At 36.8% G+C, this 72,089-nt stretch overlaps 4 protein-coding genes across 10 annotated transcripts in view; 1 reads left to right on the top strand and 3 right to left on the bottom strand.

Moving 5' to 3' along the window:
• dcaf6 (ddb1 and cul4 associated factor 6) overlaps positions 1-20,884 on the bottom strand; it is a 49,158-nt gene extending 28,274 nt beyond the window's left edge. For all 7 annotated transcript variants that reach the window (XM_073845498.1, XM_073845501.1, XM_073845499.1 and 4 more), the window contains exons 1-8: positions 20,475-20,884; positions 15,907-15,968; positions 13,014-13,106; positions 10,618-10,803; positions 10,375-10,488; positions 6,865-7,000; positions 6,359-6,570; positions 57-150 (exon numbers count right to left, since the gene is read on the bottom strand). In XM_073845498.1, coding sequence (XP_073701599.1) covers positions 57-150; positions 6,359-6,570; positions 6,865-7,000; positions 10,375-10,488; positions 10,618-10,803; positions 13,014-13,106; positions 15,907-15,968; positions 20,475-20,562 — 985 coding nt within the window. In that variant the 5' untranslated portion in view covers positions 20,563-20,884. The remainder of the gene's footprint in view (positions 1-56; positions 151-6,358; positions 6,571-6,864; positions 7,001-10,374; positions 10,489-10,617; positions 10,804-13,013; positions 13,107-15,906; positions 15,969-20,474) is intronic.
• Positions 20,885-28,020: 7,136 nt separating this feature from the next.
• On the top strand, positions 28,021-33,266 carry mpc2b (mitochondrial pyruvate carrier 2b). Its single transcript, XM_073845519.1, has 5 exons — positions 28,021-28,357; positions 30,195-30,235; positions 30,913-30,997; positions 31,081-31,192; positions 32,648-33,266. The coding sequence occupies exons 1-5, from the start codon at positions 28,258-28,260 to the stop codon at positions 32,691-32,693; spliced, it is 384 nt and encodes a 127-aa protein (XP_073701620.1). The 5' UTR covers positions 28,021-28,257; the 3' UTR covers positions 32,694-33,266.
• Positions 33,267-35,500: 2,234 nt separating this feature from the next.
• Positions 35,501-54,366, bottom strand: nxpe3 (neurexophilin and PC-esterase domain family, member 3). Its single transcript, XM_073845891.1, has 6 exons — positions 54,165-54,366; positions 44,832-44,990; positions 42,989-43,758; positions 42,746-42,813; positions 39,802-40,002; positions 35,501-37,528 (listed from the first exon to the last, which is right to left on the bottom strand). Exons 2-6 carry the CDS (start codon positions 44,922-44,924, stop codon positions 36,963-36,965), a joined length of 1,698 nt encoding a protein of 565 aa, XP_073701992.1. The 5' UTR covers positions 44,925-44,990; positions 54,165-54,366; the 3' UTR covers positions 35,501-36,962.
• Positions 54,367-65,051: 10,685 nt separating this feature from the next.
• The window catches only part of me3 (malic enzyme 3, NADP(+)-dependent, mitochondrial), an 11,272-nt gene continuing 4,234 nt past the window's right edge, over positions 65,052-72,089 (bottom strand). Inside the window, exons 7-15 of the mRNA XM_073845495.1 lie at positions 71,567-71,670; positions 71,214-71,323; positions 71,004-71,101; positions 70,780-70,893; positions 70,480-70,585; positions 68,814-68,956; positions 68,518-68,691; positions 68,313-68,411; positions 65,052-66,048 (exon numbers count right to left, since the gene is read on the bottom strand). Coding sequence (XP_073701596.1) covers positions 65,887-66,048; positions 68,313-68,411; positions 68,518-68,691; positions 68,814-68,956; positions 70,480-70,585; positions 70,780-70,893; positions 71,004-71,101; positions 71,214-71,323; positions 71,567-71,670 — 1,110 coding nt within the window. The 3' untranslated portion in view covers positions 65,052-65,886. The remainder of the gene's footprint in view (positions 66,049-68,312; positions 68,412-68,517; positions 68,692-68,813; positions 68,957-70,479; positions 70,586-70,779; positions 70,894-71,003; positions 71,102-71,213; positions 71,324-71,566; positions 71,671-72,089) is intronic.

Raw genomic sequence — 72,089 nt, 5'->3', positions numbered from 1 at the left:
CTGTGTGTTAAGTATTTGTGACAGTGATCGGGCGTGCCTGCGCATTCTCATCTTACCATCGCGCTCCCTCTCGCTCTCAGGCCGAGCGCGCGGTCCTGTGTCCGACCAGTCGCCTCTCAGACGCAAGCGCTTGACCGGGGGCTGCCTCAGCTGTGGGTAGACACATCAACAAGCTGTCATTCACAGTCAAAACCTCTCACATGGCCTAAAAATAACACTCTCTACCCTGGGACTTGACAACACTATAGAATCATCTAGTCAGGCACGTTTACAGGAAGTACAACCAACAAACATTTAAATGAGGGCAGATCTCATAATGGTAAATGAGGGTTTGGCTACTCTACCCTGTAAAGTGAAACAAAATTGCCATCATGGAGTTGCCAGAACACTTCATTTAATACAACATGTATCAAATGGTTTCTGCATCCACCAAGGGGTCATTATTCTGAAACAAAGTTCAAGACCTTGGGATGTTGATGGGATAAACTATTGAGGCCACCTTGCCACGTGCCTCTGTCTCACACTTTTGCCATCTCAGTCAGGACACTCTATTTTGGGTGCGAGGGTGCATTAACAAGACAAGTACCGGCTCTAACACAGCCACGGTAGACCAAACAAAGCACATCAGAGACCATTGCGTCCATTCTAAAAATAATCTAATAATGAGCACTGCAGCTTCTCTCCACTTCACACGGAGGGATAAAAAGAGCTATTCTTTTTTTACTTAGTTAAGAGGCTGAAAGGACACATGCTTGTTAAGGTGCTTGTGGTTAATGCAAAGTCCCGCTTATTTTAAGTAAAACCTGCAGTAAGTTACTCAGATTGGCTCTATTGAAATATTTTTTTTATACTACTGGCCCGTTGAACGCTTCCATCTGATTGGCTGATGAATGTTCTAAGGTGTTATTTTCAGGGAAACACACGGCGAACGTAGTTCCAGGTAGCTCTTGACTGCACTACATGTCTATATCACTTCACCACATGATTTCAGTTATTTCAAAGATCCTTACAGCCTAAAACAGCAAAATAACCAAAACCCACAACAACACTGGCCAAACAAATAAATACAGTAAACAGGATAAAAACGACAGATTATTTCCATGTTTTATAGCGTATGTGTGGAAAGCACATACGCTATTTGCCCCACTCTCTCTCCCTTACAGATGCACACACATACAGTTTGCACACGTTAGCATATGCACTAATGTTGTAGTATTTTCTCCTTAAAACTGGTTTCCCAAAGGCTGTCCCAGAAAAGTGGTTTGAAACAGTCCTTTTTTTGCTACATCACAAATTTCAATAACCATTCAAGTAAATGGATAGATTCATACCATTAGCATGCAAAATATACCAATAGGATTACCAGCACAAAACCAAAACTTAAATAGAGCAAAACCGCTAGCCGCTAACCGTTAACTTGAATAATAACCAGCTGCAACAGTGTAAAAGTTGTCCAAGTCAGAAGCATCTCTCCTGCATTGGCGTCTACACTTCAGACACATATGCTCACATGCGCGAACTAGAATCTCTATCTAGGCTGCATTCGAGCCTTTGAGGCATTTTGAGGACACAACATCATCAAGTAAGTAACTTTAACGAAGATCTGTGTATTGTAAATGAGGCAAGGGGGTAGAGTTATATTCAAGCGGTTTTAAGGCATGAGAAAATTATTTTCACAAGAAAAACATTTAAATAAGTAATTTTGATTAGTTTTCAAATCAAAGATTAGTTTTAAGGAATACAATTTTTGATTACAAGGGGACCTTAAAAACTACATGACTACACGATTTCTCACAAATGAGGTAATAACGACGTGGTTCTGAAGAAAATTAACTTTTACTATTAGTAGCGACGCTGCTGCCGATCACTTTTGAGACCTGCCCAATTGCTACTCAAAAGTAGCCCAAAAGTAGCCCAATCACATTTTAAGGGGGGTCATCATTTAAAAATCTCATTCTGGGGGTTAAAATAATTTTTTTTGGCGGGGTTCCCCAGGTAAAATTAGCATTCCGGGGTCTAAATATTACACTACTGCTTCAACCAGCGAACATGAAAAACAACCAGCAGCAACAGTGGTAAAGTAGCCCAATTCCGTGGGAAAACCACGGACTTGGCAACACTGCTCAGAGAGTAATTCATGAGCTTAATCTCTCTCTCTCTCTCTCTCTCTCTCTCTCTCTCCATCTATCTGTCTGCCTGTCTGTCTAAACTTAATTATTAACTGCATTAGTCTGCTATCAACGGCTCAAGCATCATTAATAGATCTAAAATGACATTTTGGAATTAGCAACAGAGGCGCTGGATGAGCTGCGTAAAAAATGAATCCTACTCACAATAGCGTTTTAAGGACAAAAACCAGACGAATTATCCGATCAATGTCTTGAGGTGTGGTAACTGTAGTATAAGCGGAATAATTGACTTCGGTCCGTTGAATTCTTGGGTGTGCATTATTTTCTGAGAATTAAACAGCTGTAGTAAATTTTTCCTTACTTACTCCATGGAATGTCTGGATACTGGATTCTGATTGGCTGGCAGGTATGCAATAAAACTGTTTAATGCACAGGTAGCTCCAAGTGAGTTTAATCACCGTTCTATATTAATGCACTGCTTTAATTGGTGCACCCTAACGCACACACAGAAAGAGAAAAAGAGAGAGAGAGGTCGGAGATTGCATTGCGCTACGCACCTACGTAGACTTCTCCACAATTCTTATTAATAAAATAGCCTAGATACTAGATTGCTACATTATATTCCTCAGCAAGGAGGTGGTAAAACCGCTGTTTTGAATTAATTTGTTGTTTGTATGAAGCCGGCGGTTAATAGCCTCCACGTCGTGCATTTAAAATCCTTTAATGCGCGGCAAACCATTGATTATCCCTTACATATTTAACATGTACATTTTGAATTCTTGATTGATTTAACCTAGTTAACTGGTAGTTGTAGTACATTACCTTACTATATCTCCCCAGCAGAGCTTTTGAAACATTTTTTTGGATGGGCCTCATCCTAATGAATAGGCAATACTATAGAGATCCTAAAAGGGTCCCTTTCTAACATCTCTGCTGCCTACATTGAGTATAAATACCATACATACAAGTAAACCATCTATTTCGCATTGCTCTAGTTCCACATTCACAGATTACAAAACAGTTGAGTAAAATCATGATGTTGTAGCAAAGATTTATTGAAGTCAACAGGAGTGCCTTCACTCTCGCTGGCAGCCATTGTGCACTCGGTGCCTATTTCTGTCTCAGCTGTGGAGCTCTGCGTGTGTCTGCACCTCTATTTGGAAAGGAATCTGATCGCGGGGGATCCGGACACAGCTGATCACACCGTCCGACAGCTGAAGGGACCAGAGCGGTGACCCAGCACATTTCACCACTATAGTCCCAACACAGATGTATGTATGGAGTATGTAGACTGGCAGTTTATGTTAAGGAGTATATGGACCACAACCAAAAAACACATTTAAAAAGCATTTAAATATTCAAATCCCCAAAAATTGTCACTACCGAATCAGTCACGACTGAAACATGTCATCGTTTTGGTAGTGACAAAAGGGAACACATAGTCCTTATATTTAGGGGAAATAAACTAAATTTTAGTACAGTAATGCAAGCTTTTAGTATTTTAGCATGTTTTAGTGTTGATGTGGTCACTACCAAAACATTACTGTCACTACCGAAAATCACTACTGAAACATGGTATTCTGAATTATCAACTAAGATGTTATGATATTTTTTGGTTCAATGCATATTCCTTAACATTCAAATCAGTATGATCAACTTTTTGCCTTTTGCAAAGAAAAATTGCATTCAAAAAACAAATCTAATAAATTACACCTGAAATATTGCAATTGTTATTGATTTACCTTCATTTTTTATTAATTAATTTTTTTTTATAAAATAGCAAAAAAAATATTTACAATGTAGATATAAGCTAAATCATATTAAGTCAATATAACCCTTCTAATTAAATTATATATTACTGTGTTTGACAAAACGTGTTTGACATATTACTGTTTTTACATACAAACAAATCTTTTGGAAAAATTTTTTTTTTTCCCAAGGCGACCCCTTAATGACATAAGAATGGCCCATATATGCATAACAAAATGCACATATTTTTGACCTTTGACTGAATAAATGCAGCCTTGAGCATAACAGAAAGAAACTTCTTTTTAAATAAAACCAGGGGGCACATCTGAATAGACGCTATGCCTCTGTGTGATTGGCTGTGATTGTCTTCACTAGTATCAAAAATTCAACATATTGTGACAGATAATTGTTGCTGGAAACATGTTACATCACGCCTGGTTAGCACACTATGTAACAATCACGAAGGCTGTCTAACTTCCTTTGCTATTTCTCTCCCTTAAAGGTGCACTCAGTCATATATTTCCTCATTAAAAGGTTTTACACAAAATACATGAATTGTACTGAAAATGTATTTAAAATCAGGTAATCATCATGCCGTGTTACTGTACAATTTCAGTCACAGAATACATTTCTTAAAATACCAATATGGTATTAAGATAGAAAATTCCATATTGCATATTTTCATTCTCTGGCCAGAATCAGTCTTAACAAGGAAATATCACTCAAGCCTATCCACATCCTAATTCTAAACCGAAGCATCAATGTCGTTTGATCCATCCTTTCCGACACTTCTCTCCCAAACTAATTTCAAACTGAACCACTGAAGCACAGTACTGCTGAGGATTACACAGAATGCATGAGACAACTTCAAAAGTCCTTTATTTAGATTTCGCCTCAGGCACGAACATACTAACTGCACACACTTGCCCCCAGACTAGTCGCTCTTGACTTTCAGATGTCTGGCTCCATTTCCATTAGGCCTGCACAAATTATGGAATTCAAATCGAAAGTACAGTATGGTCTCATGTGATTAATAAACCACAAAAGGTTGCAATTTGATTACATGATATACAGTATAGTCTGAATGCTTAACAGTGGATAAGTGTAAGTAGTCGAGTACATGTTCTCAGAGGATGCATGGATCTCTTGCTTTCACATACTACTACAGTTCACTTTAAAATCGTGCTTGTTTACTCACACTCAGCCCACAGGCCATCTCAGATGTAAATGAGTTTCTTAATCAGAACAGATTTGGAAAAAAATTTCATTACATCACTTACTAACCAAAATGAGATTTCAAAAGCTGATTAAACAACAAAATAATCCAAGTAATCCACATGACTCCAGTCCATCAATTAACATCCTAAGCAGCGAAAAGCTGTGTTTGTACGAAACAAATCCATCACTTAGACGTCTTTAAACTTCAAACAAGTCCTCTATCCATAATATTGAATTTTCCAGTGAAAAAGTTGTCTCGTCTGAATCAGGAGAGTAAAAAGGCACAGAAGTTTACAAGTATAAAAACAGTCCAAAACAAGATTTTTTCACTAAAGGAAGTGCTATTATGAATTTTGGACTGGCATTATGGCCAAAAGTAATGGTTTAAACACCTTTATGATGGATTTGTTTATTACACACACACCTTGTTGCCTCACAAGACGTTAATTGATGGACTGAAGTTGTGTGGATTACTTGTGGATTATTGTGATGTTTTTATCATCAGTTTGGACTCCTATTCCGATGGCACCCATTCACTGCAGAGGATCCAATGGTAAGCAAGTGATGTAATGTTAAATTTCTCCAAATCTGTTGATCCAATGAAGAAACAAACTCATCTACATCTTGAATGTAGGTACAAGGTATGTAGGAACAAGAACATCCGTGGCAAATGCGTGGTTTCGGATTCTTGTTTTTGTTTTCTTTTTTGTCCGCTCTGACAATGTGAAATTGATCTGGTTGAATCCGAATTAATTGACAATTTCCCATGAATTATTCCACTGGTCTACACTTAAAATCTCTGGTTTCTCTACATAAATCTTCACTCAAATCATTCTCTCTGCCTATATTTTCACAGGGGACCTAAAATCTTTATTTTGCCCCCTTTTCTTCACTTTTAATCCAGATAAGCTTCCTATACTGAGGGAATATTTTTATATAATTTTTTAAATGTTATCTATTTTTATCTAAATGATGTAAAGCATTTAGAATTATCCGTTGATGTTCTTAAAACATCAGAAAATTACATTTTACAAAGAACCATTTTGAAGAACATTTTAAAAATCTAAAGAACCTTTTTCCACTATAAAGAACCTTTTCTTCATTTGAAACGTTCCATGGATGTTCAAGGTTCTTCATGGAAACATCGATGACAATAAAGACCCTTTATTTTTCAGAGTGAATGCAACCTCTGCGCTGGCAACAAATGACCTTGGGTATACACTATAAGATCTAGTCTCAAGTTTCTCCTGACATCTGCTTACCTCCTCTCGCCGCTCTTCAGAAGGGCCTTTGAGCTCTCTGGCCTGGTCATCTTTGGGGTCAAACAGGTAGATGTAGTCAGAAGAGTAACTGACCAGCACTTCTTGTCCATCTTCACTGTAACACAGAGAGGTGACGCGGCAGGATTTGGTGGACAGGTGGGCTGGGACGAAACGTACACACATGCCAGTCGTCCCTCGGCCCATGTAGTTACCTAATAAAACAGAAACAATGTTTTTTAGAAAACATTTAAAACTTTGGAAACAAAATGTTGTATTTTCAGAGGATGTGAACTCTGTTTTTAGGGAGACGTGAGTATGTGTGCAAATCTTCTCTAATGACCTCCCATTGCAGTAATCAAAACAGAAAGGGCACAGATCCATATCTGACTCTAAATGCTAAATATAAAAGATTAATCATTGAATCACGTGGTACACATTTGTTCCTCTATGAACCTGACATACAGTGGAACAATAGGCTGAAATGCTGAACATGAATCATTTCTCACCCGTAGCTCTTGTTCCCAGCATTCTTCTGTCATAGATCCTTACTGAGCTATCTGAACAGCCCACAGCAAGATAGTAGGGGACCAGGGGGCAAATGGATATTGAGGTAGCGGCTCTCCGGCAATTAATCAAAATGTCCTGATAAGGGATAGCAGAGAAAGAGAGAAAGTGAGGAAAACACAGAGAGGAAAAGAGGAATAAATATCTGGATAATAACTTACGAAACCAGAGGATATCAGAAAATCAATAATAATGGTAATAAAGTAAAAAAAAAACAAAAACAAAACAGTCCTGTTTTCAAGATACAAGATTAATTGAGTACAGTGAGGGAAAAAATTATTTGATCCCCTGCTGATTTTATAAGTTTGCCCACTGACAAAGAAATGATCAGTCTTTAATTTTAATGGTAGGTTCATTTTAACAGTGAGAGACAGTATGACTTTCCATCCAGGAAAAAAAAAACATTTTAATGAGTGAACTAAGTATTTGATCCCCTATCAATCAACAAGATTTCTGGCTCCCAGGTGTCTTTTATATAGGTAACGAGCTGAGATTAGGAGCACTCTCTTAAAGTGAGTGCTTCTAATCTCAGTTTCTTATCTGTATTAAACAGAAGCAATCAATCAATCAGATTCCAAACTCTCCACCATGGCCAAGACTAAAGAGCTGTCCAAGGATGTCAGGGACAAGATTGTAGACCCGGGGTCGTCAACTGGCGGACCGCGGTCCGGTTCCGGACCGCAAGATGCGTCCATGCGGACCGTGAAAGCTTTTGACATAATAAAAATAAAAAAAAGCCAAACGCTATTTCTAATAAATACATTTATATCAAGCACAGTAGGGTAGGCGTTTGGGTACAATCTTCCGTGCAGTGAGGAGAGCAGAGATCGGCAGACAGATGTAGCTTTCAGTGAGTGAAAAACGTTGATGGAAAATGCATTATTTTGGGGTTACGTCGCAAAATATTGTAAATATATCTTTTTATACTGTATTTTTATACATATTTATATTTTAAACCACGACGATGAGCCAATGGATATCACACAAGCAACGTGAAAACTGCATATGCTAAAGTGAAAGTAAAAACAGCGCTTTCAGCATCTGATGTGCACATTCTCTAAGAGACAATGATAGACGAATATACTTCATATGCTGATATTAATTTACTTCCCTTATATTTCTCTTGTGAAAAATAAAAATAAACGTATTTTGTGTAGGCTAAGGGTTGTTTTTGAAAGTCGGTTCTTGAAATAAAGCTCTTCATTTTTATTGATGACTGTAGTGTTATTAGGGGTTAAGAAAGTCTTAATTATGATTTCAGGTGGTCTTAAATGTGGGGACTGAAAGACAAGAATTGCGATGAAACTTTATAAGGTTATCCATTGAATAAATATGAGCGCTGCGCGTTTCAAAGTCAGCTGCGGCGCTGCTTTGTGTGTCATTCTGATAGCGCCTCCTGCTGGAAGAGAATGATCTGACATTTTTAATCAGCTCGTACGTCTACTGTTGTCAAAAAGACCAATGTAAACAAATCAGTCAATGGTTTTAAGCACCAAACACGTAGAGTTGTAAATGTTATCTGATGGATCGACAAGATCATGTGTTATATTTTATTGCCTTAATTGTTTAAATTTGTATATGTTAATTAATGTAATACTTGATTGACAATAATTGTTGAAATTAATATAATAATTGATACTTTTGATTCTTGAAGGCTGGAATGTGAATTTTATAATTTAAGAAATCTTTTTTGTTTTGTGAAATCTGCATCTCAATTTTTTACAGTCATTTTAATAATTTATTTATTTATTAATTTAATTTTGTTCAGGTCTTTAAAAAAGTATTTAAATGTCTAGAATTTAAGATAAAATATGCTGCAGATACCCTGGTCTCGCAAAAAAAAAAAAAAACATAAATAGTTTTTTATATATAATTGTCCGGACCTCAGCTGGTGCGCAGGGTTCATTACCGGACCTCGAGCCGTTTTAGTTGAAGACCCCTGTTGTAGACCTACACAAGGCTGGATGGGCTACAAGACCATCAACAAGCAGCTTGGTGAGAAGGTGACAACAGTTTGTGTGATTATTCGCAAATGGAAGAAACACAAAATAACTGTCAATCTCCCTCGGTATAGGGCTCCATGCAAGATCTCACCTTGTAGAGTTTCAATGATCATGAGAACGGTGAGGAACCACCCCAGAACTACACTGGGGGATCTCGTCAATGATCTCAAGGCAGCTGTGACCATAGTCACCAAGAAAACTATATTGGTAACACACTACGTCGTGAAGAACTGAAATCCTGCAGCACCTGCAAGGTCCCCCTGCTAAAGAAAGCACAGGTACAGGCCCATCTGAAGTTTGCCAATGAACTGAATGATTCAGAGAGCTGGGTGAAGTGTTGTGGTCAGATGAGACCAAATTCGAGCTATTTGGCATCAACTCAACTGGCTGCCTATAACCCCCAGGTGGAAACATTATGCTTTGAGGATGTTTTTGTGCTAAGGGGACAAGACAACTGCACCACATCAAAGGGACAATGGACAGGGCCATGTACCATCAAATCTTGGGTGAGAACCTTCTTCCCTCATGAGTATTCCAGCATGACAATGACCCATAACACACGACCAAAGCAACAAAGAAGTGGCTCAAGAAGAAGCACATCAAAGTCCTGGAGTGGCCTAGCCATTCTCCAGACCTTAATCCCATTGAAAATCTGTGGAGTTTGAGTTGCCAAACGTCAGCTTCGAAACCCTAATGACTTGGAGAGGATCTACAAAGAGGAGTGGGACAAAATCCCTCCTAAGATTTGTGCAATCCTGGTGGCCAACTACAAGAAACATCTGACCTCTGTGATTGCCAACAAGTACTAAGTCATGTTTTGCGAAGGGGTCCAATACTTATTTCACTTATTAAAATGTGAATCAATTTATAACTTTTTTGGAATGCATTTTTCTGGATTTTTTTGTTGTATGTTGTCCCGCACTGTTCAAATAAACCTACCATTAATATTACAGACTGATCATTTCTTTGTCAGTGAGCAAACGTACAAAATTAGCAGAGGATCAAATACATTTTTCCCTCACTGTCTATAAATAAACTTGCCCTGCCTTGCCTAAACCCATTCAACAGCAGAAGCCATGCTACTAGCAGAACCCAAGCAGAGATCCAAACATCACTTACAAGCAGTGTGCTTGTCTCTGCCTCACAAAACAAATGCCTTCTAATAGCAACTGAAAGCAATCGTGCCCTCAGGCTAATACTGTCCTCACCACACACACACTCTGTGGGTTGAGAAATTAAGGCTGCTTCCTCAGAAATGTATCTGAGGTGCAGGTTCTGGATCAGTGTTATTCACCAGCTGTAATGGTGAGAGTGAAGGGTGTGTGAGGGGAGCCTGATCTCAGATCAGTACAGAAGCTTCTCCCCAGAGCAGTACCAGGAAGAAACAAGCTGAGCTTTTGGATATACACTATTTGATGACGTTTGTATCTACGTTCAAAACCTTCTTACATCTTTACAGTCCTCTTTTGTGCAGCTCGTCTTCATCCGCAAGTCAAACCACCTCACTGTACCGTCTTCTCCACAGGACAAGAAGGTATATGGGTCATTTGGCACTGTCATAATCTGTAGACAGAAACAGAAAGAGAGAAATATGTTAGGAATCAACCTCCACCTCTCCACACGTCATCTGCAAACAAAGACACGGCTGACACAGAGAAACATTCCCAATCCCTCTTTGTGGCTCACTCGTACCTCATAAGCAGTGCCATAGTGGCAGGTGAACTGGCACTGCCTGTTGATTTCTTGGCTCTTCTCTGTGTGTGTGTAGAAAATGATGCCATCTCCTGAGCAGGACACAATCTGTTGATCGTTAGTGTGGGGCATGAACTTTGCGCTGAAGATGTTGGCCCGATGTCCTGAACGAATGGTTGTCTTGACCTAAAGGCAAAAGTACAGTATGGTAATTTTACATAACATAACTTAACAAAACATCAACAAATAGGCCACTGATTAGCAAAGGATTGGTTTAATCAAGCTTTAACATTTTAAAGGATTAGTTCACTTCCAAAATTTGATATACAAAATTTACTCACCCCCATGTCATCCAAGTTCATGTTCTTGTTCATGTCTTTCTTTCTTCAGTCGCAAAGAAGGTTTTTGAAGAAAACATTCCATGATTTTTCTCCATATTGTGGACTTCAATGGTGGCCAACAGATTGAAGGTCAAAATTGCAGTTGCAGTGCAAAAGGAATAAGGGTCTTATCTAGTGAATAAATTGGTAATTTTCTCAAATAAATACAAATTTATTTACTTTTTAACCACAAATGCTTGTCTTGCACTAGCCCGACCTTACACATTACATAGTTGCAAAGTACCTACCCAGTGTTTACAAAGCGAACATGCAAAGAAAGTCAAACACCCTTTACCAAAAATGTAAAACAACGATGTTGGATGATTTTGAAGTTGAATAACCAATCATTTTGCTAGACAAGACTCTTATTCCTTGGCTGTGATCGTGTAGAGCCCTTTGAAGCTGCATTGAAACTGTAATTTGGACCTTCAAACCATTGGCCACTATTGAAGTCCACTATATGGAGAAAAATCCTGGAAAGTTTTCCTCAAAAAAACGTAATTTTTCGTGAATAAAGAAAGACATAAACATCTTGGATGACATGAGGGTGAATAAATTATGAGGAAATATTTATTCTGGAAGTGTACTAATACTTTAAAATGATCAGAATTCAATGCATTAACTTTTTTAGATTCTGGCAGATATTGATGGAGTTGACCATTATTTTTATGTTATGGCTGATAACTTCTACATCGATATAAAAAAAATTATATTCTAAAGAATTTAGCCTAAATAGTGTTTCATCTAAATAAATTAAAAATAAAACCCTATAAAAACTCAAATCAATCATTTAAAAAATAGCTTACAATAAAAAAATAAATAAATTTAACAGTGTTATTACATTCTGACTTATGAGTATTAGACAACAGGAAAGGTAATCTGTAGATGAATGTACAGTGGTGGCCAAAATTATTATAACACAAGTATTTTCAGCAGCTAAAAAATGGTTTTAAGTAAGTTATTTCTATCTTTTGCTGTAGTGTGTCATTGAAAAAATATCAGTTTACATTTCTAAACATTCATTTTGCCATTAATTGTAATAATCCAGTGAGATTTTTGTTTGCACAAGGAGTCTGACAACAGCCAGTGCTCCACACAGAGATCTGATCTCATCATCATTCATTCTGTCTGGAATGACATGAAGAAGCTGAACAAACTGAGACAGACTAAATCCAGAAGAACTGTGGCAACGTCTCCAAGATGCTTCAAGAAACCTACCAGCAAAGCTACAGTACTGTTAAAAGTTTTAGGCACTTGTGTAAAAATGCTGTAAAATGAGGATGCTGTTAAAAATAATGTCATAAATAGATTTTCTTTATTTCTATTAACTAAATTAAATCAACATGTGGTGTGACCATCCTTTGCGTATAAAGCAGCTTTTGCCCTAGGTGCACTTGTGCATAGTTTTTCAGGTAGCTTTGCAGGTAGGTCTCTTAAAGCATCTTGAAGATGTAGCCACAGTTCTTCTATATTTAGTCTGTCTCAGTTTGTTCTGTTTCTTCATGTCATTCCAGACGGACTGGATGATGATGAGATCAGGGGGGTGTTCCATAAACCAAGTTTACCAAATAAGTCAGGCTTATTTCAGTTAGTCTGACTGATTGTCATTTGATTTGGCTCAAAATAAGTCAGACTAACTGAAATAAGCCTGACTTATTTGGTAAACTTGGTTTATGGAACACCCCCCAGATCTCTGTGTGGAGCACTGGCTGTTGTTAAAAATCTCACTGGATTATTACAATTAATGGCTAAATGAATGTTTGGAAATGTAAACTGATATTTCCTACTGACACACTACAGCAAAATACATAAATAACTGACTTAAAACCATTTTTAGCTGGTGAAAACACCAATGTTCTAATAATTTATTATATTTTATTAGACATCATATCCAAAAATCAACAGATACCAATAATTTAAAAATTCAAATATAGTTTGATAACCAATACCGATTGTACACCAGTGGTACTAAAGTGAAATGCAGTTTTATTTGTAGCATTTGTGTCTTTAACTTACCTTTCTGTTGTAAGGGTTTGTGATAACCAAGTTAGTGTCATCTGAACCTGATAAGATGTATTCTCCTGTGTCATTCCAGGATATGGTGTTAACCTTTAAAGAAATATGAATACAAGCAATAAACAGCAATTCTGAGCAAATATCTTCTGTTTGATAAACTGTGCCATAATTTAGAATATCTCCATCAATTTCTTTATAGAAATAGCTCATAAGAAATTAACATTATTGTCATAGATACAAAAACCCATAACATTTCTTCTGTGAAACGCAAAAGGAGATATTTTGAAGAACTATTCTTTCATGCTCCACAGAGAAAAGCTATTTCTATTTGTCATAATCATTAACAGAGCACCGATATAATCATTATTTTAACCATCACATAAAATCCTGCTTTAAGATTTTAGAGCTGTAATGGACTGAGGTAGTGTGTGCTGCCTGTGCCTTTAAGAGCAGGCGATCAATATTTCATTAACTCAAGGCTGATACATGCTTTTCCTCCCTTTTCTAGAGCAGCTCAAACCTCATCACACAGGGTCCATTTCCTTTGACCTCTGCCTTTCTAAAATAACATCACTGGGAGGGATTAAGCATTTATCCCTCATTCTGCTCCTCCGCTTTGCACTCTACGGTTCTGCTTTGTGTAGTGGGGAGATGGAATTAGATTGTGTCGGATATAGTAAGATGCATTGCGTGTTAAAATAACAAGTGCTCAAAGCAGCCTGTGTCATTAGTGAATGCGGGGAGTCTGCTTTAAATGAGACTGGAACTGAACCTGAAACGTTACCCCAACATCAAGTGATAAAAGACACCAATCTCTTCTTGCATTTAAAAATGCACAGCAGGTTTTCTGTGAATTTGGCCTGATTTTACACATCAGCTGACACAGTTCAAAAAGAGTGAAAGAGGAAGGCCATCTGTTCAAACGGAATGAACAAACTGTTTATAAAGACACAATTTCCATGTTCTTTTTTGGGAATGAATTAGATGTGTTTGCAACTGCATGTTTATGATCAAACACATTTTTCCTTAATTTATGGGAAATATAAAAATCAACATTTAGCCACTAAAAAGTGACAGCTAGATTTAGAACACTAGCTAACATTATCTAGATGCTACATGTGCAACCTTTTGCTTGCAACCATATTACCGTATTTATTTGTTTAGTTATTTATGCTGACATTAAAGTCTGTTTATTTAAATGAAATAAAATTAAATTCTGTCATCAATTACTCACCCTTTACTTGTTCCAAACCAGCAAGAGATGTTGTCCTGTTGAGCACAAAAGAATATATTTAGAAGAATTTTGGTAACCAAACAGCTGACGGTAGCCATTGACTTCTATTGTATAGAAAAAAAAAAATACTATGCAAGTCAACTGTTTGGTTACCAACATTCCCCAAAATATCTTCTTTTGTTCCCATTAGAAGAAAGAAACTCTTACAGGTTTGGTACAACTCTTAAGGTCATTGCACATTGAGTCTGAAATTTTTTTCATATTTGTCATCCTTTCCTATCAAAATGCTTTCTATGGATGCAAAAACGCAGAAAATTATTAAATTATTTTTATTTTATGCCAAAAATCATTAGGATATTAAGTAAAGATTATGTTCCATCAAGACATTTTGTTAATTTCTTATTGTAAATATATCAAAATGTAATTATGTATTTCTAAGAACTTCATTTTGGACAACTTTAAAGGCAATTTTCTTAGTATTTTGATTTTTATGCACTATTAGATTCCAGATTTTCAAATAGCTGTATCTCAGCTAATTATTGTCATATCCTTACAAACCATACATCAATGGAAAGCTTATTTATTTTTATTTACTATTTATTATTATGATAAATAAATCTCAATTAAAAAAAATGATCCTTATGATGATTTTGTGGTCCAGGGTCACATTTTAATCAGATTTTTCATCAGATTTTTTAATTTGGTGCTTAAGAAACATTTCTTATTCTTAAAAACTGATTTTTTTTAAATATTTGAAAAACATAGATGTCAAAATTACAGCATTTATTTGAAATAAAAAATATTTTGTAACATTATAAAAATCTTTATAAAACTCACTTTTGATCAATTTAGATTTAGTGCATTTTTTTCCTGAACAAAACAATTTATTAATTTCCTAAAAATGCTGAAAAGCCAGAATACATAATACATTCAAAGATACAAATATTTTTGAATTGCCATCAGTTGAGAAAGATGCTCATTGCAGCCAGATGGTGTAATTATGGTATCTACCAGCTGGCGCTTTCCAAAGGTGATGTGTTGTATCTGCTTATTGTGATCAACCCTTGGTAGACCATATTAAAGTGCTGCCATTTTTTCCTGCTGTGTTTCTCCCCATGTTTAGGCCACAAATGTTCACTATTACTATCATAATCAGTATGAAGGATGTTACAAGGATGCTGGACCTTCATTACAGGATCGTTTTCACTGACACAAACAAACTGAAACCTGCACCAGCCACGGTTTTGGAAGTCTGCTGAAGCCTGTTAACGATTATATTGGAGTGTTTGTCATTTGCGAGGCTTGCAATTAAAGTAGAGTACATGGCTTTGTTGGATGTCCCTAGCTGTAAAGCAGTGCTGACAAAATGACGTCCCCAATGGCTTCCTGGCGCCTATCAGCCTTTGAGTTTAAAATCACTGATAGATAAAGAACAGGAGCCACTGACAAGTGGGTAGAAAGAGACGCACACACAACACTCACACAAAATACAAGCACAGTGATTCCTCTGAGACGAAATAACCCAGACAGACACATTCTCCTACAGGCACATCTATCAAGGAAAAAAATTAACCAACAAAAAAAGACCGCTCTGGGGCAAGAGCATCAGACACAAGCAGAGACTTCATTACAGGTGAAACAAAGACTTTAAAGACTTACACATCCATCGTGCACATTGAGAACGGCTTCGAGCTTCAGTCGTTGCACAAACTCTCTTCTGCCTATAGAGAAAAAAAATCCAAGATCATTTGCATTGTCTGAATAAGAACAAGGACATATATTTGACCTGTTCCACATTTCATTTTATTAATTTAAAGCTATAATTTCTTGTGAAGGCAGATCGATTGACGAAAAAGTAATATCGTAGCCACTGATGCCACATGGACTATTTTAATGATGTCTTTACTACTTTTCTGGGCCTTGAACGTTTTAGTTGCTTTGCCATCTATGAAGGGTCAGAAAGCTGTTGGATTTCACTAAAAAAAAAATTATTTGTGTTTTGAAGATGAACGAAGGTTTGGAACAACATGAGGGTGAATAATTAATGACTGAAATTTAATTTTTACATGAACTATTTCTTTGAGCTGAGCTTACAGTGCCTTGCAAAAGTATTCATACCCCTTCATTTTTTTTTTCACATTTTGTTTTGTTGCAGCATTATGTTAAACTGCTTTAAAATACTTTTTTCCCACATCAATCTACATCTCATACTCCATAATGACAAAGCACAAAACAAGTTTGTAACAACTTTGCAAATTTATTAGAAATAAAAAAACTGAAAAGATCCCGTTGCATAAGTATTCATACCCTTTTCTGGGACACTCGAAATTTAGCTCAGGAGCATTCATATTGCTTCTAGATGTTACTACACTTCGAGTGGAGTTAAACTGTGGCAAATTCATTTGAATGAGCATGATTTAGAACAGCTAAAAATGCATATCAGAGCGAAAACCAAGTCCTGAGGTCAAGATAACTGCCTGTAGGGCTCAGTGACAGACTTGCGTTAAGGCAATGATCTAGGGAAGATCTGCTGCATTGAAGGTTCACAGAAGCATGTAGCCTCCATTATTCAAAATGGAAGACGATTGGAACAACTAGGACTCTAGAAAATGTCTTCCAGCCCCCATCCAAGCTGACAGAGCTTGAGAGGTGAAAAGGTGAGGCAAAGAATGGCAGATAATTGCCAAATGCAGATGTGCAAAGTTAAGGGTATGAATACTTATGCAATGTACTTATTTCAGTGTTTTACTTTTAATAAATTTGTCAAATTTGCAAATCTGGTTTTTGCTTTGTCATTATTATGGTGTATGGAGTGTAAATTGATGTGGGGAAAACTAATTTAAAGCTGTTTAACATAATGCTGCAACAAAACAAAACGTGAAAAAATGAAGGGGTATGAATACTTTTGCAAGGCACCTTAGCTATACAATCAGAGACAGTTCACTTTAAGTTTATATGAATAATAGGCACAAAAATCAAAGTTTGAAAGCTCTTTTATGGTCTAAATCTAAGCTGAAGCAACCATAAAACTATATTATGTCGCTGAGAAGACTGGGATGATTGTTAATGGCTGCTGATATCCTCACTGCTTTGGAAAACTGCCACAGTACTATTACATTACCTCCTGCATTTGCTGAGTCGTTGTACAAAGACGGAAAACACCCTGTCATACACTGCTGGAATAATGTCAACCACCTTGATTTGGCCCTGTTGTTTTGTTTTTGTTTGTCTTATCTCTTATTAAATACCTCTGATTTATTTAACATGCAAAGATAGAGATAGTGATAGTGGTTCTGTACAACTACAATACCAAAACACATTCAACAATGTTTATAACATTTATGTTTCTATTCCTGACAAGCAGATATCTGTGTGTGTGGTTGGTAAAAGACAGATCTTTCCATGGCTGTATTTTCAGCCTGTGTAATAAGGAGCCACAAATAGCAAGTGCCAGACTTAGGTCAACCATTTTCAATGGTGCGAGCCTGGAGAACGGCAGTAGCCTGAGATGACACTGCTCTATGCATTGATGGAACAACCTCACAGAGAATGTCAGCCAACAGAAAGCAAAAACTGAAGTTCATGTAGAAATCTCAGGATTTTTTGACGGGGTTAGAATTTGTAGACCAGAGGATGTTGACATTTGTAGGGGGTCACGGTGTAAGTTAAATTCCACTCTCAATTCATTTCCAAATTTCCAAATCACAAGAGTCAATTTTTTTTTTAAATTGAGATTTATATATCATCTGTTAAATAAATAAGCTTTGATGTATGGTTTGTTAGAATAGGACAATATTTGGGCGAAATACAACTATTTGAAAATCTGCAATCTGAGGGTGCAAAAAATTCTAAATATTGAGAAAATCGCCTTTAAATTTTTCCAAATGAAATTCTTAGCAATGCCTATTACTAATTGAAAATTTTTGATATATATACGGTAGGAAATTTACAAAATATCTTCATTGAACATGATCTTTATTTAATATCCTAATGATAATTTTGACCTATACAGTGTATTTTTGGCTATTGCTACTGGTCCAGGGTCACAAATGCATAAAACAGAAATACTCTGTGTTGTTCTTTGGCTGGTCTGAGTATATAACCGCTAACGTTGGCAGGCTTTATAACATGAACAAGAGCAGGGCTAAATACGGAGCACTCTAAATGATATGCTATCATCACTATCTTAATGTGAGATTCAGAAAAAAAAACAGACACAGACTGAACATATTGACAGAATCCATCAATCACATTGACTTCAATGTGCATCCGGCATCCAATTCTTAGGGTATAGAGAAGAAATGTGCAAAACTCGTATTGTCTAAAATACATATTTGGGTCAGACTAGGTGGATTCTATTACATAAGCTTGCTTTGAAGTCTGCCAAGACTGGCTGACACTTCTCTCAGGTCTCTCAGCTCAAGTGTAATGTTGCAGAGAGCTACATAACAGAGCTACAAATTCACCAGTAGGGTGAAATAACAGATTTATTTGCCGATTTGCGTGAAAATGTCTTTCAGAGATGAGATAATGTCAGATTCTCTTCACTGTCAAGCCATGAGCACAATTCCAATTTAATTCCTATTAAGCACAATAATAATAATAATAATAATAATATGCAGGCACAGAGTAATTCTCAGTGAAAATGCATCTCCTGTCCTAGATAAAGCGAGAATTCTGTCATCACTACCATACTATTTTAGCCCTCACAGAATAATGTGGTATGAATTTAAAAAAAATTAGCAATATCACGCCATGGACTAGGTTTGTGGTACGTTTACGCTGCTTTTTTAAAGCCTAACATCTCATCTCTCTATAAAAAACCACAGCATGGACATTCCACTAAATAACTAATTTTGTGTTCTACTAAGGAAAGAAAATACTGAGGGTCTCTATAATCATATATAATAATCATATGAAAGATATTGCAAACCATATGTGACCCTGGACCATGAAACCAGTCATAAGTAGCATGGGTATGTTTGTAGCAATAGCCAACAATACACTGTATAGGTCAAAATTATTATTAGTTTTCTTTTATGCCAAAAATCATTAGAATATTAAGTAAAGATCATATTCCATGAAGATATTTTGTAAATTTCCTACCATAAATATATCAAAACTTAATATTTCATTATTATTATGCATTGCTAAGAATTTAATTTGGACGAATTTAACGGCAATTTTCTCAATATTTTGATTTTTTTTGCACCCTCAGATTCCAGATTTTTAAATAGTTGTATCTCAGCCAAATATTGTCCTATCCTAACAAACCATACATCAATGGGATTATTTATCCATTATGACTGGATTTGTGGTCCAGGGACACATATCAATCTCTACTTAACACTGAAAATCATTCTAGAAACAACAAGATATGTTTTGTGTCATAAATCAAGTGCTAATGCTGTTTGTCAGTACAAGAACCTTAATTTTTTTATACAAGGTTTTTATACAAGAGGAAACCCTCTGTCAACAAATCAACAAATAAAACAAACAATGGGCAGGATTGTGTTTTGTATGTTTTGAAGGATTATTATTCACTTCATTACCCTAAAGATTTGTGATTTTGTCATTCAATGAATGCATATAAAATAACATTGTGTAAAAACATCAATCTATGTACTAATATTCATGACAGGCACATCCTTCTAGTTTTACATATTGCTTCTTAGACTATATTGCTCTTAATTGTCAAAGTGGTTTTTGAAAATTATTTTCTTGGCACTTTATGGTTCATTTTATCTTAAAAATGGTTCCTATTTTGGAATACAGCCTTTTGAACAAAGGACTCATGAAGGACTGCTAGCATTAAACAATAACATTTGTTGCATTTTCTGTGGGGTCTATTTCACTTTTGATATAATATGCAATTGTACATACTTAACGAGATTGTATTTAAATACAAGGCAAAAAATGAAAGCAAAAACTGAACTGTAGTACATCCCCTTAAATCTAAAAATCAGCACAACAGTGACAGAGCCCTTCCCAGACAAACCAGCTAAACATTTCAGTTTTTCTTCTGAATTAAAATCTAACCAGTAACACCGACAACATGTCGTTCTGAAAACAGATCAGCATCAGAGTAACAGGTCAGATGATCTTTAACCAGTGTCCCTGTCCTGTGTACAAGCTCAAATGACAGCTGTCACCTAGAAAGTCCTCGTCAACAAGTCTCCCAGCTGATTTTCAAAAGCAACGGTGTGATATTGGTCGTAGTTCCTTACCTAAATAATTTGTCCTGACCGCATATGGATCTGTGCATCCGATGGCGCGTTTTCGCACATCCCAAATGAGGTTGCCAGAGCAGGACATGGTGTTTAAACCTCTAATGTTGAGACACGCATGGGTGAAAACGGGGAGACCAGACGCTTTTCTTCTGTGTTTGTCTTCCTTCTGTGGCGTTTGGTTATTATTGTTTCTCTTTACAGCGCCTAATAGTCGCTATAAGTTCATCGACAACTGATACTGGATGAATGAGAGAATATTACTCCTCGATATCGACGCCCCCGCGGCGATCCGTTTCCGACACTAGTTTGTGCATGATTGCTTTGAGGTGTAGTAAAAATATTGTGGTTGTTGTTTGGCTATCCGCTTTAGCCTCTGCTGCTCTTGTACGTCAAATCCATCTCGAGCCCAAAGCCAATGGAAGCGAGAGACGCGCAGTATGTTGACTGTAATGAGTGGGTCGCTCTGGAGAGCGTCAAGTGTGCGCACAAGTTACGCCGATTCGCGAATCTCTGACTGCTTTTAAATCTCAGCACCATTATTTTCACCTTAAGTATTTGTACACTAAACTATTAAAAACAATAGTTTAAATCTATGAGTTTAGAAGATTTTGTAACTGCGTGCGAATGAAAAATCGTAGTAATTTCGTTATTAAAAAATGGAAACTGCTGATTGGTCCCTGCTTGAAAGCGATGAGAAAAGTAACATGTCCCATATTCCCATTTTGCTTCTTATAAATAAATGAATAGATTTCTAAAATACAAAAAAGACAGCGAATTAAGTGATTTATAAGGATTTCAAAACACAATAACACTATTTAAGCAGCAGTGTGGATTACAGTATTGACACTCATTAAAAATTGCCATCGAATTGGAAATAAAAAATATTTTTAATAAACAGTAGGCTATATTTAAATAACATATTGCATTGTATTAAGCAAAATAAAACAACTAATTAATAAGTAAATGTTTATTCCAACCATGCTATTGTTGTACTACTCTCTTCACTCCTGAAGGACGATTATTTATTTATTTATTAAAATTAAATAATTTAATTTAATTTAATTTTAATGAAATGAATGAAAAGGAATGGAAACTTCCATGTCCTGCATACCACAATTACCTTTCTGAAATTATTTACTTACTTACTTACTTACTTATGTATTTATTTATTTAAAAATACTATATAACAAGTATATAACTATAACAATATCAAGAACAATAGAGGACAAAATATTACAACTATTACAATGAAGAAAGTAAAATAAATAAACAAAAAACAAATAAATAAATAAATAACATTAACCAGATGTGGTGAAATTATAAAAGGTTAAACATTAAAAGCAATTTTTGACTTTTGAATTATTTTTTTATGTCCATCAAAGACAAAACGTAAGAATTAATCAACCAGAAAAATTATAATAAAAAGCATAATAAAAAAAGATTGAATAGGGGAGTTAGAATTATAATGAAAGAAAATAATTTCTAAAGTGTTAATATATATTATGTTTTTTTTTTTTCTGAGAAACAGGTACATAACTCATTACAAAAAAATAACACAAACACATTCACAAAAAAAGATATACAGTTGTCTCTTCTATATCACAGAAAGTATTTTTTTTTTCAATATTTTGCATATACTTATTAAGTACACTATTACGAGGGTAGCATCTATGTAATATTTTAAATGTGACATCTTTTATTTTGTTTGTTAATAAATATTTGTGTGGAAGAGACCAAACCCATAATAATTCCTTTATTTATTTATTTATTTATTTATTTGTTTATTTATTTATTTATTTAAAAAAATGGAAACTGGTGATTGGTCCATACTTAAAAGCAATGAGAAAAGAAGCATGTCCCATTTATTTCGTTAAATAAATGTAAAAATAATAAAAAAAGAAAAAAGAAAAGTAAAAGATTTTAAAAACACAATAATAACACTATTTCCGTAGGATGACAGTAATGACATTCATTTAAAAAAATGCATACTACTTTCTTCGCTCCCAAAGATACTGTGAAGGACGTTTTATTTATTTATTTATTTATTTTTTCATTTATTTATTTTTTTAAATATATATATATTTTTATATTTTTTATTATATATTTTATTTGCAAACCGCTTCCAGCCAATCACACCAAGAGGCGTGACGGTATTAACCAATCATTTACCTCAGAGGCTCATTACGGGCTGGAGGTAGAGCTCGGTGGGCGGTTGTGCAACACTGGGCTGTGACTGGATCATTGATGGAAGGAAGTAGCGGAGAAACCGGAAGTGATCCGGAGATGGAAGATGAAATTTGTGGCGGGGAAAGTAGGGATGAAAGACATCTGATGTGGTCGAAAGTAGAAAAACGGAAAAGGAAGAAAAGCTGGAGCCAGGTTTCGGGAACGGATAGCGAAAGGGAACAGCGACCTAACGTGACTAGAATTAGGAAAGAAGAGTACAAGGTAATGCTGAAGTTTGTTTCTGAGAATGTTGGAATTATCAATCCACTGAAGATTACTAAAGCTATCATGGAATCGATTGGGAAGATAGAAAGTGCGAAAAATTTGAGAGACGGTAAATTACTTATAATTTGTAAAGATTACGGTCAACAAAAGGCAGCGATTGGATTGAAAACACTCCTTGGTCAGAAGGTTACGTGTACAGTTGTAGAAAGAAAGAAGTGGGTCAGGGGTGTAATTTCTGGAGTTCCGACTGATATTTCAGAGGACAAAATCAAAAAAGGTGTCAATGGAGCAGCGGTCAAAGAAGTGAAACGGTTGAAATATGTGAGGGACAAAGAAAGGGTTGATAGTTTGTCTGTTATGCTGCACTTTGAAGAAGAAAAATTGCCTGAAAGAGTGCACATTGGGTTCCTAAGCTATGTTGTTAGACCATATGTGCCTCCACCAATGAGGTGTTATAAGTGTCAGAAGTATGGTCATATTGCAGCTGTATGTAGAGGGAAACAGACTTGTGCTAGATGTGGAGGCAATCACGAGTATGGTAAATGTGGAAAAGATGTAAAACCAAAGTGCAGTAACTGTGGTGAGGAACACAGTGCAGGTTATGGAGGATGCCAATATAGGAAAGAAGCCGTGAAAGTACAGAATGTGAAGGTGCAAGAAGGTCTGACATATGCAGAGGCTATTAAAAAAGTTCAAAAGGAAAAACCAAAAATTACCACAATGGGAATCGGTAGAATTGACAAAGAAATTGAACCAAGTAGAGACAAAATGAAGGGAAAACTCATGGAGGTTGACAAGATTGACTTTGTTTCATTTTTAGCTGAAGTAGTGAACTGCTCCGCTCAAACTGAGAGTAGAACAGAGAGAATTAAAATAATAATTAGGGCAGCAGAAAAATTTTTGGATGTTAAGGGGGTAACAGTAGAGCAGATAAACATAAAACTACAAAGGCAAATGACAGAATCTCAAGAACAATGTGGTGGAACATAATAGTGTTCTTGATACTGCAATGGAATGCAAGGAGTTTAATTGCGAACGGGCAAGAGTTTAAAAAATTTATTGCAGATCAGAAAGAAAAACCACATGTAATTTGTATACAGGAAACATGGCTAAAGCCTCATCTGAATTTTAAGCTACAGGGATACAAAGTTGTGAGAAGGGATAGAAACTCAGGAGTAGGAGGAGGAGTGGCTATATTTGTAATGGAAGGAATAGAATTTAATGTTGGTAAAGGTAATAAGGAATTTGAAATAGTAGAAGTAGAAGTATGGGCTGAGGGTAACAGTATAAGAATAATTAATTATTATAACCCATGTAAGAAGTTAAGTAGAGACATACTAGAGAAAATTAGAGGGTCAAATTGCAATAGGTTAATTTGGTGTGGAGATTTTAATGCACACAATACATTATGGGGAAGTGAAAGAACAGATTTTAATGGTAATGTTATTGAAGAATTGTTAGATGAGAGTGAATTAGTATGTGTGAATGATGGAAGGGCAACAAGAGTTGATTTGTCAAAAGGGAAGTATTCTGTATTAGACCTAACAATTGTTTCTGGAAATATGGCAGGAAAATGTGTTTGGGATATAAAGGATCAGGTTCTAATAGGTAGTGATCATTTTCCAGTTAGTTGTAAAATAGGAGTTAATATAACTATAAATGTAGAGGAAAGACTGACTAGATGGAAATTTAAGTCAGCTAATTGGGATAAATATAAAGAACTTAGTGAAGCTAGATTGGTAGAAATAGGTGGTTCAGTAGAGGATGTTAAAGAATTAAATAAATCAATTAGTGAAAGTCTTTGTTGGGCAGCAGAGGAAGCAATAGGTAAAGGTAAGATAAGTAATAGGAAGAAAGCAGTCCCTTGGTGGACTGATGAATGTAATAGAGCAATATCAATTCGAAATAAAGCTCTGAAGAAAGTCAGGAAAACATACGTATTTGATGATTTTATTAATTATAAGAGGAAGCAAGCAATTGTTAGGAAAGTAATTAAAGAAGCAAAAAGAAGTTACTGGAGACAATACTGTGAAAGCATAGGGGAAGAAACTGAAATCAGTGCAGTTTGGGGAATGATCAAGAAAATGGCTGGGATTCATAAAAATAATAGCATTCCTGTTCTTGTATGTGATAATAAACCAGTTGTTTCGAATGTTGAGAAAGCTGAAGTATTAGCTAAAGCCTTTGTGAAAGTTCACAGTAATGACAATATTTCAGAACAAATGAGAAGAAATAGGGAACAAAGTTTAAAAGATAAGCCAGAATTATTAAATCATAGAGAGCCATCAGGAGGGATATTAGATAACGAGTTTACTTTATATGAGCTTAAAAGGGCTATTTGTAGAGCTAAACTAACTTCTCCTGGTAAAGATGATGTGTGCTATGAGATGGTAAAACACCTCTCAGATATTTCGTTAAATATAGTATTGCGTCTATTTAATAAGATATGGGAAAAAGGGATTTTACCAGATATATGGAAGCACGGAATAATTATCCCAATAGCTAAACCAGGGAAGGATCATATAATACCGTCCAATTACAGGCCTATTGCATTAACATCTAATCTTTGTAAAATCATGGAGAAAATGGTTATATATAGATTAAATCATGTGATGGAAAGTAAAGGATATATCTCTCCATTCCAGAGTGGGTTCCGGAAAGGACGGAATACTATGGATGCAGTACTATCTTTAGAGTCTGACATCAGGAAGGCACAAGTTAGTAAGGAAGTTGTGGTAGGGGTGTTTTTTGATGTGGAGAAGGCTTACGACATGATATGGAAGGAAGGGCTCTTAATTAAACTGGAAGAGATGGGTATTGAGGGAAGGATGTACAATTGGATACATAATTTTCTTTTTGATAGAACTATACAAGTCCGAGTAGGATCATCATATTCTAAAACATATTATATTGAAAATGGAACCCCTCAAGGTAGTGTGTGCAGCCCTGTCCTATTCAATATTATGATTAATGATATATTCTCACAGGTGGACAAGGGAGTTGAGAAATCCTTGTTTGCGGATGACGGAGCACTTTGGAAGAGAGGGGGGAATGTGACATATGTGGCTAAGAGCATGCAGAGAGCAATTGATGAGGTTGAAAAATGGGCTGATAAATGGGGATTTCGATTATCAGTATCGAAAACTCAGGTTATTTGTTTTTCTAAAAAGAGGGTAAGCCCAAGTATAAAATTACAGTTATATGGGGAAATGTTAGAACAAGTGAGTGTGATAAGATATTTAGGAGTTTGGCTGGATGCAAAATTAACATTTGCAATACATATACAGAAAGTTGTCGATAAATGTAAAAGAGTATTAAATATACTAAGATGTTTAGCTGGGATGGAATGGGGTGCTAAACGACAATCAATGAAGAGAATATATTGTGCATTAATTAGATCAGCCATAGATTATGGATGCATAGTATATGGCTCAGCAACTAAAACTATGTTAGGAAAAGTTGATGTAGTCCAGTCTCAAGCATTACGATTATGCTGTGGAGCATTAAGATCTTCTTCTATTTCTGCTTTGCAGGTCGAAATGTGTGAACTGCCTCTTAATCTCAGACGATTAAAAATACGGATGGCCTACTGGATATCAGTACAGGGACATTATGATTCTCATCCTATTAAAAAAGTTTTGAGAAAATGTTGGGAGCATGAGTCGGATAAAATAAGAAGTTTCGGGTGGATTGCTGATGAAGAAGCTCAATCAGCAGGTCTAATAAATATTAATGTAAGTCCTACTGTGGTAGTGTCAAACATTTGTCCTTGGCTGTTCTCATTACCAGAGGTAGATTTTAATCTACAAGAAATGATTAATGATAAAAACAGGGTAATATCAAAAGATGCAGTAGTAGAACAGTATCTAAAACACAAGTATTGCTCAGTAATTCAAATATTTACTGACGGGTCTAAAGATCCTGTAACCGGTCGAGCATCAGCAGCTGTTGTAATTCCACATTGTCAGATTAAAATTGTTAAAAGAGTTACAGATCATGTAGGAGTCTATTCGACAGAGATGGTGGCAATCTTGCTAGCTATTCAATGGGTGGAGGAGAATCGTCCAATTAGTGCAGTTATTTGCTCGGACTCTCACTCAGTATTGTCAAGCCTCATTAGTGGGAGATCTACAAGACAAGACATTCTATATGAAACTCTTTCAAGCATGTATAGAGTTGAAAAATTAGGAATATGTTTGTCTTTTGTTTGGGTTCCAGCGCATGTGGGAGTAGATGGAAATGAAGAAGCTGATCAGCTGGCAAAGCAAGCGCTGAAATTATCAAATATAGAAATGAACATAGCACTAAGCAGGGAAGAGTTTAAGGCCAAAATTAGAACAGTAATTAAAATAAAATGGCAGGAGTCTTGGAATAAGGAAGAAAGAGGAAGACATTTTTTCCATATAGTAAATAAAGTTGGAAATGAAAGAGGGAATTTCGGTAATAGGAGAGAGGATACAGTAATAACAAGACTCAGATTAGGGCACACAGTTCTAAACCACTCTCTATATAAAATTAATAAACACGAATCTGGGAATTGCAGTAAGTGTGGAGAAGATGAAACTGTAGAGCATGTTCTGATGAATTGTGTTGAGTATGAAAACGAAAGGGCATGTTTGATAAAAGAACTAAGAGAAATGGACATAGGTAATTTTTCACTTAAAACTCTGCTAAATAATGGAGGTAATCATAAAAGAATATATGAAGCATTGATGAGATACTTAAAAAAAACTGAATTGTTCCACAGGATTTAGAAAGATATAATTTTGGTTTATATAATTGTGTATGTGTGTATGTATGTATGTATGTATGTATGTGTATGTATATGTATATATATATGTATATATGTATATATGTGTATATATGTATGTGTGTATATATATATAATTTTTTTATTTTTTTTTTTTTTTATTTTTTTATTTATTTATTTTTTTTTTTTGTTATGAATATATAATATAGATTCTTCCTGATATCAAGGGTCCACACTCCAGCCCAGTAGGTGGCGGGAATGCACCTATCGTTTGTTTGCCAACCGCCATAAAAAGTCAATAGAAGAAGAAGAAGAAGAGGCTCATTACGTCATGACGCAATTAGTTTTGCGACGCGTCCCCACTGACACGACAACATAGCAGGAAACTGCATTAGCAAGGTCGAGAGTAGGACAATAACATAGACTTTGTACTTTATGCTCGTCCAGAGGTCTTGTTTTCCTGACTGCAGGCTCTTGCCTTTTGGAAACATCCCGGTCAATAGCAGTAGAGTGCTTTGCACAATCTAATCGGTATTTCTGTGCGTGCAGTGGTAGTGTTTAGCTTGTTTAGCAGTCATCATGGCTATGGTGGGGCTGAGAGCGTCTTACCACAGAATCCTCGACAGGATCGAACATATGCTACCGGCTAAACTGAAACCTATTTATAATCACCCTGCAGGTAACTCCAATGCTGTTAGCGTGACAGCTTATTTGTCACTGATACCTGTCCTATTAACCTCTTGAAGTGGCAGCATACACTGAAGTTTGGCATTTGACTGTGCCGCCATAGAGACTGCTACCTGAGCAATGTTTTCTTATTATTTAAGGTCAAAAACAGACTACAATGCTTAAAAAAAAGGTAATAATGAACTTGGTGCACGGATAGATCAGAATTAGTCTCCTTAGATGCATAGCCTAGTATGGAATTGAGGTTTTAGATACAGAAATGTTTAACTTTGTCTTTTTATTTTAAACAGTTGGTCAATGAAAAGATGTGCTTAAACTTGTGCTTAAATAAATATGTGACCCTGGACCACAAACCAGTCAAAAGGGTCAATTTTGTGAAATTGAGATTTACATTTATACAATCAAAGCTGAATAAATATGCTTTCCATTGATGCATGGTTTGTTAGGATAGGACAATATTTGGCCGAGATGCAACTTTTTAAATGTCTGGAAGGTGCAAAAAAAATCTAAATACTTAGGAAATCACCTTTAAAGTTGTCCAAATTAAGTTCTTAGCAATGCATATTGCTAATTATAAATTACGTTTTGATATATTTACGTTAGGAAATTTATCAAATATCTTCATGGAACATGATCTTTACATTATACCCTAATGATTTTTGGCATAAAAGAAAAAATTATATTTTTTACCCCTGTAATGTGTTTTTGGCCATCGCTACAAATATACTACTTAAGACAGGTTTTGTGATCCAGGGTCACATATGTTTAAACTAATTTTATGTGACTAAATGCTGTTAAAAGTCTTCATTTATGTGATTTTGTAATAGTCCAGCTAGTATTACTAATTATTAGTATTATGATATATTTCTGATTTCTGAAATAATAAATTGTACAGGTTAGATTTTAAATTTACATGTAATGAAAGAGAAAGTCAAAAAAGGTTACGGGTCATTGAAGTGTACTGTATTTCGTGGAAAGTGCCCTTGACAAACAGAAATCATTCTCGGTAATATTTTGTGTTATTGAATAGCTGAATATATTTTCTGTTCTAATAAGCTCATGTCAGTGTGTTTATAGTACTAGTCAGTGGTGGAAGAAAGCCTAGAGATCAAATTACATGCGTGTTGATGAGCAAAGCTTGACTGACAGGAAACAAAAAAAAAGAATTAGCAAAATAACTCTTCTGGCATACAAAATGTGATCTCATTTTCATGTTTGACTGAGGGAGAGGACCTACTTAACACCAGGAATGACTGATCTTTTACTAAAATTATATCAAAATAGATTTTTAAAATGCTGATTGTTTTTAGATATTCTAAAATAGGGATTTTCAAACCTGTCCTCGAGTCTCCCCTGCCCTGCACATTTTGTATGTCTCTTGTTCTAAAACAAATGTTGCATTATGTACTTCAGTGATGTCTTGAACTCTACTAAGCTGTCTGATCAGTGCATTTAGTGTTATTAAATATTTAAACGCTGACGGTTTATGGGTAATAATCCATAATTGGTTAAACATTTGTATTATCAGCCATTGTATGGTGTATCTCTTATTGAAAATCTAGGCATGCGAGTTCAAGGTTGTGTCCTTTAGCACTTTAAAATATGTTTGTGAAAGATATTATATTTGGTGCCATAACACAACCACAAAGTGTACTTGCAAGAACAAGTTTTTATTATTATTTTTAATTTACCTAATAATTATCTTCTAAATCAGTACTTTAGGCTTTGTAAGTTGAATCACCTGATACCTGTCATAACTGTACACATTCTCTGTGAACCTTTGAGCTGTGGAACGTGAGTTTAACTGTATTGATTTGCTTTTTGTTTAGGTCCAAAGACTGTTTTCTTCTGGGCACCAATGTTTAAATGGGTAAAACTAATAACACACAGTATCTGGATGTTCTTTGGATTGATTGATTGATTGATTGATTGATATTTATTTATATATACAGTTGAAGTCAAAAGTTTACGTACACCTTGCAGAATCTGATTTATGTTAATTATTTGACCAAAATAAGAGGGATCATACAAAATGCATGTTACGTTTTATTTAGTATTGGCCTGAAAAAAATATTTAACATAAAAGATATTTACATATGGTCCAAAAGAGAAAATAATTTATAAAAATGACCCCGTTCAAAAGTTTACATACACTAGATTCTTAATGCTGTGTTGCCTGAATGATCCACAGCTGTGTATTTTTTTGTAGTACTAGTACTAAATGAAAGAAATATGATATTTAGGCAAAATAAGAAAAATGTACACACCTTCAATCTGTTCAAAAGTTCACACCCCTGGCTCTTAATGCAGTGTGTAAACTTTTGAACGGGATCATTTTTATAAATTATTTTCTCTTGTAGACTATATGTAAAAGACTTATGTTAAATATTTTTTTCAGGTCAATACTAAATAAAAAATTACATGCATTTTGAATGATCCATTTTATTTTGGTAAAACAATTTACATTTTGCAGATTCTGCAATGTGTGTGTAAACTTTTGACTTCAACTGTGCATATAGCATTTGTTTAATTTCTAATTTCACACAGGGGCTGGTCATGGCTGGCTTAGCAGACATGACACGTCCAGCAGAGAAACTCAGTACCTCCCAATCTGCTGTGCTGACAGCCACAGGTAAATATCACACAGTAACCAATTCTTTAAAAACAAACTGCACAATTTGAATATCATAATCCGCCTCACTCCCTGTTTTTCAGGTCTTATTTGGTCTAGGTATTCATTGGTTATTATTCCCAAGAACTGGAATCTCTTTGCTGTAAACTTCTTTGTTGGAGGTGCAGGAGGATCACAGCTCTTCAGAATATGGAAGTGAGTACTAACATAGAGTACATGCTGTAAAATCACTTAAATAGGGAAACGGGCAAAAGGTGATTGTTCTTGAGTTTTAGACTTTTGTCCAGTTTCCAAACAAACATTGAGCTGACGCAATCACTCTGGCAGTGAAGTGCATGATAGCTTGTGTAAAATCCACCTGATATCACGTCATTCACAACAGATGCATGTGATTCATTTCTGGATCAGTCAATGGCTTTTTTTTAATAGGATATTTTTTTTGTGTTTATAAATGATATCTGTGCACGTCTTTTTTTTTTAATTTACGTGTCCTTGTAATCTTTAATCAAAATGACGTGTTCACTGATGCGAGAACAGGACAATAACCTCCCCCTCCAGCAACCCGTCACTCACATGAGATTGTGGCAATAGCAAATGACAATGACCCAATCAATTCCTGCTGGACCAAATTCATTCCTTCCCTACATTTCTTTCTCTCATTTGAGAAGCCTTTTCGTATATGTCACAATAAAGAAGAAAAGACGAACATAACTTCTGCTTTATGCCAAGAAGGACACAGGGACGTCAGATTTACTCACCCCCATGTCATCCAAGATGTTTCTTTCTTTCTTCAGTCGAAAAGAAAGTAAGGTTTTTGAGGAAATCATTTCAGGATTTTTCTCCATATAATGGTGAAGATCCAAATTGCAGTTTCAATGCAGCTTCAAAGGGTTCTACACAATCCCAGCCGAGGAATAAGGGTCTTATCTAGCAAATTAATTTAAATGTTAGTACTTTTTAACCACAAATGCTCATCTTGCACTAGCATTACAGAATCACGTTGGAAAAGTCACGCATGGTCGGTTCTTCGTCTGTGTACTCCAAAAAAGGTAGGGTAAGGCGAAAAACTAATTTTCTCCTCCAAATTCAAAATTGTCCAAAAACTTTGTTTTACCTTTTTTATAGGGGCCGTTTGAATTTCTTTGCATGTTCGCTTTGTAAACATTGGGTGAGTACTTCTGCCTACCTCACACATGCGTGAGTTTGAGTACAAGACGAGCATTTGTGGGGGGTTTTTAGAAAATGACCAAACGTTTCGCTAGATAAGACCCTTATTCCTTGTTTGGGACACCTTTTGAAGTTGCATTGACCATTGGCACGCGTCGAAGTCTACTATATGGAGAAAAATCCTGGAATGTTTTCCTCAAAAACCTTCATTCCTTTTCGACTGAAGAAAGAAAGACATGAACATCTTGGATGACATGGAGGTGAGTAAATTATCAGGAAACTTATTCTGGAAGTGAACTAATCCTTTAAAGTACAAACTTTTTTCACACTTTATTTGCAGTGAAGCTTGCTTTGTTTATCTACACTTTAAGAAGACTTTCAGTGGTAGCAATAAGGCAGACTGGGTCCTCTGGGATATTGTGTAATTTAGGTGTATGACTAAGTTGGGGCATGTTCATTATACAAGCTCTTTATTCCCCACAGGTATAAACAAGAACAGAAGGCCAAGGAAAAAGAAGCTCAGGCTTGATGCCAGTCCTGTTCATCCAGAGGACCGAAAGGGACTCTCCTCGACCGGTACCCCGGAAACTTCCCCTCCATCATCAGTCATCCAGTAGAGCCTCCACATATTTTCTTTTTGAACAGAGATCATCTGATTCTTTTTTAGATTTCAGGTCAATGTCCTGTGCCACTAGTACCTAGAGTAACAACTATTACGGTTGTTAATAATGCACAAAATGTTACATATTCATTTTAGTATGATTGTACATTCTTTAAAAGCCTTGTGTTTTAAATGCATCTTGATGAAGATGCTTTCCATCCAATATACTTGAGTTACCATTATAATTCTTAGCATCGAGTGAATTTCTTCACTCAGCTTCTGTCATACTGTTAACTCCAAATACATTTTTAAAAAGTCTCTTTCATTATGTATTTCTTAGGAAATATTTATTAAACATCTGTAACACGTTTAAATTTTTTCATATCCATATCATGAATTTTTTTTGGTCAAAACCCATACATTACAAAATACGCACTGAACTGTACTGCAAAATTGGAAATTTTTGATTAACATCAAAATAAAGTAACATTTAAAATCTAATTTACTTAGTGTCTTGCCCTTATAATCAAGTGTACTGTTTAATGTTTTATGTGCATTCATCTTTCTCTATATAGTGAACTTATAAGTAAAATGTCCAAATTACACATACACATACACAATATACACATACCCATTTGTTATTTGTAAACAAAAAAAGTAAGCATTAGTAGACTACTTTCCTGCTGTGTTTTTGTGACAGTACACTGCTGGCCCCGTGTGGTGCTATAAGAAACTGCATTCATCAGAATTAGATGTGAATGGAAATGCAAATAGTGTGATACACAGAGAACAGGTTTCTGGGATCCATTTTGGCTCTGAAAGATGCTTTATCCACATAGCACTGGTTAAAAATAGGTCAGGTTGTAGTTTGAAGGCCCGTTGTCACAATAAATAATAAGCCCATTACAGTGCTGTAATGATTATTGGCGCAAAGTCTTAAAATCTCATGTGGAAATGTAGGCTCGCTAGGCTGGTATATTTTTCAGTGTTACCCATAATGACTGATCTTGCGAATGCAGTGTCCAAACATGGAAGGCATGCAAAACAATAAGATAGTCTGAAGAAACTTGCCAAATGTCATGAATTTCTGATGCTCAGGACACATTGATCTGATATTTTCAGTAGAGGCCAAACATGCCGGATACCCAAAGTTATATGTAAGTAAAAAAAACTCATCCTAGCAGCGAGGAGTGTAACAATAAATCGGTTCGATTCGATTTTCCGAATGCATCGCGATTCTCTCTGGAATCAATTTTGAGCTTAGTTTTTAACAGTAGATGGCACTCTAGGCTACATTTTAACAGCAGTGCGCAAGAAGAAGAGGGCTTGTGTGGCAAGTAATTGCACTTGGACATCTATGAGACAAATGTAAACACTCATTCGCTTGAACTTTTTCGAACTTTATTTCGAACTAATTAATATTTCAGGTTCAAGTGGGTGTGTGTGTGTGTGTGTGTGTGTGTGTGTGTGTGTGTGTGTGTGTGTGTGTGTGTGTGTGTGTGTGTGTGTGTGTGTGTGTGTGTGTGTGTGTGTGTGTGTGTGTGTGTGTGTGTGTGTGTGTGTGTAAGGAACTGGATGCAAGCAGAGTACTGCTGTTTCTAAAGCGTGCAGTGCCATCAGCTGCAAGAATTGATTTAAAAGAGAGTAGACGGTTTGCACTGGTCAGTTACCCAAACGCGCGACCATATTGGAGATATGTAAACAACAGCATGCATTGCACGGTTAATGTACTACTAAATACGTTGTCTTGCTAATTTATAATTTCTAAACCACGGGGATTAAACATGTGGAAGCTGTTCATCATATAGAAAAGGACTTAGTAAGCGGAAAGGGTGCAATATTTTAACAAACTAAAGTTAGTAGGTGGTAAACAAAATTAAGATATTAGCCTAATATTACACCTACCTGACGGAAAGTGATAAGAACAAACACAAATGTTGTCAAGATTCTTGCCCTGGAAATCCTGGTTTAGTTTGGCCAACCGCAAACATCTTTTGTTCCTCAGTTTTTTTTTTGTTTGTTTTTTTTTTTTGCACTCTTTTCTTTGATTTGTTATAACCTTTGGCGGTCTAGTACTCCAAAAAAAAAAAAAAAAAAAAAAATCCCGGTCCAACAGATTAGTACAGCCCAAAATATGCCACAAATTACCATAGTTAGCAGCAATAATCAGCAAAACATGCAAGTTTAGTTCGGTTCAGTGGCATTGTTTACATTCAGTGCCGTCAATTGCATATTAACAGTTAGTTGTATTTAGTATAGTATAGTATAGTATAGTATAAAGTACAGTTTTATATATATTTTTTTATTTTATTTTAGAATAATAACATTTCTGAACTCTCATATCTTATTATTCTTACCTTTGTTTGTCCAGGACATCCTGCTGTTTATTCATCTTTCATTATGATTTTTTCTTGTTCTAATATGATCCGGTTTCTGGAATAGTTTTTTTTTTTTTTTATCTCTTAGATGTCTCACATTTATTACAAAACTCATATAATGTATTCCTTCTACAATAATTTGATCTTTGATATCAATTTTCTCATCTAACTGGATCTTACTAGCCTGGAAAAATCCAGACCCTAATCTATTAAAATTAATTTAAATTGTGCTCTCGCGAGACCTCTGGATTTCCAGGGTAGGATCTTACTGCACCAAAGAATAATTTACCTTAATAATCTGCAGTGCCAGAGATCATTTAAAAGATTTTTACACAAAAGCACATTGGATGCTTAAGAATTCATTTATTTTGGTGAGTCATGAACACTGGACGCATGAAGAATTTTAAGAACTTTGTCATTGCAAAAAAAAAAGAAGAAGAAAAAAGAAGAGCACTAGAAACCCTTGTGCAGAGACCCAATTTCACAGCTGTAAAATCACATAAAAATGGAACAGAACAAATGAACTGAAAAACAGGTAGTGTTAAATAAGGCACATGAACTGATCGTAAACAACTCTTCCAAAAAAAATCGGAATAACTATTTTTGGAGTGTAAATGTCTCACATTGCATCTGGATACATAACACAGAACAGACAGAACACATGGTATAAATACTGTATAACTACATTTTTGGATCTTTTTAAAGAGGAAAATGCAGAGCATAACACAACAAAATGATCAAAAATAAGTGATAATTCATATTTCTGGATGACACCAGAAACCCCTTAGATCCAAAAAGTGACTTGCATGCTCGTCATACTTTTGTCACATGGCCACATGTCAGCTGGACAGATACAGATAATAACCAACTAACACAATCCTGTTTACCAAGGCACAGAAGCAGTTGTGCTTGCACTCACAGTTCATAACTCTCTCATATAACTTCTGTAATAGTAATTATTCTTCTGTAATTCTCTATTCTTCTTTTACAAACTGCTTTATACATAAATAATTTAATCTTTCTCTTTTATACAGGTGCAGCCTAAAAACTGATGGCTTTGTTATTTAGAATAGTTTATGCAGAAACTACAATCCTGTCATCATTTACTCACCCTCACGTCATTCCAACCCTGTATGACTTTCTTTATCCTGTATTTTTTTTGAATGTCTCAATATTTTTGTCCCTAATGGGGTTCAGTGTTGTTTTAGACTCAACTGTATGATAAAAAACAGTTATGTTTTTTGTTCTGCAAAATAAAGAAAGCCATACAGGTTTGGAACAAAGTAAGGTTGAGTAAATAAAGACAGGATTTTAATTTTTGAATGAACTATCACTACTCAAATCCCTGACTGGAGTCCAAGCAATAAGTTTGATTAGTTTTTGCCTGTTGACCGCATGCATATGTGGAATTGATTTGAGAATCATTTTAGAAATAATGAACAGATCTACATTTGTTGCCACTTGGCTTGAAAAAAAAAAAGCGCTTTACTCAAATCTGAGTTTCATTCAAGATAAAGAGGTCTGCCAGAGTCCAATGTAAAATCAATAATGGTAAGTGCTCCAAAATTATAAATATTATCTGTTCTCTTTAGTAAAATTTTAAACTAAAATAAAGTTCTGCATACATCAGGATATTGCCATGAAAGTATAAAGGGCTACATTAACTGTTTGCTTCATGGTGCTTTTGCATTTTAATAGTGCCAGCAAAATAATTATAAACATTTTTAAGCCCAGATAGCAAACAATGGCTGAATAGATAGCAAATGAGAGGTAATGAAGATAACCACCTCAAACTGCCCATCAATACTGCTTGAGAAGTTTACCCTCGCCTTCTCTTTCTCCTCACTGGGCAGATGTGCGAAAGAATGAAGTTAACCATGTTTGAGATAATATCAGGTGGAGGGTGTAGCTGATGCGGATGGTGGTGGGCGAGTGTCATCTCCCAGGCGTCCACCAACTGGACATTCAGACCTTTAAACATGGCTCGGAGTACTGCATCAAGCTGTTGGGAGAACCAGTCGCTGTTGAACAAGCTGGACTCCGGGTCTAGTTTCTGAAGGTTGGCCGTACGGATCAGAACCAAAGTGGCCGGTTCTCGATTCAGCAGTCGGATCACCGCCCTGCGGATGTGGCGCAGGCGCCGTATGTACACTTGCACTGGGAAAGTGCTGAAATGCGACCAGATGCTAATCACAACAACTGTGTCCGAGCCCCCTCGTAAGCTGTCCAGCTCATTGGAGATGTAGTGCATCTCAGCCGAGGATACGGACGTGAAGCGGATCGGTGGCCCGTGGCAGCGGTATCTCAACAGTATGTTGTGGTTGCTGTCCACTGCCATGTACGGCCCAACATTCTTCGGGCTATGAAAGTTGAATTCCTTAAACTCTACAATATTGTGAGATGAAACAGAGAGTGAGATGTAGATGAGAATTAGGAAAAGTCAACAGATTCATGCCCACTCAGGAATATGTTTAAAATACTTATTTGGCATGAAGATATGGAAAAACTCACCTTAGACTACAAACTAATATCTGTACTTCAGTTGTCTCAGGCCACATTCACACTGTACTTTTTATGGAACCTATTCAGTATGACTATAATAATAATAATGGTATAAAATATGTTAACTATAACAATAACAATATTGTTGTTGTTATATTATATTCAAATGTAAAACAAAATAAAGAATCCATTGCAGAATCTGATATTTTTTTACCAAAATAAGAGGGATCATGCAAAATGCATTTTAGTTTTTATTTAGTACTGACCTGAATAGGATATTTCACATACAAAATACATTTACATATAGACCACATGAGAAAATAAAAGTTGATTTGATAAAAATTACCCTGGTCAAAAGTTTACATACACTTGATTCTTAATACTGTGTTGTTACCTGAATGATCCACAGCTGTGGGTTTTTGTGTTAAGTGATAGTCCCTTGTTTGTCCTGAACAGTTAAACTGCCTGCTGTTCTTCAGAAAAATCTTTCAGCTCCCACAAACTCTGTGGTTTTTCAGCATTTTTGTGTATCTGAATCCTTTCCAACAATGACAGTATGATTTTGAGATCCATCTTTTTACACGGAGGACAACTGAGGGACTCATATGCAACTATTACAGAAGGTTCAAACACACAGTTTATCAGTTCAGGACATACAAGGTAACAACTTCATTCAGGTAACAACACAGTATTAAAGGAGAAGTCCGGTGTGATATTGACCTAAAGTGTATTGAATCATGATACCGAGTGTGAACGTACCTTGCATATCTCATCTCGTCTTGTCCACTGCTGTCCGAAATCTGGGGTCAGTTAGCCGATGCTCACAACAGCTTGTCAATGAGAGTCAATGGGGCATCGAGGCAGTCATGTAAATAAATCACTGTTTTACGCCATTTACGAGGCACAAAGTAGCTCCACACTTCATCGGTAGACTTCCAAGGGCCCCGACATTTAAAACGAGACATTGAGAACTCAGAAAAAGCACCGGTAGTTTATTTACGAGAAGATTTATACAGACAGTTGTAGTTGTAGTTTCCTTCCTGCTCGTCACTCGACTTAACGTGACTACATTCAAGATGGCGGCGGCCGCTAAACATCTTGCAGTTACTGTCTGTATAAATCTTCTCGTAAATAAACTACCGGTGCTTTTACTGAGTTCTCAATGTCTCGTTTTAAATGTCGGGGCCCTTGGAAGTCTACCGATGAAGTGTGGCGCTACTTTGTGCCTCGTAAATGGCATAAAACAGTGATTTATTTACATGACTCCTTCGATGCCCTGTTGACTCTCATTGATTAAGCTGTTGTGAGCATCGGCTAACTGACCCCAGATTTCGGACAGCTGGACACAAACCGAGATGAAATATGCAAGGTACGTTCACACTCGGTATAATGATTCAATACACTTTAGGTCAAAATCACACCGGAGTTCTCCTTTAAAAATCAAGTGTATGTAAATTTTTAAACGGGGTCATTTTATAAATATTATTTTCTCTTGTGGACTATATGTAAACGTCTTTAATGTGAAATATCTTATTCAGGTCAGCACTAAATAAAAAATAACATCCATTTTGTATGATCCCTCATATTTTAGTAAAACATTTTGCACCTTGCACCTCGGATCCAAAGAAGCCATTTTCTGAGGGTTATTACATATATGCTTTTTTATTAATGATGAGGATATTTTACGTTATGAAACTTGATGTATTAAGCATGCAAAGACCTCTTTTATGTCAAAGGATCAAGGGAAATTTGGTTTCTTATAAGCAACCCAAATTCACAGCACCAGAGATAGCGTTTGTGTGAGGAGTCATTTAGTACGAGTTGCTCTGAGACACTGAAAACACTGAATCATGTGTAAAAGAACACAATGCTGTGCTTTAAGCACTGAAGCATGAAAGCTTTTTTTTTTTTTTGACAACTCAAAAGGCCTGGATTGTCTTTCATTCCGTTCCTCCTCTCAGACCTCCACCCCCAATTTAAAAAAGAATGACCAAATCTACACAGATAACCAATCAGAAAAGCTCTTCACACGTACATTTTTTCATGCTTTCCTTTTTCAACATTGGGTTGGCTGAACATTTTTTAGCAGATGTGGTCAAAGCCAACAAAAATGGCTAAAAATCACCTTTAGAAAGGGTTTCAAAAATATTACTGACCTGGAACATGGGCAATGAGATACTCGTACCACTGTCGGACAGTGGAGTCTCCATACATGTACAGCATTTTCCCTCGTAGACATTGTGTTATGACTGTAGAGCTATTAAACTGACGCATGGCGACACCACTCAACGGTCTCCATGATCCCTGGTAGTAGTACCCAGAAGGAGTAAATTCACGGTGCATCCCTTTGGTTTGTACTGGAAGGGAAGAGGAAAGAAAAAGAACGAAAATGAGGAAATGTTGCCGATGAAAAAGGAGAACTGTGGAGAACTGTTATTACTGTTCTTATACACTACCAGTCAAACATTTTTGAACAGTAAGACTTTTTGAACAGAAGTTTTATACGTTCTGCTCACCAAGCCTGCATTTATTTTTTCCAAAGTACAGCAAAACAGTAACATTTTGAAATATTTTTACTAATTAAAAAATAACTGTTTTCTATTTTAATATATTTTAAAATGTAATTTATTCCTGTGATCAAAGCTAAATTTTCAGCATCATTACTCGGTCTAATAAGCTGATTTGGTGTTCAATAAATTATTATTATTATCAATATTTAAAAGAGTTAAGTAATTTTTTTTCAGGATTCTTGATGAATAGAAAGATCCAAAGATCAGCATTTATCTGAAATTAAAAGCGTTTGTAACATTACAAAACCTGAAAAAGCCTGAAAAAAACTTTACTCAGCTGTTTTCAACATAATAATAATGTTTTTTGAGCAGCATATCAGAATATTAGAATGATTTCATCATGTGATTGGAGTAATGATGCTAAAAATTCAGATTTAAAAATCACAGGAATAAATTAAAATTTAAAATATATTCAAATGGAAAACAGTTATTTCAAATAGTAAAAACATTTCATAATTTCACTGTTTAGCTGTATTGTGGATCAAATAAGTGCAGGCCAAGCAGAAGAGACTTCTTTTAAAAACATTACAAATCTTACTGGTAGTGTATATTTGAAAACATACACCTTTCAAAAGTTTAGGGTCAAGTAAGATTTAAAAAATAAATAAATAAACAAACAAACAAACACTTTTATTCAGCAACCATGCATTAAATTGATTTAAACAATTAAATGTAAAAAAAAATACATCATGGTTTACACAAAAATATTAAGCAGCACAACTGTTTTTCAACACTGATAATATTAAAAGGTTCTTTAGCACCAATTTAGCATATTGGAATAATTTCTGAAAAATAACGTGGCACTGAAGACTACAGTAATGGCTGATTTTTAGCTTTGCCATTAAAGGAATAAGTTACATTTAAAAATATACTAAAATAGAAAACATTTTAACTTGTAATAATATTGCACTATATCACTACTTTCAATCAATTGTGATTGTTAGTTCAGGCATATCTCAGTGTCATATATCAGTTGCACCTTTAACAAACACTTAAGAGTCCTATCTGAGCCGGACATATGTGGTATGTTTGGCACTATTAACATCTCTTCAGTTTAGCCAAGCTCACAAACAAATCTTCAACGCCTCTTCTTTTGACATCAGTATTATTTCTTCCACATACATTATATTCTGTGCACTTGCTGTTCAAGGTTTCTTTCTCCATTTCAGATCACTGTGTCATGACAAGCCTTGCAAGCAGTCCTCAATCATAAAAGTCATTGTCTCTAATAACTGCATCATCCTCATAAAACATTTTCAATTAATAGATTATTATCTTTTTTGTACCGTGGACATCCACAGTTGTTGTATTAGTTTCATGCTGATGGTTTCATGGGAGGTTAATCACAGACACAGACTGTAATTTTTTAATTCATTATGAATCAACAATAATACAATTTGTATATTTTATTGCCAGAGGGGTCTTGACTTAGGGGTTTGTGATGCCAAAAACGTAGATGGAGTTGCGGAATACAGTCATCAAAACTTGTCATAAGTAATTGTCTTGAGTAATGTAATTTTAAGTAAAGTTTTTAATTAAGAAATCAAAAAGTTGGTCAGTACACTAAATCAAATTGCGAAATATGGACTAGCATCTGTAAATACTAAGGCAAAATAAATGGCACATACGTGCAGTTTTGTTTATTACACACATACTGAAGTGTGCGTGACGCTTACTGTGATTTCAGAATCTGCCGCCTCAATAAATGAGGACACAAATGCATGAACAAGATCTCCAGAGCTCCTCTGAGAGTACTTCATGAGTATCTGACCATTTCATTTGAGAAAAACTGCAGTCATATCATATACACACAGGTCCTCATGGCTACCCAGCAAAATAAAAGTTTGGTTTAACTTGAAGAAATTGTATCAGAAATATATTTTTGTTTTATTTTTAACAGTAAGTCTTGTTTGTCTGCCAAAAAATACAATTAAATTAATTTAATTAAAAGATAAATTAATATTTTATGCCTTCATTTGATAACTAAAAAAAATTAAATAGACAACACAGAATTTCTGAAAAAATGGCTATTGTAAAAATAAAAAATAAATGTTAATAAATTATAATATATTAAATGTTAATATATTATTTATAAATAAAATTAAATCTGAAAAAATTTAAATGGCAAAAACAGAATTTGGGTAAAATACAAAATATTTCATAGGGTCCTAAAAATGTATTTTTTGTTAAACTTTGAATAGGTTGATGTTAAACTGGATAAATAAGTTTCATGGTGTTAATTAACCAGACATTTTTGATTCATACAAATTAATTTAACCATTAAAAAGGAATCCAGAAAAAATAACAGAAAAAGAAAAACAGACTCCAAAAAATAAAAATGGAAAAAAATGAATTTTGAAAAAAATAAAATGGATTTCATAGGGCCCTAGTTTTGACTGAACTGTATTTTTGATCAAATAAAAAAACAGCTTTGGTGAGCCTAAGAGATTTAAAAATGTAAAAAAAAAATCTTACCGACCTCAAACTTTTGAACAGCACTGCGAATATAGTATTACATGTGGCACAATACCTTTAGCAGGTTGAACAGTCACATTGTCCACCCCTGCAGAATGTATTGGAATTTTGATATTTACTCCACTAGAAAAAAACAAAACAAATTTAAAATATGTTCAAATATGTTCAATATTAAACTGAAGTATTTATAAAATATCTGCATTCTGAGCACAGTACATATTTGCATTAGCCAATAGAAATCAACAGTATCACTCAACCACTACTCTAAATGCAGAAATGGGTTTAACTTCTCACTCACCTTTGGAAGAACTGTGACTCATAAACAGTAAGAAGGTGTTTCTTATACCCTCCTTTTGAGTGGTTAATCCGTGTATCACAGTCCAACATCTTGGGCTTATAACAGAACCAGGGTTCTCCGGTCTGGGGGTCTGTGTAGTTGCAAAGTGGCTGCTGTTTGTTTGGCAGACACAAATTACATAAAGTGGTCTCAGAGAGGTACCCTGAGCGGAAGAGGCTCTTGAAGAACACTCGGTCCGATTGCTCCTCTCTGAGCCGTCTGAGGACCATCACAGCTTCGCTGGAGTGAATCATAGTCACTTCCACCTGGACAACGCCTGCCCAAAGCAGCGGGAAATATACAGTGTAGCTTCCATTGTTGTGGTCGTGTGCCTGGCCAACCACACCTGCCGCCAGTTCTGGCGTGTGAAGTCGCGCAACCAGAAAGTCTCCTCCATGTTTTTTGGGCTGACCCAAAAAGTTCTGCATCTGTACCTTCACTATCAGCTGCCCACCCACCTGGAGATCTCCAGGATCATGGATCGTGTAATAGCTCTGTGCAGGTTCGCTACTTTGACGCAACGGCAGTCCCAGGATAGATGGCTCTGGCCAGGCGATGGATTTGAGAAGATAGTTCTCCTCCCTGGCTTCCTCTGCAGTGGGCTCCTGGCCAAGGTGGGCACAGAAGGAGTAGTTAAACTCCACCGGTAGATAAAATTCAGAGGTCTTCAAGACTGATTGAATGCTGTTCTGAAGCTGATAGAAGGTAGATACTGTCTGACAGTTCCAGCCCTGCAGAAGACAAAAAAACGGACGCTTTAATGTAAAATAAATTCTAAAATTATCCTATATTTACAGTACAGACCAAAAGTTTGGACACACCTTCGCATTCTAATGAATGAGAAGGTGTGTTCAAACTTTTGGTCTGTACTGTATATTTTTCTGTTTATTAAAGTTTTTACTCTACATTTGTGCAGTTTTCAGTGGGTTAGTGATATTTTTTAAATATCTATAAATTAATAAATAAATATTTTTTAAATGGGTTTTTATACAAAAACTGTTTTTTTTATGTAAAATTCACATTATAAAAGACCCACATTTCTAACTTTAATTCATGGGGATAACATGGATAATTTCACATGGTTTAGTGTAAGATTTTTGTCCATCTTTTGGAAAATCCAGTTTTAAAAGTAAAAAAACAACTACAAATAACTTTTACCAGTAGGTGGCTGCAGAGCTCCACTATTTGCTATTTGCTATTTGACCACCTGAAAGATATTTTTTCACAAGTTTTTTCAGTTGAATTCATATCTACAGTACAGACCAAAAGTTTGGACACACCTGAATGAGAAGGTGTGTCCAAACTTTTGGTCTGTACTGTATATCTACAAACTACCAAATTTGTTTGTGTGACCACAAACCACATGTATCATCTTCTTCCAGATAGTTAGCTAGCTCATACATGAAAAGGAAGTACTACTTCCACGCAAATACAATGAATTACCAATTTATTGTTTGATAACTAGAAATATAGTTATCATGGCTGGCCATGGATGTACTGTATAGTGTGCTTACAAAACTTTATAACAATCCAAAACACAAGTTGAGACTTTTTATTTAAGAAAATATATCAATTTAAGAGAAAAGCTCTGATTGGGGGATTTAAACACTTAACATTTGGCAACCGCAACCACGAAAGCTTGCATAGACTTGCTTCCATTGCAAGATGACGCAAATGCAAAATGAAAAAGAGATGTTATTTAGTATAAATAACTGCAGAAAAATACTGAAGATGATTTTGCTTAACAAATTGAGAGAAATAGAAATCGTTGCTGCTGTGACACAATCCTATGACTTTTACTTACTTCCAATGAGGTGATATTCCACAGCAGGAATAAGAGTCCTGACAGAGCCAGCAGAGTGAAGAATGGGATATATTTGGGAAGGTATTTCTCCATGGTTTCTTCTCTCTGTCATCCTCCTGTCCAGCACTACAGCGGACCATGGCTGGCCATTATTGCATGCTAATCAAATAGATCAAAATAGCATGTAAACAGCAGTATCCAATTACATTTATGATTGCTTTAGATCAAAAATTGGGCTCCCATTAAACATTTGCATCTTCACAGTTCTCTGGCATCTTTTTTTAGCAATGTTCTGTTTTGATCATTGTTATTTTAATTTGACATATTTATGAATTAATCTATTATTAGCTTTTCATCAAACTCATGACCCCCTGCAGTCCCTTCAACCAATGCCAGTTTGGGAAATGTTGATGTAATATAATGCTTAATGTGTAATTAATAACAGCTTAATAACAACTCTCTCACTCTGTCTGTATATATGTGTGTGTGTGTGTGTGTGTGTGTGTGTGTGTGTGTGTGTGTGTGTGTGTGTGTGTGTGTGTGTGTGTGTGTGTGTGTGTGTGTGTGTGTGTGTGTCGAAATTATACAATCAAATTTATTCAACCCCCAGAGACTGCAGTACTTTACAACTACAAGCTTTTCTGAAAATCCAGGACTTTATAAAAATTACATTTATAACAGTTTACTGGCATATAAAAAGTGAAAATGTTATAGGACTTTTTAAATAACAGAGCTATGTCATAAGTATTTAACCCCTATTCAACATTGCTGTTTTAAAGTCACTTATTTTTATGATAGGGAACTGTGACGTAGTCATGGGATCATCCGGAGACGTTGGATCCATTTGCAACAGCTTTATTCGTACACACAGAGTAAACAAGCAAGGTTCAATACCGGCTGACTGGTGTGGTGAAGATAATCCGACAGGGGTAATGAGAGTCCGTGCAAAGGGTCGAGGCAGGCGGCAAGACAAAGGGGTAATCCGATAAACAGGCGGGGGTCGACAATAGGCAGGCAGCAATGATTCACACACACGATAAACAGTCCGGTTTGTAACAGAAAGGCAGTCCGTAAAGAGAACGCTCAGGATTGGTAGCATAACTAGCAAAACTTCGCAAAGTCTAAGACGCCAAACAGCGCTATAAATGGCCGCTGCGGGAGAAGTGACCCGGGAGACCCGGAACCGGAAATGATCGTCCCAGGCACGGGGTTGTGGGTAATGTAGTGAGTTAGAACTCAGGTGAGAGTTCCCGCTGGCGGAGGTTGGAGGGAGCCACAGAGACCGCGCTTGTGACAGAGCCCCCCCCCTGCGAGTGCCTCCTGGCACGAGGAGGTAACCGACGCCGGGGTCTACCCCTTCCACGGGGAGCTGGTCGACCTGGGTGAGAGGAATGAAATTCGGCGGTGAGCGAGGGATCCAAGATGTCCTCGGCCGGTACCCAAGACCTCTCCTCGGGGCCGTAGTCCTCCCAGTCGACCAGGTATTGGAGTCGTCCGTTCCGGCGTCGGGAGTCCAGGATGGTGCTGACTCGATATACCTCCTCGCCGTCGATGATCAGGGGGGCAGGTCCCTGCTGGGCGGTCCCCTCTAGGTTCTCCACTCCTCCCGGGTCACCAGCGGGCTTCAACAGAGAGACATGAAAGGTTGGTGAGATACGGTATTCTGCAGGAAGTTCTAATTTAAATGAAACTGGGGTGATTTGTCTGATTATTTTGAAAGGACCCACGTACCTGGGACTGAGCTTCTTGCAGGGTAGGCGTAGACGAAGGTCCCGGGTAGATAACCAAACCCACTGGCCGGGCTCATAAGGGGGGTTGGGTCGGCGTCTGCGGTCGGCCTGGACCTGAGTGCGTCGAATGGCTCTTTGCAGATGGACGTGTGCTAGATTCCAAGTCTCCTCGCTTTGCTGGAACCAGGAGTTGACCGCTGGGAGTTCGGAGGGTTCCCCTGACCAGGGGAACAAGGGGGGTTGAAATCCTAAGATGCATTGAAATGGTGTGAGATTGGTAGCAGGCTTGCGTAGTGAATTTTGGGCATACTCAGCCCAGAAGAGGTAGCGGTTCCAGTCTTCCTGATGGTTTTGACAGTATGAACGTAGGAAGCGGGTCAACTCCTGGTTTAATCTCTCGGCTTGGCCGTTGGACTGAGGGTGGTATCCGGATGTAAGGCTGATATTAACTCCAAGCAGACGGAAGAAGTTAGTCCAGAGACGTGAAGTGAATTGCGGTCCACGATCTGATACAATGTCCTCGGGTAACCCGTAGAATCGGAACACAGAGTTACATAGAGTCTCCGCTGTTTCCATGGCAGTGGGGAGTTTGGGGAGAGGGATGAGACGGCAACCTTTGGAGAAACGATCGATGACAGTGAGAATTACAGTATAACCCTGAGAGGCGGGTAGGTCCGTGATAAAATCTATGGCGATGTGGGACCACGGGCGCTTGGGTGTGGGTAAAGGCTGAAGAAGGCCTGCGGGTAACTGATGTGAAGCCTTAGCAGTGTTACAAATGGCGCAGCTCTTGACGAACGTGACGGTATCTGAGCGTATAGAGGGCCACCAGAAACGGTTGTTGAGCAGTTGTAGCGTTGCCTCGATACCTGGGTGACCGGAACTTGGGGTGGCATGAACCTCGGAAAGGACTCGTTTACGCAGGTTTGCTGGAACATAGGTGAGGTGGTCGGGACAGTTAGCTGGAGGAGGGTCCAGTAGGTGTTCCTCTGTGATCTCAGTCATGATGTCCCAAGCTACCGGGGCCACGACGACGGAGGTGGGTAGGATAGTTTCAGGAAAGTTAGTATGGAGGTCGGGTTCATGAATGCGGGAGAGGGCGTCCGCCTTAGTGTTCTGAGAGCCGGGTCGGTAGGTCACTTGAAATTGAAATCGGGTGAAGAAAAGGGCCCATCTAGCTTGGCGGTGATTGAGGACCTTGGCAGAGCGAAGGTATTCCAGATTTTTATGGTCGGTCAGCACTGTAAAGGGGTGACGAGCTCCTTCGAGCCAATGCCGCCATTCCTCGAGAGCTAGTTTGATCGCTAGCAGCTCTCGATTGCCCACGTCATAATTTCTCTCTGCGGGGGTGAGCTTGTGAGAGTAGTATGCACAAGGGAAGGTCTTGGGGGGTTGACCCTGACGTTGTGAAAGTACCGCTCCTACGCCGGTACTGGAGGCGTCTACCTCTACTAGAAACGGCCTGTCGGGATCTGGGTGGTGGAGGATGGGAGCCGTAGTGAACCTTTGACGCAAATCGTGGAATGCTTGGATGGCTGTAGTAGACCAGTTCAGACGGTGGTCCCCCTTTTTGATCATGGATGTGAGAGGCGCGGCTACGGTGCTGAAATGTCTGATGAAGCGGCGGTAGAAGTTGGAGAACCCCAGGAAACGCTGGAGCTCCTTGAGAGTTGTGGGACGTGGCCACTTGCGAACTGCATTTACCTTAGTCTCGTCCATAGCGACTCCTTCAGGGCTGATAACATAGCCGAGGAAGGCGATTTTGCTTACGTGAAACTCACACTTCTCTTCCTTGGCGTACAGTTGGTGCTGGATGAGACGTTTCAGAACAGCTCTAACATGTTGAATGTGCTCGGAGTAGGAGTTTGAGTAGATGAGAATGTCGTCTATGTAGATTATAACCCAGCGGTTCAACATGTCTCGGAAGATTTCGTTGACGAAGGCCTGAAAGTAGGAGGGGCTATTGGCTAGACCGAAGGGCATAACCCGGTATTCATAGTGACCGGTGGTTGTTGAGAATGCGGTTTTCCACTCATCCCCCTCGCGAATTCTGATGAGATTATACGCTGAACGTAAATCCAACTTGGTGTAGATCTTGGCCGTTCGCAACAATTCCAGTGCAGGAGGTACGAGTGGGAGTGGATAGCGGTATTTGATAGTTATGTCGTTGAGGGCCCGGTAGTCAATGCAGGGACGAAGACCTCCGTCCTTCTTTTTGACGAAGAAGAAGCCGGCCGACGCGGGAGAGGTGGAGGGTCGAATGAATCCCTTGGCCAGTTCCTCCTGGATGTACGCCTTCATGGCCTCGGACTCGGGCTGAGAGAGGGGGAAGACACGCCCACGTGGTGGAGTGGATCCTGGGATGAGGTCGATAGCACAGTCCCCTGGTCGATGAGGCGGTAGTTGAGTGGCTTTAAGGCGGCTGAAGGCCTCAATAAGATCCTGGTATTCGCTGGGTATAATCGTATCTGGCCTAGGTTGGGTGCGTGGCTCAACTGTTCGGGTGATTCGTGGGGAGCAATGCATTTGACAGTGAGGAGACCAGTGAGTGATAATTCCCTGAGTCCAAGAGATGGCTGGTTCGTGTAGGTGGAGCCATGGGTAGCCTAGGATGAGCGGTGATTGGGGTGAGGAGATAAGGAAGAAGCGAAGGGTCTCTGAATGGTCAGGTTGGATCTGTAGAGTGATATCGTCGGTGGTGTGATGGATCCGTCCAGATCCTAGCGGTCGCCCGTCGATGGCGGCCACTGCCACAGGTGAAACACAAGACAGGATGGGTAAGTGATTATTAGCAACGAAATCTGAGTCAATAAAATTCCCCGCTGCCCCCGAGTCAATCAGGGCTGTGGTTTGAATAGAATTCCCATTGAACATTAGGGTAACAGGTATTTCACATCGATTGATATGAGGTTTAACTTGACTCACCGAGGATGGTGGACGTGGGGGTCGAGTGGGACAGTTGGCCCTGATGTGTCCAGCCAAGCCACAATACAGGCAAAGATTGCTCTTTAGCCGTCTCTCCCTCTCCTCCAGGGTCAACTTGGTGGCTCCTAACTGCATAGGTTCAGGAACTGCCTCGACGGTGGGTAGATTCAGGGGCACGGAGGAACCTGGTCGACTTGGTTTACGAGCTCGCATGACGTTGTCAATCCGGATGGACAGATCGATGTATTGATCTAACGAGAGACCCTCATCTCTACAGGCCAGTTCTACTTGCAGGTCCGGATGTAGCCCTCTCCGATAGTGGAGCTTGAGAGGCCCGTCGTTCCATCCACTCTGGGCTGCGAGGGTGCGAAACTCGAGTGCATAATCCGCTGCTGTACGCCTGCCCTGTTTGAGTGTAACAATCTGCTCCCCGGCCTCGCCGCTTTGTGAGCTGGGTTGAAAAACTGCTTTAAAACGTTCCAGGAAGTTAGCGAAGGAGGGGAAGGTTGGTTGACCCAGATTCCACACGGCGGTGGCCCAGTCTAACGCTCTTCCGGAAAGCAAGGAGCAAACGAAGGCTATTTTGCTCTCATCCGTGGGATACAGATGGGGTTGTTGATTTACGAACAACGTACATTGCAATAGGAACCCCTTACATTTAGTAGACGTACCGTCAAACTTCTCCGGGAAAGCGAGACGTGGGCTGGTGGTGACTGCCTGAGCTGCTGGCGGTGGCGTAGTTACCGGAGGTGGAGCAGGCGAGGTAGCGATCTGTAGGCCCTGCAGTGCTTGTACTAACTGTTCCGTTAGGTGGGTAAGTCGGTCGAGTTGCTGCTGGTGATGTGTCAGGACCGAAGCTTGGGCGGTGAGCTCGGTGGTAAGCTGGGCGACTGTCGCTGGATCCGTAGGTGGCGAAGTTTTCTGTGACGTAGTCATGGGATCATCCGGAGACGTTGGATCCATTTGCAACAGCTTTATTCGTACACACAGAGTAAACAAGCAAGGTTCAATACCGGCTGACTGGTGTGGTGAAGATAATCCGACAGGGGTAATGAGAGTCCGTGCAAAGGGTCGAGGCAGGCGGCAAGACAAAGGGGTAATCCGATAAACAGGCGGGGGTCGACAATAGGCAGGCAGCAATGATTCACACACACGATAAACAGTCCGGTTTGTAACAGAAAGGCAGTCCGTAAAGAGAACGCTCAGGATTGGTAGCATAACTAGCAAAACTTCGCAAAGTCTAAGACGCCAAACAGCGCTATAAATGGCCGCTGCGGGAGAAGTGACCCGGGAGACCCGGAACCGGAAATGATCGTCCCAGGCACGGGGTTGTGGGTAATGTAGTGAGTTAGAACTCAGGTGAGAGTTCCCGCTGGCGGAGGTTGGAGGGAGCCACAGAGACCGCGCTTGTGACAGGAACAAAATGTTCCAATATATTTTGTCTTAAGATGCACACCAGTTATGTTTTTTTTTCTAAGGCATTTTAATAAACAAAATACTTGTCTATGAAACCTCGCCATTATTATATATGACTACAAATGTAACATATTTTTTTTCTTTGTATTGTTACATTAGTATGGTACAAGATTATCCTATTTAAATCAATGTGATAAACGAGTTAGGATATAAGTAATCTAAAAGAAATCAAAAACTAATCTGATTATATTACTGTACCTAAAATGTGTAATGGATTATAATACTGACAATTTTCATCATGTAATTTGGAATCATTTATGGACTACAATTTTCAAGTAATCTACCTTTTCCACCCAAATTTAAGCTTGACTGCTTCACTCTTTCAATTAGAAATTAAGACAAAAGTATTTACATTTACAGCCAAACCAAAAATGAATCAGACACTAGATATAATTTTTTATATTGTTTTTCTAGTGGGTGCAGGACACTACAGTTTATTTACATAAGTAAGGATAGCAAAATAAAGTTAACTGTGACATGTAAAGTAATAAGTGATTATACCCAAAAATTCTTCATACAGTGGACTACCAGTAAAATTAATAAAAATATTTGGGACCAAAAATGTTATGACACTTTGACCTGACCATGTTTTGTTGCATGCCTTTCTATCAAAGTTATCTGACACTATCAAGATGAATTTGTTCTGGCACAGTTTAATTCTTGAGTTCTTATCATATTTTATTACCATTTTCAAAACTATAGCGAATAAACTGTGATAATGTGGAAAATGTTTGACTGTACCTACTGTAAAGCATTAAATATAACCTTTTTTCATTTACATTTATTTTACAATGCAGTTGTATTCACTGCTTAATTTGAGCCGGATCCTCCCGGGTCCTGTTCCGGAAAATGTCAGATTTTTTTATTTTTGCCTTCCAGTATTTGTTTTTAAAGATTTGGCATTAACAAGTGCATTAGATCATAACAGTGTGTGCGTGCATATGAGACAGAGCAAGCACAGGTTTATGTAGATGTATTTGGAGGGTTTTGGATTTGGATGTGTGTTGGTCCTTAACATATTTTCGACCAATCAACTTGTTCAAAATCGCTCTCATTGATTGCTTACTGCTTAACCAACTCTCTCCAAACGCATTTAATGAGCAGCGGAATGTTTAGAAAGAAAGTGTAATATCAGAAATAATGCCAAATCAAGAGAAATATTATTATGTATTAAAGGGGCTATATGCAACTTTTTCCCCAAAAGAAACGTAACAATAGCCTTTTTATTTGACCATTTATGACACAAACATCTCCTGATGAGCATATTGACACCTTGTCAGCTCACAGTGGGTGCACCTATAAGCAGGTATCCTATTTTTCCTATTTTCTGTCGGGTTGGATTTTTTGCGCGCTGTCTGCGGTGCGGATGTGACGTCAAGCGCGTTCATGTTAAACGTTTCAGATCACTCTGCCTCCACCGCTAGTCAGCAATTAGTCTACACTCGCAAGCAGTGCAATGGATTGTGCGAATACACAGAAGAGACCCAGGACAACTCTGATACCAACAGTAAATCCACAGAAGACTAAAAAAGTTAAACCCCTGACAAGTGCCTGAAAAAGATCGAAGGACTAGAGTGAACAATATATGTATTTGACTGTTCTTACCTCTGTAAACATAATGTTGACTTCTTTGCAGCGGATGACTTGTTAAGATTTGCACGTACGAGCGCGCGCTGCGAGAGCGAGCAGAAAGGAAGAGCAGTTCTGTTTTTTGGCCACAGGTGTCAGTCACGAGTTTAAATTTCAGAAAATTGCATATAGTCCCTTTAACATTATAAACACTATAAACATAGCTATAAGTTAGCTACCCTGACTCCAAAACAAATCATTTAAATGTAAAGGTATTCAGAACAGAACAGGAATGAAACAAAATATATGAAGTTAAGAAACCAAAACAAAGCGAAACTAAAAATACCAGGCATTGGGCTCACGTACCTCTGTAATTCGGCACAAATCCAAGTGTTTCCATATTCCCAAAGTATTTGAATGATAAACTGTTATTTATAATGTATACTAGGCTTTGTACTGTACGTTCGTATTTCGATGGGAAAAAATGTATTCTCTTCAGCAAAAATGTGCTTGGCATAACAGCAGAGTGGACCAATTATACTAGGCTACGGACTATTTAAATTGACCAGAGTAACATTTTAAATGTTGATTGACTGTATTTTATTTTGATAATGTACACACTGAAATGTCAAGTTTGAATTGCTAGAATGGTGTGTGTGCACGCGAGGCGCCGGCGCGATCGAATAGCTGAAACATAAAAAATACTCCACTATTTTTGGTCATACAGAAAAAGTTGGACATAATTCCGTAAAGTGTTTAATTTTTGCACGCTCACAGGATGCGCATTCTGCCATCTCGTTTCTCGGTTTCCTTTTCGTGAACTTGTTTGCACAGCGCCGCGCCTTACATCTGTTTTAAATTTGTTAATTATTTAAGTCAGATATATTTTTTATATTTATACCTTTCTTATATAGACTGTGATTGTATTTTATTTTTATGAAAACAAATTTTATTTTTAATGTAACTCACATTTTCCATCATCCTGCTGAATTATTTTTGACCCAGGGTTTCTGCAGAAACTTGTAAACTATGCGCTTATGGTTGTAACGTCACCGTTTAGTGGCGTAATTGAATGTTCCAGTAAAACTGAAGTTGTATTGTCAGTGTCTGTCACAGCGCCTTTTAACTGCTGTTTTGGATTAATTTACAAATTAAGCACTGTATTGCATTATAATTATTGTTATATTTGTATTAGTAAGTAATCTAAACTGAGACACTTTAGGTACAAGTCCACCCCCCAAAGTCTCACAAAATCCTGTGGGAAACGCTGTAAACATGCCAATTTTTATGTATATGTAATATATAATAACTGTTGTTATAATAACTGCTGGCTGCTGTCTCTTGTCTTGCTTCAGCCACTGTGCAGCATCTAGCATTTATGCGTTGCAATATATCAAGGCTGAATATAATAATCTGTGTCCTTCTACATTCTGGTGGATTTCGAAAACATACCCATTTTATCACTATGTTTCGGTTTTACTAGCCAAATCGCTAAACGTCGAGTCAACTTTATTGTGGCGTAAGGCCAAATCGGATGCTGTTTAGATGCCGCGGTACACAATGACGTAACGAATGTGAAAATATAACTCGTGTATTTGTATGATCTCGAATGAATGTAGCATCGTTCACCCACCTAATGTACTGAGGCTCCAGCCCCGACGTGCTGCTGCAGACCGCTTTGTTATTATCCATCATGAGGCCAGCATCATGCCCATCGGTCAGTCTCAAACATGAACGAAATAACCGAGTCATTGAAGCAGACTGGAACAGACCAGCTTAGAGGACAACCAGTAGTGACTGCACGTCGAGCTGCGTTTGCTACTTTCAAACACTCAAACACGCAGCATCGTTTCCGCCCCAGCTGTGAAAACAGGGGGGGGGAAAAACGGAATACAGCTATTGATGATTGTTTCATCTGATCACATATTGGGCATCAGTATGAAATAACACATTATGTATTTATTAAATAAAAAGCACAATACATAAAAAACGTTCCGTTTACAAAATCGATTACGTTGCATTAACAGACAGGGTTTGCTCACATGGTTTTAACCCTATATAGCCATGAGCATAAATTTAATCTACGGTAGGGGGGGACAATAAACAAAAATTTGTCATGAGCAATCTTTAAAGGGAAACAAATAAAATAGCTAAAACGGTACTTGTAAGGATAGATATGTGCGTACATAGCATACAAACCGTGCTTAAATATGAGTTAACACTGATCAGCTTGTGTGTGAACTGATATTAGCCTCATACTGTATGTGACCCTGGACCACAAAACCAGTCATAAGGTAAAATTTTCCAAAACTGAGATATATACATCATATGAAAGCTCAACAAATAAGCTTTCTATTTATGTATAGTTTGTTAGGATAGGACAACATTTGGCCGAGATACATCTATTTGAAAATCTGGAATCTAAGAGTGCGAAAAAATCAAAATACTGAGAAAATCACCTTTAAAGTTGTCCAAATTAAGTTCTTAACAATGCATATTACTAATCAAAAATTACATTTTGATAGGTTTACAGTAGGAATTTTACAAAAAATCTTAATGTAACATGATCTTTACTTAATTCCCTAATGATTTTTGACATAAAAGAAAAATCAATAATTTTGACCCATACAATGTATTTTTGGCTATTGCTACAAATATACCCCAGCGACTTAAGACTGGTTTTGTGGTCCAGGGTCACATATTGTAATTAGATCTACTGATATGTTGGGTTTTACTCAGTATGTTGATAACGGCAGATCACTGAGTTTGCTATGGCAAGCCGTTTTAGCCTAAAATATACTAAGCATTACTCGTCGTAAATGCACTGACGGCTGAAGGTCTGGAATTCATGGCAGCTTTCATTGGCCAAGGCCCGCCCATAAGACCGTTTGATCGACATATCAAACAACCAATCACAGTTCGTTTCGTTCAGCGTCACGTTTCTGTGCGTGGAAATGCCCCCACAACAACAGACTGGCGTGCAACAAGTCCGTCATTGAAATAACCAGCATTGAAAGATAACGAAGAAGAGGGAGAACAAGCAGTAAGTCAGTAATTTGTTCGCGAACGTCGCATATGTGTATAACAACAATGGCGTCTGCATAAGCACATTTTAGCAAAACGCAGAGTAAATCAGTATGCGCTTTGTTTCCCGGCGGACCGAAAATAAACGCAACACTCGTGTCTCCCGGAAATCCGGTCAAATTCAACTAATCAGATGACGACTTCGACATTCCTGAAGTGTTTCCAGTTAAGTGTACCATATGCATCAGACGTTCAGCCAACGTTCCGTGAGCGTGACGTCTGAGGCTGAGACTAAGATAAGCCAGCTCGTAAACTTCCGTTGAAGCTCATTTTATATGCGCTATATATTAGGTGGACACTCTTGAGACTCATCTACTGCCTCGTTCTTATCAGAAACTGAGAAAAATTATAATTGCAACATTATAAACAATGTTAGCGGCATGAACATTCAGTTTCTTATTATTTAACAACATATAATTTAAATGCGGAGCCTGACAATCCCATGCTCTCCGTATCTGCATAGTTGTACATTTAAATGCTGACAGCTAAACACTATCATAACGCGTTTAGGCTAACGTAAGAGTTAGTAAAAACTTAATTAGAGAGCTCTGTAATTGAAATTCTTACTAGTAAAAATTGATTTAGAGAGCTCTCTAATTGTAATTGTTACTAGTAAGAATTAGATCGTAGAGTTCTCTAATTGTAATTTTTACTAGTAATAATTCAATTGTAGAGCTCTAATTAAAAAAAGGAATGGAGGTCAGGCATTATTAATATGATGGTGTAAATGTACGTTGTATAATGTGCCCAGGGATATACATAATAAAATAATATAATACTAAACAAAAGATGACTCTGATTAATGGCTTTATTGCTGTTGGATCAGGATTATGTTGTTTTATTGAGTTTATGCATCATCCGGACTCAGAATTGTTTAATTTATTCTTGGGAAAATTAGCATTTGGATATAAATGCTGTCAAATGCTGTCATAATTTACCATGATGTAGTGATTCGAGGGAAATGACTGAGTAAACTGAGAAAATATGCTTAAATATACCAGAGATGAAGAACAGAAACTATAGCTGGAGCTATGTTGCGCATATTATTTTGAGGAGTCAGCGGTCTGACTGCCTGTATAAATTACAAACAAGTAAAATGTTTGTTCTTTGTTGATTATATAGCAACAACTTGAAAAACAGACAAAACAGAAAAGGTAAGAGCATATTAATATAATAGGCACAGACCTGTAGCGGAACTAATTTTACCCTATATTTATATTTTATATTTTAGGCTAACGGCTTGCCATAGTTTGCTGCGGTTGATCTAACTTTAAATACGAAACCTCATCAGTCCCAAACTAAACTATAAATACTATGTGGAGGACGCAAAATAATTTAATATTTATAATATGACCGCGTGGTGAACCTATGATCCTAGCTGTAGTGGGTGACCACAACAAATTATTATCCAACAAGCAACGTATTAAACAAGCTAAGCTAGGTAACATATAATTGCTCATGGAAAAAACATCAGATATCATCATTTTTTGTCATTACTAAATTATTAATGATCCAGCAACATTTGTATGTAAGAGAAAGAATCACTTCATCCGATGTTTAAAGTAAATAAAATAGCCTCGACAGCCTACTTACACATAACTACTACAGAACTGTACTCTCTCCCGCCGAAAAATTTTGTGTGTCCTGAGAAGTAAGGGGAAAGCGGCAATGGACCAAAGCACTGTGAGGTAAAGGAAAGGGGGACTCAAAACGTTTCTAAACGTAATATGTTTTTTTTTTTTTTTAGTTTACTTTGTTTTGCTACGTACACAGTTATGTTAAGTACCGTCTTTGTATGATTTGCAATGCACAGAGTGGTTTGTAATGGTATTTTTAGACCCCCGTCTCCCCTCCGCAATTTACGCCTATGACCCTGGCCTCGCGTTAATGGGTTCACCCACAAATGAAAATTATGCGGCGTTCCAGGCAACGGTTACCGGCATTTTTCTAACCTTCTACCTGTGAAAGTGCACTGGAACAGCAGTAAACTCGTACTAGTGCCACGTTCCAGGCAACCCTTCAAACGTGTTCAATCCTCCTACATTTTTCTTCACAAATCCTCATTTTGTACTTCTAATTCGTGACTGGTGCTGTGTTTACCTCTCTCCACAGCGATCGCGTTCTCCACTTCTGAGTGGCAAATGCAGCATCATCAACGTTATAGATCATCCACCCGGAGATGCTTCCGTGTATGGGTTGGCACAAGCTAGATTAAAGTGATTATTACATCTTATTACATTTTAAATATGCATTTTTTTTAACTAAATTTTTCCATCTAAAAAATATATCAAAATTACGACCTATGCTCTCAATGTCAAATGCAGAAACGTTAATTCATGCATGTATGACCTCAAGGATAGATTATTGTAATGCTTTATTGGGCGGTTGTTCTGCACCCTTAATAAACAAACACCAGCTGGTCCAAAATGCAGCAGCTAGAGTTATTACTAAAACCAGAAAGTATGGCCATATTAGCCTGGTTCTGTCAACACTGCACTGGCTCCCTATTAAACATCATATAGATTTTAAAATCTTTCTAATTATAAAGCCCTGAATGGTTTAGCTCCTCAGTACTTGAGCAAGCTCTTATCATATTATAGGTCCTCACATCCGCGGCGCTGCGTTCTCAAAACTCTGGCTATACGATAATACCTCAACTCCCAAACTCTGGAACAATCTACCTAACACTGTTCGGGAGGCAGACACACTCTGTCAGTTTAAATCTAGATTAAAGACCCATCTGTTTAACCTGGCCTACATTTAACACATTTCTATAATCCAAATCCGTTAAAGGATTGTTAGGCTGCATTAATTAGGTCAACCAGTACCGGGAACACTTTCTCATAACACCTGATGTACTCGTTGCATCAGAAGAAGAATGGCATACACTAATATTAGTATATTTCTTTCTTATTCCAAGTTCACCGTAGCCACCAGATCATGTATCCAGATCAGACTGTATCTGCAGTCCCCTGGATCCAGTCGGTACCCAGCTCAGATGGTGGATCAGCACCCAGAATTAACCTCTACAGCCCTGAATGTCAGCAGAGACCACGTCAACTAGATGAGCCCCAGAGACAGATCATTAGTGAAGACCTCATCACCAAGACGCATTACCCAGATGAGTCCTCTCCAATGTGATTTTGTGGCAACATGGAACTTTTGCATCTACATTAATATTAGTATGTTTCTTTCTTATTCCGAGGTCACCGTAGCCACAAGATCATGTCTGTTTCCAGATCAGGTGGTCACTACTGCAGTCCCTCAGATCCAGTCCGTATCAAGAGCCTACAGCCGAATGTCAGCGGATACCATGTCAACTAGATGAGCCCCAGAGCAGTGGCGGCTACTGGTCTGTCAAATAGGGGAAGCTCATTTTCGAACTACATCATAAAATTGTCTATTACTACTATATGAATGAATGAATGAACGATCTAAAAAAAATATTAAACTCTGTAAAAGTGAAACAAGGAATGTGGTGTATAATTGTGTGAAATGCATGATGAAAATCAAGCAATTTCGCCAAGCAAATATAAAGAAATAGGTTGCAGCAGTTTTTATTTCGACTGAACTTGAGAAATCCGCAATGGGACTGAGCGCAAATAGCTTCAGCGATTCCTTATACTGTAGTACAAAATTGCTGTCAGTCAAAAGGAGATGCAATCTTTCGACAGGCCCTCCAATCATCACGCAGAAGCTCGGAGTCCAGGCCAGCCCACTCCTCATTTGCTCCTCATTCACCCCCAGAGACGCTAAGCGTCCGTGGGCGGGACATAATCGCAGCTTTTATCCAATGACCGTCTAGTTTCAAAGCACTGAAAAAAAATGTTCAATGCAGCCGCATTGAAGTCAATGGACGCTGGGCTTCAACGGGGAAATGCACTGTGACGCTACGGGAATGTATGAGAAGAAAATCAAGTCAGCCGACCTGCTATATCTAACTGATTCTGTACGAACTCGTCTTTGAGATGAACATTTTCTAACGTATTTTTAGTCAATAAAATGTTAATACAATAGTACATAATTTGACCATTAATTTTGTGACATTATAGGGGAAGCTGAGCTTCCCTTGCAGTCTTAAAGAAATCACCACTGCCCCAGAGACAGGTCATCAGTAAAGAACTCCTAACCTAGACGAACACTGGCGCAAAGCCATGGGAACCAGATGAGTCCTCTGCATTCTGACTTTTTGATGCAACATGCTACTTTTGCATTATTGACACGCTATTGTCCTATTTTAATACTGTAAGGTTGCTTAGAAACAACTTGTATTGTAAAAAGCACTGTATAAATAATCTTGATTTGACTTTACTAAAATAGGCATTTATTTACCCCCTGGAGCTGTGTGAGGCACTTTTTATTGTGGATTACTTTTTTGGACTTGTTTTAAACTGATAAAAAGAAACACTCGCCTATGCGATTCTAAAGCTTGGAAGTGCTAGGATAATTTTTAATATAACTCCTGTTGTATTCGTCTGAAAGAAGAAAGTCATATACACCTAGGATGTTTGGAGGGTGAGTAAATAATGGGCTAATTTTTATTTTTGGGTGAACTAACACTTTAAAGGGGTTATGACATAAGAAACCAAATTTCCCTTAATCTCATGATATAGAAGAGGTCTTTGTATGCTTAATACGTCCTGCAAGTTTCAGAACTTAAAATGTCCTCATCATCAATAAAAAAGCATTTATGTAATAACCCTCAGAAAACAGCTCCAGGCACAGTTGTTTGCATAAACACTGCTTCCAGTGCAAGACTAGTTATGTTCTCACCATAGGTTCCACCCACTGTGTTCAGCTGCTTAACGGCAGATTATTTGAGTACTCTGAATGCAAGTGTCACATCAAAAGCAAACAGAAATTACAATCACTGCTGCTATCTTGTCTACACTGGATAGAGTATACAGATATGCGTACGCTTTCTGACACAGCCCACATGCTTGAGTCTGTCTTCAATTGGACAAATGTTCGCTTTGACACATTTGGTTTAAACAGCTTGTTTGCATCTTTGTACAGAACCCAGCGTAAGAATTGTTTGGACTTCGGAACATGTTGTTCATGGAGAGTTCACAAAGAAACATTAGTTGAAAGATGAAGTGATGCTAGATCTGACTGCAGCTGTATCACAAACTGTAAGTAAACTATTTCATAATGCTTTGTCTGGAAATGACTGTTTTATTTTAATCATGTTGTCAAAACACTCACATGCAATAGTAAGGGGGCATTGATACTGTTAATAACAGTGCCAGATTATTGACAAGCCTTAAAGAGCACACCCCTTAAAACTGAGGGAATGAGGGTTGAAACTAATACTTTTTTTACATACTTATTTGATTTGTATTTTGCTTATTTGTGCACTTGACTCTGCAGTAAGCACTACTTGTCAAATGGGGTTACATACAGCAAGACCAGAAAGGACTTCTAGACATGTATTGAAAAACTTCCTGATTAAACCTTAGATATGACAAAAAATAACAAGGTCCCAAAAGTAAAGATATCATATCACTTGAATCTAGGTGAACTGAATGCTAGTCACAAAGCTTAATGTAAATCAAAATTTACACAGTAAAATAGTAGTAAAATGTTTCTGTGTTGCTCTTTTTCTCTCATGTTTTGTAAAGTTTGAACACTGCACTCACAAGATTAGTCATTATGGGTCACAGTCAAAAATATATCAGCCTACATCTCAACGTCAGATTAACTATCTGTCCTAGTTCGGTGGGCAGTATAGTCCACAAATAGCATGCATTTTTTATTTTATTTTTGTTTATCTTGATCTTTATTTCCTTTAGCAAACATGCATTGCCTATGAGAACACCATCTCTATTAAAATCTGTTTTTGATCATCTCTTATCTCATCTTTCAAACCTATTTCAGCCACTTAAGCAGTCAAGGATTCAGGATTCCCTTTAACTACTGTATAGGCCATTATTCTGTGTTGTGACAAACTTAATTCACCAGATACAATACTCAGTAAAATTAAAAAAAAATAATACTCAGATACATTTTTGTCGCAATTTCAGATTTAGAATTTTATCATGCAAGGTTGATTCTCTTCTAAAGGTTCTCAAGGTTATTGATTGTTGAGTCTCAGTAATGTGAGGAATAAACCTAAAAACAATCTATAGGTTTATGATGACTGATTGGTGTGTTGTATTCATTTCAACAATAGATTACATTACTTAGCCCTCTTATTCGACTAATTAGACAGATCTCTATATTCAATTTATAGAATAAATATTCTCAAATTAGGAGATTATTGTTGTAAACTAAACCCAAAGTATTCTTTCTTCAACTGCACCTAAAAGAACAGGTACAGGATGTATTTCACAAGACTTAAACAATCATACAACAAGAGAAACGAAAATAGGAGAGATCACTCATCTCACTATTTTAAGCCTTGCAACACATCACTAAATCGATTCTTGTAAATATCTCAGGGGAACCTGCATTTACTGATGCAGTAGGCCTGGGATCCAGTCAGATGAGAAATTATAATATCAAAGATGAATTTATTGTATAAGAAATAAAAGTGAATATGATTTTTAAACAAATATTGTTAATGGGAAAAAAAGACAAGTAACTGAAATATAAACTCAAATGAGTAGTAGAACAATTGTTAATGTACTGTCAAGCCCGAAATTATTAATTCCCATGGCAAATTCTGATTTAAAGTTACTTTTATTCAACCTGCAAGTTTTTGTTTGTTTGTTTTTTACCGGAAATGACACAGGCTTCTCCCAAAAGATAATAAGACTATGTACAAGAGGCATCATTGTGGAAAAAGTATTTTTCAGCTTTTATTTACATTTGAACAAAAAGTGCAATGTCTAAAATTATTCATACCCTTTGCAAACTGTCTCAGTTTATGGAAAAATCCAAAGTTCTATACCATTCCAAATAGTCTAAGCTGTTCTAAAGCATCCTAATTACCCTGATTCATTGTGAACAGCTGTTTTAATCAACTCAACAGGTGAAAAACAGAAGCTCTCTGCTGTTGGTTTGTGGACAGTCATGGCTAAGTCAAAGGAGCTCACTGAAGACCTGCGGCTGCGCATTGTGGCTGCACACAAGTCAGGAAAGGGCTATAAGACCATATCGAAATGATTTGGCTACAGTGCAAAGTATTATTAAAAAATATAAGACATTCTGCACTGTGAAAAATCTCAGAGGACGTGGTCGGAAGCCAAAAGTGACACCTGTGCTGGCCAGAAGGATAGTGAGAGAGGTAAAAAAAAATAATCCAAGGATCACCACCAAAGCTATCCTGATGAATCTGGGCTCTGCAGGTGGCAACATCTCAAGGCAGACAATTCAACGGACACTGCACACAACTGGGTTCCACGGACACAGACCAAGGAGGACACCACTTCCCCAGATAAGGCACGCTTGGCCTTTGCAAAATGCTCATCTGGACAAAGAAGAAGACTTCTGGTCTTCTGTTTTATGGTCAGATGAAACAAAAAATTAATGTAGCCTTCATTTGGTGTAAAAAAGGAGAAGCCTTCAACTCTAAGAACACCATCCCCACTGTCAAACATGGTGGTGGGAACCTAATGTTTTGGGGGTGTTTTTCAGCCAGTGGACCAGGGAACCTAATCACAGTAAATGGCACCATGAAAAAGGAGCAATACATCAAAATTATCAACAACAACATCAGGCAGTCTGCAGAGAAACTTGGCCTTGGGCACCAGTGGACATTTCAGCACGACAACAACCCAAAACACACAGCAAAAGTGGTGAAGAAATAGTTAGCAGACAAAAACATTAACGTCTACGGACGGAGCTAAAGGTCAGGTTGATGGCAAGGAGACCCTCCAACCTGAAAGAGTTGGAGCTCATCGCTAAAGATGAATGGGCAAAAATACCAGTGGAGTGCAAAAAGCTGGTCAGCAATTATAGGAAGCGTTTGATTGCTGTAATAGCCAATAAAGACTTTTCTATTGATTAATGAAAAGGGTATGAATAAATTTGGACATGCCACTTTTTGTTCAAATGTAAATAAAAGATGAGTAATATTTTTTTCCACAATCATGCCTTTTGTACATTGTCTTATTATCTTCTGGGAGACGTTTGTGTAATTTCTAATCAAAAAAACTTGCTGGTTGAATAAAAGTAACTGTAAGTCAGAATTTGCCAGGGGTATGATTAATTTCAGGCTTGACTGTATATACATATACATTAAAAGTGAAATTTTGGATACACCTCTTTTGATAATTAGCTACTCATTTGTAGTGGCTAGTCTCCCACTGTGGCTTTTGCAAATAGTATATAGACTGTCTGTCAAAAAATGTTTAAATAAATGACAATACATCAAGGAAACAGACCACAAAGTAAGATTGTTTAAGGAAGAAAGAAGAAATGAAACAAGTTTTGAAAGAAGTGAAAATCCCTTATGTAAGCTAAGGTCAAGTTGTTTGGTTTCAGAAAGTTGCAACAGTTAAAGGTGACCTATTATGCCCCTTTTTACAGGACAAGTCTCTAATGTCCACAGAGAGTGTATCTGAAGTTTAAGCTCAAAATACAAACAAATTTCAGTATGTGTTTTCAGGTATCTACTTATATTTAAATATCTGTAACCATGATTTTTATTGGGCTAACAATCACACTGTCGCTAGCTATAAACCCCCTTTTCTGCAGACATTTCCCAGACTATATGTTCAAAATAAACCACAAAAAGTCTGTCCAGTTATCAGAGCAATTGTGTAGTGATTATTCTCAGCAATAGAGGGGGCTGCAAGCTACACTGACTACTTTGTTGCATACTGTTTTGTTGTTACTACTAGGACTTTGCTGTTACTTAGGTGGTTACTTTAGCTGTGAATAACTGAACCTGGATATAGCAGGGCCTAAATTGGGTGCAGGTTTGTTTGCACACAAGAAAAGTTAGTCACATCGTGACTTAAGTATACACCACACGTGGTGAAATTAAACTACGACGTGAATGAATGAATAAGAATGATAAAGAACAATAAACACGAACATAAAATATAATTTAAAGTGTTTAAATTAGACAATTTTCAGTTGTTTAAATTTCAGAAAATGTCCCTTATTCCACAGGAACAAAATACAGAGGACTTGTGTAAATAAGCCTTTTACCATTACTATTTAACATTACACTCTAAACTTTAAGCTCATTAAGAAAATATCAAATAATTAACTAGTTGAATCTAGAGTATCTAATATAGGCTACAATTCATATTAAAGGTTAAGCTTTTTGTTACATATTCATATTCACTCTGCACAACAACTCTTTCTTGTGTGATTATACTAGAATAGTAGATTTCTAAATCTGTTTTCCATTAAGCACTTGTGGTTGCTTTTTGAATAGTAAACAAACAAAATGCTTACGAGAAAACCACTGCGTAGAAGCTCCACGTCCAAAAACTAGGACTAAGGTTCCAGCTGACTCTCATTAAATAAACATAAAACCTAGTTGGTTTTTGAAGTGTTTATTTAAAAGTCACTGTTCCTTCAAAATGTTCTTGGATATCTGAAAATATAATTCCATAGTTGTGCGTTCCTAATAAGCAAAGCATATTTTTAAATGAGGAGAAACGTTAAAAACAGTTCCACATGCTGCAATGAACACATATATATCTTCCTTTTCAGGTGGACATTTAAATAAACTGATATACCCAAGCCAACAATTTCCAGTATTCATTGCTACACGACAACAATACATTTAAAATTAGACAAACTTTGGCATAGACAACTTGTAAAAAAAATAATTGCAAAGGGAGTCAATTTACACAGCAGTCAATTGGATAACTCCTTTACCTACCTAACTAATGAAAATCCCTTTTCATACAAACATTCAACTCGAGCAGTCTGTCATTTCCAAGTGGGAGTCGCTGTACAAAAATAGTTTCTCCCTACTATGGTATTTGCAGGAGAGCTAAATATTTGGAGTGGATAACTGGTTAGAAATAAATGAAATAGCTGACAGAACAGAATGTAGAACTAATAAACTGGAAAGGACCGTTGATTAAATAGTTAGGTTAGCTGGGGAAAAGCTTGTTACTGTTTTAAACAGCTGCATTTTTTCCCTTTGAACAGAGCCGCTGTTCTCAAGACATTTTGAGCCATGCATTCCTTTATCGCTTTTAGCCCTCAGTCCATACAGCTCATCTTGTCAAATCCGTGGGAGCACTTTTAGAATTGCGTGGGCTAGAGCTGGAGTGTATATTGTCATAGGATTATGAACTGAGAAATAAGGCATGTGACTATGATATGAGAATATCATTTTTAGAGGGCAGAGATTGAATAATCTACACGTCCTGAATTTCCATGGCATCCTTGGGCCAGCTGTATGAATCCAGAGTGAAGGAGTCGTAGTCTGAGTTATAGACTTGGGTTAAAACAAAGGCCTCTTTATCTTTGGGTTCAGGGTACCAGGAGGCAATACCATGTTTGTAGGCATGGTCCACAATCTGAAGAAAAAACAGGGGTTTGGGAAGAAAGAAACAAACATAGTTAGTGAACAGCTGCCGAAAGTGCAGAGTACAGTGGATTGAAGGTTAAAAATGCAGTTTTAGTGCAGCTTCAAAGGGCTCTAAACAATCCCAAGTGAAGAAGGGTCTCAACTAGCGAAACAATTTTCTTAAAATTAAATAAAAAATTATTTATATGTATTAATATTTATGTGTACTTCGGTTCAAAACAGTTAGGGTTTGTCGAAAAACTCTCATCTCATTTTCTCCTACTTCCAAATTGTCCTGCATTGCTTTTTTACTTTTTTTTTTGTAAAATGTGTTTGACCTTCTTTGTATGTTCACTTTGTAAACACTGGGTCAGTACTTCGGCAGCAATGTATGATGATTTTGAAGTTGGAGGAGAAAATGAGATGAGAGTTTTTTGACATACCCTAACTGTATTGAACTGGTATGTATGTGCATCGCAGAGCTAGACAAGATGAGCAATTGAGGTTAAAACATTTTTTTTTTTAGAAAATAACCGATCGGTTTGCTAGAGAATACCCTTATTTTCCAGCAGGGATCATGTAGAGCCCTTTGAAGCTGCACTGAAACTGCATTTTAACCTTCAATCTGTTGAGCACCATTGAAGTTCACTACATGGAGAAAAATCCTAAAATGTTTTCCCTTAAAAAAAAAAAACATAATTTCTTTGCGACTGAAGAAAGAAAGACATGAACATCTTGGATGACATGGGGGTCAGTAATTACCAGAATTATCAGAATTTTATTTTTGGAGGTGGAGTAATTCTTTAATGGATTAAAATCTTTGGTAGACATTCAGTAATTTAGCTTGAAGCTGATTATTGTTAAGGGGGAGTTCAAATGAGATATTTTGTTGCATTCTGGAGTATTGTTGTATTATTTTTTTATACACAATGTTTGATTTTTTGCTGATTTTAGCTCCCTATCATAGTGCTAACATTTGAAAAATCAGCAAGGCTATGTTTATTTGATTAAAAATGCAGTAATACTGTGAAATATTATTACAACTTAAAATACATCTTTTCAGTATTAATATATTTATTTTCCTTCTGTGATCTCGATGAATTTTACTCAAGTTTTCATAGTCACATGATCCTTTAGAAACCATTCTCATATGTTGATTTGTTGCTCGAGAAACATTTTAATATTAAAAACACATATTATTATAATATTAAAAGCAGTTACACTTAATATCTTGTGGAAGCCCTGAATCCTTTTTTGAATAATAAAAAGTAAAAAATAAAAATAAAAAAAAATTCTAAAAACAAAACAGCATATACACTGCCATTCAAAAGTTTTTTTTAAATACCATAAAAAATAGTAATGTTGAGAAATATTATTGCAATTTAAAATAGCAGTTTTCTATTTTAATTAACTTTAAAACATAATTTATTCCTGTGATGCAAAGATGCAAAGAAGATGCAAAGGATTCTTTGAATAAAACGTTAAAAAGTACAGCATTTATTCACAATAGAAATCCTTTGTTACAATATACACTACTGTTAGATGTTTGGGGTCAGTAATTTTTTTCTTCCTTTGTTTGTTTGAAAGAAATTTATATTTTATTCAGCAAGGATGTGATAAATTGATGCTATTCTTTTAAACCTTTTATCTATCAAAGTATCCTGAAAAAAGAATAAAAAAAAATTAAGCAGCACAACTGTTTCCAGCATTGATATTAAATCAGCATATTAGAATGATTTCTGAAGGATCGTGTGACACTGAAGACTGGAGTAATGTCTGATAAAAATTAAAATAGAAAACTGTTACTTTTAATTGCAATAATATTTCAAAATATTACTTTTTTGTACTTTTGATCAAATAAATGGAACTTTGATGAGCAAAAGAGACTTCTTTAAAAAAAACATTAAAAATCTTACTGATCCCAACTTTTTGCCAGTGTTTTTGGAATGTAAATATTTAGTAAAATTATAAATGTCTTCACTGTGACTTGTGATCAATTTAATGCATCCTTGCTGAATAAAAGTATTAATTAAAAATCTATGCTAATACATGTTGACATCGTATTAATGATTTCTAGTACACTAGCACTAATGCAATTATGAAAAAGTAACACTACAGCCCTGTTTTGCTGTGAAATCTGACCTGACAGCCTACTTTGCTATATTAATAAATCTCTTAATTTAGCATGATCTCATTCCATATTTCTTGTGGGTGCCAAAATGTAGAGTTGGCTAACCAGACTTGTTCTTGTAGTAAATGAGAACGGTTACTGACCTTAACAGCAATTTTGAAGGATACTTCTCTGATGGTATTCAGAGGGGGGTACAGTCTGCCCTCAGCCAGATGCTCCTCAGTAACCATGTCAGAGATCGCCTGAAGAGAAATCAAAGCCTTAATTTTAGCTTTGTCAAGGTGTTTTGTGCTGGAGTAAACATTCATGTTTACTACCGTTGGCTCTTGACTCTTCATGTGCATTTACCTCTGCTGTAGTAAGGAAAATGTCATCTGAAATGTGGCGAACACCACAGGCGATGACTCCCAATGCTACTCCGGGGAACACATAAGCGTTGTTACCCTGGCCAGGGAAGAAGGTGCGCCCATCTGCCAGAGTGACCTTTTTAAAGGGGCTTCCGCTGGCAAATATTCCTCTTCCCTGTGACACACACACACATGCCCTTTAAACTGATGTGAACCATTAGCTCTGTGAGATGCTTTATATGATGGCATTAGTTAACACCTCTGTCACCAGTTTTATTTGTTAGATTTCAGTATTACCTCAGTAAGTGTGTAACACTGCTCTGCTGTACACTCAGCTTTGCTTGTGGGATTGCTGAGGGCAAAAATAATGGGACGTTCGTTGAAAGTAGCCATGTTCTTGATTATCTTCTCAGTGAAAGCACCGGCTATAGCAGCCACACCTGTAGATGGTTTGAAGTTTGGTGTTTATAATCTCAAATCATTTTCAAAAAGTAAAATTGTGCTGCATTTAGCATAATGAACATAAATATAGACTTTTGTTGAATTCAATATGCCCACTAGTGGCTTCAATATGCCATTGCAGTCCATACAGGATGAATAAAAATTAGCAAGATGTACAAAGCACCATTCCAGCTATAAAAACACATGAGAATATCATGGTCAGTCCTGTAAAAAACATGTAAATAAAAAAATTTGTGCTAGTTATTATTGTTAACTAAACTAATAAAAATAATGTTCAGTAACTGAAAGAAATCTTAAATAAAAAAAAAAAAATCTAATTACATAGAAAAACTTACACTTACATTTTTTGGGGAAAATAACTGAAATATAAAGTACTAAAAATAAAATTAAAATAAAGCTAAACAGAAATATTCTTAAAAAGCAAAAAGTGTTAAGTATATTTATAATTACATTTATAGTACATCTTAAGATTTTGAACTACACTACCAGTCAAAAGTTTTTGAACAGTAAGCTTTTTAATGTTTTTTAAATAAGTCTCTACTGCTCACCAGATCTGCATTTATTTGATCCAAAATACAGCAAAAGCAGTAATATTGTGAAATATTTGTATTATTTAAAATAACTGTTTTCTATTTTAATATGTATTTTAAAATGTAATTTATTTCTGTGATCAAAGCTACATTTTCAGCATCATTACTCCAGTCTGCAGTGTCACATGATCCTCAGAAATCATTCTAATATGCTGATTTGCTATTCAAAAACATTTTTATTAGTATTAATATCAATATTCAAAACCGTTTTTTAAGGATTCTTTGTCAAATAGAAAGATCCAAAATCAGCAATCTGAATTAAAATTATTTTGTAACATTATAGAAATTAATACTTTTATTTAGCAAGGATGCTTTCAATTGATCAAAAGTGATGATAAAGATATTTATAATGTTACGAAAGATTTCTACTTCAGATAAATTATGTTCTTCTGAACTTTCTATTCCTCAAATAAACCTAAAAAATACTACTCAGCTGTTTTCAAAATAATAGTAATACATTTTTTTTGAGCAGCAAATCAGAATATTAGAATGATTTCTGAAGGATCATGTGACACTGAAGACTGGAGTAATGATGCTAAAAATTCAGCTTTGAAATCACAGGAATAAATTACATTTCAAAATATATTCAAACTGTTATTTTAAATAGTACAGATATTAAAAAAAATGTAACTGTTTTTGCCGTACTTTGGATGAAATAAATGCAGGCTTGGTGAGACTACTTTAAAAACCGTTAACAAAATAAGTGTTTTTATTTTTGTTCAGTTTTCATTTTAAGTTTAATTTAGGTTTTCGTAATCTTGTGATTTCGTACTAAAACACTAATATAAATGACAAACACACATAATGATATTACTCAAATTAAAACTAAAAGCTATTTTAAACTATTCATAAGTCCTATAATAGCTATATAAGTAATATGAATATATAGAATGGAATCAGTCATTCGTTACCAATGATAGCTGTGGGCTTGATGGTTTCCACCACTTCCTCTAGAGTCTTTATGTGCGGATGATCATGGGCAAATTCTTCCTTCTCATGGTTCAAATGACTTCTGCCCTAATGGGCCAAATGACACAAAATGACAGTTTTGGTATAACCTTTAATTGTGGAGGTGTTCAAATGCAGTTTTTTGCGTTAATTTATGTTCTGACAGTTTAAATTAAGCCTACATACATTTGTATATTCAGATGTTGAGTAGGAGCCTCAAGGAAAGAAACGCCAAAAAAGACTTCTGTGGGTTTGATTGTTACCTTGACAATTAGACCTTTAGAATCCACCATCCAAATCCTCTTGGCAGCCTCAGCATGAGGTACACCTTCCTTGGCCATGGCCATTATCAGTAATTGAGCAATGCCCAAGGCGGCCTGGTCATATGACATAAACCAAACAACAAGTTTTTTCAACAAGTATTAGATCTTTCATTTGCTATTTCTCAGTAAAAGTTTGCAGAATCTTTCAACTGAATTCACATTACCTCTCCTGCTCCCTGAAATACGAACTTGTGGTCAGAGAGTTTATTCTTTGTAATCTTAAGAGCAGCAAGGATCCCAGCAACAGCAACAGAAGCTGTGCCTGAAAAAGGTGGGGAAAGAGATAAGCAAAAAATTGTATGGCTCTAAGACTATAATTGTCCATTATAAAGATTAAAATCTTTATAGTTTGCAATTACAATCTACATACTTACCCTGGATGTCATCATTAAAGGTGCAATAACGGTTGCGGTATTTATTGAGAATACGAAAGGCATTGCTGTTGGCAAAATCCTCAAACTGAATTAGACAATTCATCCCATACCTAAAAGAAAAGATAAAGACAAAAATCACATGTTTGTACAGTCCGTAAGTAGTTCACAGACATAACCTTCCCCTCTATTTAACCATTAACTTGAGACCCACTGAACCAAATCATTAAGTCAGTTAAACTGGTGAACCAGATCATTCAGACCAGATTTGAAAACAGGATAAACTGATTCACTGAAAATATCTTGCTCAAAACCTTGAGGTAAACATGATTTAAGAATTTTAGTATCAAACGTACTTGTCAGTGACAGCTTGCATGAACTCATCAATGAGATCATCGTATTCTTTGCCTCTCACTCTTTTGTGCTTTAAGCCGATGTACAAGGGGTCATCTAAGAGGGCCTGCACAAAAACAAAATTAAATGGTAAAAAAAAATAAAAAATTATATATATACACACTATACGTTTCTGCCACTGAATAAAAAATAGAAGATTGCGCCTTTTTAATTACGGTTAACTTTTTTCCTCAGAATTGTGTGACACAAACGCACAATTCTGACTTTGTTCTCAGAATTGTAAGATATAAATTCACAACTGTGAGAAATAAAGTTAGAATTGCAAGATAAAATGCAAATGCGGGTTTGTATCTCGCAATTCTGACTTTATATCTCACAATTCTGACGTTTTTCCCCCGTTTTGAGGATAAAAATAAAAAAGACTGATGTGTTCTCAGAATTGCAAGTTTATATATCACAATTCTAAGAAAAGTGTCAGAAAAAGGTCAGAATTGTAAGATGTAAACTTGCAACTGCAAAAGAAAA

This window comes from Garra rufa, chromosome 8 (genome assembly GCF_049309525.1).
Source record: "Garra rufa chromosome 8, GarRuf1.0, whole genome shotgun sequence".
Taxonomy (NCBI): Eukaryota; Metazoa; Chordata; class Actinopteri; order Cypriniformes; family Cyprinidae; genus Garra; species Garra rufa.
This window is presented reverse-complemented; position numbering and strand designations above follow the sequence as displayed.

Excerpts from the sequence above, each read along its gene's own strand:
- mpc2b (XM_073845519.1), top strand. The coding sequence starts at position 28,258 with ATGGCTATGGTGGGGCTGAGAGCGTCTTACCACAGAATCCTCGACAGG. Across the intron at positions 28,358-30,194 it reads TATTTATAATCACCCTGCAG|GTCCAAAGACTGTTTTCTTC; the intron begins GTAACTCCAATG and ends CTTTTTGTTTAG. Across the intron at positions 31,193-32,647 it reads CAGCTCTTCAGAATATGGAA|GTATAAACAAGAACAGAAGG; the intron begins GTGAGTACTAAC and ends TATTCCCCACAG.
- nxpe3 (XM_073845891.1), bottom strand. The coding sequence starts at position 44,924 with ATGGAGAAATACCTTCCCAAATATATCCCATTCTTCACTCTGCTGGCT. Across the intron at positions 42,814-42,988 it reads GAGTCACAGTTCTTCCAAAG|TGGAGTAAATATCAAAATTC; the intron begins GTGAGTGAGAAG and ends GTTTTTTTCTAG. Across the intron at positions 40,003-42,745 it reads GACTGTTCAACCTGCTAAAG|TACAAACCAAAGGGATGCAC; the intron begins GTATTGTGCCAC and ends CTTCCCTTCCAG.